Raw genomic sequence first — 64,515 nt, forward strand, 5'->3', positions numbered from 1 at the left:
TCCTTGGCGTGAGGCCAGTCACGTGATCATCGCCCCGCGGTGATCGTTACCTTCTGACGTGGTCGTCGGTTGGCGTTCAGCCCCGACTCCTTCATCAAGGGTGGAGTTCCTTTTGTTGCTTGTAACAAGGAGCTCCTACTTCGAACGATAATCTGAATGACTTTTACAATCATCCCGAACTTTGTCGGACCCTAAACGCTAAGTTCCTAAGAACTATTCCACAGCGCTCGTCGCCCTTGCTTGCTTCAGAGCTAAGCCGTGAGCTAAACGCCGGGCCAATTCCAGTTTTGATCTTGAGACGCTCTCTCGATAGCACTAGAGTTGTTTTCACTGCCATGGTTTTCTTCCTGATGAATGAAATTCTAGATTTCTTGGGAGAGCCACCTTCCTATGGCCGGAGATCCGTGGTCGTACTCGCCTTGTACTTTACAATTCTTCACGTGCTGTTCATCGTGCTCTACCCAGGCGGAATTAGTCCTTATTACAAGCCGACGAAACTTGAGCTGGTCTCGGTTTTTGCATTCACAGTTATTTGCGCAAGGAGAACCTATATGGTGTCGCTTATGGCTTTCATCTGGTCATTGGTAACCATCATATTCTGCAAATTTTGCTTCTGGTCAGATCTCCGGTCCAACAACGGACGTCTTAAGGATGGATTCTGCCGCACGATCTTCCTATGTGTAAGAGCTCCAAATCAAGTCTCGGACTCAGATGGTCATCGCTAATGAAACTGAAGAGTTGCGGCCATCGCACCGTGACTGAATGTCCGAAAACAACGAGCCAGCAGAACTACATACGTGCACTATATGACAAGGGCATCATAGCGATATCCAAGGGCGATGGGTCCATGGAACCAAACAGGAGATTGGCCAATGAGAACCAAGCTAACGAAGATATTTTTTGCTTTTCGTCACGATCGCAACCTTCCCGAAATGATCACGATGAAGATATCGCTCTACAATCAAAAGCGTCCTCATCGAGTTTCAAACCTGAAGATGAAAGCAGGGAATCCCAGCTTTCACTCACGAATCAAGGCCGTAAAGGTAAAAAGAATGACCCAGTCATCAGATTCTTGTACATGTGCTGTCCATCTTCGCATGGCAGAGGTCTACGCGAAGTGACTGTCAGGTCAGATGCTAATCTTCCTCGTGATGGAATGTTGATCAAGGACCTCAAGAGATGGTACTACTCTCAACGCACATTCTTCCAGCACTTGAAAACACTTCGCGACATCAGTGCAATCCGCTTACAAAGAGTGAGTGCTAGGGTCTTATGACATCGCTGCTAAATTACTTATGAATCTTAGTTCGAGTACTACGCTCAGAGCCCTCAGCCAGTGAGCTGGAAGTGGCCAGAAAAAACCGATAGTGATTGGGAAAGTACTCATGATCCAGCTGAGTCAGACGGCGCTTCGGGCTTTGCGAAACACATGCTACACCTCTGGGTCAACGGGTGCGATGCTGCAAACAAGGTGGCGATTATGTCAGACGATGAGCAAGAAGGGTTGTATATCCGCCTTATCATGAAGTTCAAGGACAAGATATACAGACTTCCAATACGTATGTCTGAGCTTTGGCCACATTCTGCATGGGAGACTCGCATGACAGTCATCACACTCGATCTAGAGGACCAACTAGCACCAGAACCAGGTAAGCATCCGTGCAGACTTAATCCGTACATTGACTAATATGTTTCCTCCTAGGCAGAAGAGCAGAAACTGATTCCGAACAGCCAACCCCACAAGAACTTGAAAGTGTCAATCTCGAAATTGACTATGGCACTGACACACTTTCAATTTTCCGCCGCACACCCAAGAAGCTTAGCAAGCTCAAGTCTGACCCAACAGGTGTGAATATACCCATTGCTTGGGCAATCTGGATCGACGAAGACTTTTCGGTTCCATGGTACATAATCTTAGTACTAATGCTCATTATCATCGCCACCTGTATCTTTGCTTCGTTCTACGGCTGGCCGATCGGGAGCTATATAATCACGGCCACGGGTCTAGTAATAACAGGATGGGTATTACGGGCCAAAGATTCCAAACACCCAAGATTGTAAGCGCTCTAGGGACAGATTTATTGTGATACGAAAGCTGATCAATATTCAAGGGATTGACGCGCAGGCGAGTTGGGATCCTGAATGAGTGCGTAGTCGCTGGTCACATGTCTGCGACCGAATGGATCAGATATCTGCGTAGAAATGGTGGGACGTGTCGACGCAGCAATTTATGTAGATTGTCCGTCGTTGCGAAGCCGGTCCGGCAAAAATGGAAGCGCGCATGGTCGTGGAAGATGTTCGTGTTCTGCCTCAGGTTTCCAAGCGACATGGGGTAAATGTGCTCAGCCACCTCCAACTGCCTCGAAGCCTCAGCGTACATACACACAGCCCCATTATGAGTACCAAGAATCTCTATATCTCTTGCCCTCTCCACTCTTTGGCATCTTCTGTGAACGGTCCGTCCAAATCCCAACATCAGCGACGAATCCGACATGGCATCAAAATTGCAACCAGAGGAAGCTCGCCCTACAACGTAAGTCAATCCACAGCACACACATCTCTCTCACTACCTAACAACAAAACAATAAAGTCCCACACACACCACACAAAAATCACCACTTCTCCGCCTACCAGCCGAACTCCGCAACCAAGTCTTCACCCTCGTCCTCCACCACCCACAAATCGACCTCTTCGTTTCGCCAACAATGGCAAAAGGAACAACAACAACCATGCGAGCCAGCCACCCCACACGCACCAACTGCATCGGCCTCCTACGCACATGTCGCCAAACACACGCCGAGACCAGCTTGCTGCTCTACGAACTAAACGTCTTTACCATCCGAGCTACGCACGCCACGCACCTCGTTGCCTTCCTGGCGCGGCGAACAGCTGCGCAGATCGACGTCATGGCGGAAGTGCAATGGAAGCCGGCTTTGGATGTCGCGGGGGTTCATGCGTGCTCGGCGGTTGAATGGTTGGATATGACTGCGAGGGAGATTGACGAGCTGGAACGGAATCGGCGGCAGCGAGAGATTGAGGATAGGCGGGCGAGCGCAAGGGCAAGAGGGAGGTTGTATGGGTATGAGGGAACGTGGCTTAACACAGCTTAAATAACAGGACTATAACAGAATGGCAGCATGCTTGCAAAAGTAGAAGCCTTTAGACGCTGAATTAAAAAAAAATGAGAGAACGTGACCAGCTGGGACGGGATCGGCGTTGATAGCAGGGGTGAGCATTATTTAGATCGAGCTTGTGCGGCAAGTGGAATGGAGGAGCATCGGTTTGGTTTGCTGGAAAGAGTACCGACGGCTGAATAGGGTTGATTTACCAAGGGAGAGTTGCGTCAACTGTCAGCGTGGTAGTCGATGGCAGGTTATGGTAGCGCTGGTACATACTCTTGAGCTTCGTTGCATCATGGTGGTACTAGCAAATGAGCGAACAAAAATGTCGTTAAAAGACAAAAAGACGATTTGCAGAGTTCAAGAAGCTTCACGAAGAACATTTTCATCAAGAAACTACTAAACCCTCATTTACCAAGATGCCGATATTCAGGCTTTCTCCCCTGTCTAAGAAGAACGCCGAATGAACCAGCAAAAACAAGATAGTGATGCCTTGCTAGAAAGTTAAAGAAAAAAAAAAGAAACTGACTGAAAAGGGGAAAAACCACAGTCCTCGTTGGTATCGCAGAAGGCTTCCAATGCAATCGGGAAATGCACAACTCCACCACGCCCAACATTCCCCAGCCCACCAGTTGTAATAACCTCATGCTCTCATAACATCATGCACACTCTACTCCAGCTACTCCAGCTACTCCAGCACACACCTCTTTACTGAGACGCACACTGCACGCGCTCAGCTCCCGGGTGCATATCATCATCATCCTCATCCATGCCACCCATTCCCCTCGCCCTCTGGCCCTCACCACCCGCATCCACATCCTCGAGGGTAAAGTCCTCGGTCATAGCATCAGCAGGGGGCATAGCCTCTGGCACCTTCCTTGGCGGTAAGACGCTTTCGAGAGCGCGAATCTGCTCGGGGCTCATCGGGCCTCCATCCTCGTTGTTACCAAGGCGGTCCGGGAACTTGACGTCAAACTGAATGTACAAGTTACCAAAGTCGTGGTGGCGGTACGACGGCATACCCTGGCCGCGGATGACCTTGACTTCGCCGGGGGAAATGCATTCACCGGGGATGATGTCGACGGTTAACCAGCGCTCGTCAAGGTGCTCAATGTGGATTTGGCCACCAGCCAGCGCGGTGAGCAGGTCGATTTCAGCGTGGTAGAAGAGATCGTCGTCTTTACGTTGGAACCTGGCGTGGGGTTTCTGCTCAATCTCGAAGACGACATCGCCTGGTTCTACGCCGGGCAGCTGGTCGCCCTCGCCGCGGAACTCGATCTTGTGGCCCGACTTGACGCCGCGGTCGACGTGTACGTGCAGGACTTTTCGCTCGATAATCGTCTTCTTGCCGTTGCACTGCTTGCAGCGGTCCTTGTCGCGGATGATTTCTCCTTCGCCCTGGCAGTCGGGGCAGACGGTCTGGAAGCGCTGAATCATGGGGCCCATCTGGCGCATCATGTGCTTCATGCCGCGGCCGTCGCAGCCAGCGCACTTCTTAACGGCGCCGTCCTTGCCGCCGACGCCGTGGCACTTGGGGCAGATGACGGATTTCTGGAGTGCGAGCTTGGACACCTTGCCGCGGTAGACATCCTCGAGCGAGACTTTGTGTACGTGGCTGATTGTGCGGGCTTTCTTGGGGCCTTGTTCGCGTCCGCCGCCCATGCCGCCGCCGAACATGCCGCCAAAGGGACCGCCGCCGCCGCCGAAGAATTGCGCAAACAAGTCCTCGGCTGCCATGCCGCCACCTCCTCCCATGCCGCCTTGCTCAAGGCCTTCCTCGCCATATTGGTCGTATATTTGGCGCTTCTGCGGGTCCGACAGAACTTCGTATGCGTGGGAGAGGTCCTTGAACTTGTCGGCGGCCTCTGGGTTGTGGGCGTTCTTGTCGGGATGCCATTTGAGGGCTCCCTTCTTGTATGCCGTCTTTAGTTGGGCCTCGGAGCAGTCTGGTGCTACCTGTTGCTGTTAGACCATGCCCTGTGCGAGATGCCGTGTAGACAAGGCTGGCTTACCCCCAGGGTGTCATAGAACTTTGTGTCTTTGACCATTGTCGCGGTTGGTGCGTGTGTGGTGGTGATGCAGACGAGGGGCTAGTGGGGTCGTAAAAGTCGAGTTGAGGGGCAGGCGGGACGGGTATCAGGTTGGTCTGTGGAGAGGGCGAGTCGCTGTGTCGAGGAGAATCTTTATACTAGTCAGCAATGAGCCTCGGGGCGAGAGTTGTGCAAAGTAGTCGCCCAGCTGCACGTCAGCCTTGCGGGTGAAAGAAGGCGCGGCTAACTCGTCGAAGCGACGCGGACAGAGGCAAAAAAGCGCTTACCAAAGAGTCGCCGTGGAAGTCAGTAGCGGGACAGAAGGTGAAGGAAACTGATTACGACTCGAAAGCAGTAACGTGTGTATATTGAATGCGAGCTGGGGGCGACGCTTGTAGACTTAAAAGTAGTAACCAGGATGTTGCAAATGCACCGGCTGCGCCGAGCGAGAGAAGATTCCAAACAATTCCATGCCCTTCCATGGTCCCTCAACAGCCCAAGATTGCCTGGAAGCGGTCGACTGCCTGCCCAAACTACGTAGCTGGCCCCACAGCATCCAAATCCACACCAGAAACCTGCCATTACCATGAAGAATGCACTCAAGTCTGCCAAAACATGTGTTTCCAGCTGTGCATTCCTTGGGAAGCTTCGACGAACTTACGCTCGGACTTCTTTTGGCCGGGCCAATCACGTCGAGGGCTATCAATAGGGCTCTTATCGCCGAAGATTGGCGAAGATCCGACCCTGACTTGCATCGCGGAATTCCGGCATCAGCCACACGTTAGAATTTGATTTTGATCACTAGTCACTAGTTGAGGCTTGTACAATGTACCTGTTCCTGAGGCAGAAATTCCGGGCAAAAGCCGACGATACATCATTGTGCAGCATCAGCAAAATCTGCCTCACACACTTCGGCACGTGATTCTTGGCACACGGTGTCAATGTGCATCGATGGCGCTATCGTTGCGCGAAAGAGCCCCGAGATGTAAGAAGTATCATTCATCGTATTGCGAGTTACAAAAAAGTCAACATTCAAATAAATGCTCACCCTGCCAATGTATACCATCGTGCCCAATTAATGTCAAGTGTTCACCTGACAAAGGAAATGAAAAGAATTAGCAACATGTGTAGGTACTACCAAGGAAAACTGATTGATAGCAGAAAGACGTGGAATAGTCACGAAATTCAATACTCCCGTTCCCTCCACATCGAGAGAAAGAATAGGTAGCGATCAGAACAACGCTTCTTTTCGCAACCAAGATACTTGAACCAGTAGGACCCAGTCGCTCGACTAGTGCCTCCAAATGTCCCGAAGACACGCATATCCTCGATAGCCCGCAACTGCTGCTTTGTCCTCGCCTCCAAAAACCTACGGATAGGGGCTGTGAAACCGAATGAGAAGGTGGACAGCTTGTACGGCAACAGAGCGCATTCCGTATGGAGCTGGCGGGAGACGAGGAGTAGATTTATGTTATGAGTTGCCATTCGGCAGCGAGAATTGTAGAACTTGTAATGGGTGCTGCCAAAGACGTAGTCGTATACGACGTTCCTCAACTCGGCGGGAAAGCGGAGAAAGGGGAAATGAGGAGCTTTTGAAGTCTTTCTGGATCCAAACTGTCAGTTGAGAACTAGATGCATAAAAGTATGAGAGACTTACACTCGAGTACGCTTGACCGCGTCTCCAGTTCCAGATTCTTTGCGCTTTCGTTTGGCCATGTTGATTTGCGCTTACTTGCTGTGTTTGGGAAACGGACGCAGGGATTAGTTGAATGTGAGACAGAGGAGAAGAGAACTGAGAGAAGGAGTAGAGCTAATATACGCATGAATCACTCTTTGCAGCTGCCTAGGCGGGGTGACTGCGACTTTCTCTCCCCTTTGGTTTTGGATTTCACGGTGTACATGAGACGATGCTAAGCGCGGGACACGAAGCAGAAATGACTATCAGCATGAGCATGAGAGAATTTTACGTATCGCGAGAAGATTCTTGGATGTTATGGAGTTTCTTCGAGTCATGTCAGCTATCGAATACAGGCAGTCGGCTGTTTTCGCAGGCACCGATTGCTGCGTACTAGTTCCTCAGGGACACAGATACTACCACTTCAATCTCTGCTTCTTGATTAGATACCATTCAGAAGGGCGACTGTAGCCCAGATAATTCATCCAGTACCGTCCGTTGCCCGATTTTTCCGTCAACTTCATAGTATAACCGTAGCGATGAGCCACCAATTTGGAAAGTGCCTTGATCTGTATCTTTGACCTCCTCTGCAGGAACGTTTTGAGGTCCCGGAAAGTGGGCTGGAAATACCCATGGCCATGAAAGTAGAACGTCGTAAGCATGTACGGAAGTAGGGAAGTCTCATAATGGAGCTGGCGAGACACGTAGACCAAGCTGAGGTTCGGGCTGTTCATCGATGACTTCGACGTATGATCCCGTTGAAGCTTCTCAGCTTCGCTTAGCGGACAATTGATGTGTGTATGATATGTTCCGTAAAAGACATAGTGGTAAATCATGTTCCTGACCTCGGCGGGAAGGCGTAAGAAGGGAAAGACACCGGAGCGATAGACGACATGCAATGTGACGCTAGAAGATTTTGTCAGTAACAAGAACGACGACTGGATGATAGAGTCTTACAGCAGCTTCTTCTTCTTCTTGGTCTTCTTCGCAGCGGACGCCCCACCCGAGGGTGAAGCAGCGCGCTTTCTACCAGCCATGTTGACTTGCTCGGATTGTTCGTTCAGCAAGCTCAGAGGATGTGTGGAGAGAGAAGAAGAATCGGGTGAGTGGCAGAAGCTGTGTTGTTTATATACTCACGGAAACGCTCACTAGTGGTTGAATATTCGAGGTGAAGGTGCGCTTCGAAAACACTCTCTCATCTCACTTTCCACTTCCGACGACCGCCACCCAGAACGCAGACCGTACAGATTCAATGCGACGCTGTCCTCCTAGACATGTACAAGGTCTCTCATGGCGCCTTCTAGAAGAGGCCGCTTTTGTCGCCTTACATCAACAATCCTCTACGACTGCTACTGTTATCCAACGTTCGCTCTATGGATCCAACTAATCAACTCTTATATGCGTAAAGTCAGCCTTAGAGTACATTCCATCACGCTGAGGCGGAAAAGCCAGTTCCGAAAAGGTATCGTACATACTCGTAACGCAAAACAAGGGATGATCGAAAAGGGTCGTACAAACAGCATCTAAACCGACCAACGACCGACCACCTCCTCTTCTCACACCCAACCATAAATTCGCAATCCTAGCCTCGAGTCCCCACTTCTGATACACAACACGCGAAGATACTTCACTACAACACTTAGACAGGTACCAGAGGGGCTATCGTATCAAGTTATACCAAGGCTTCGGTTGAGTCGTAGTTAGGTACCTCTGAAGCTACCTACCCATTCGGACCGCATGCACTAAATGACTACCGAGATACTGTCGGAGAGCACACGAGTTGTACACACGCTTATCGTCTGACACGTACGCAACGCATCCGATTGCCCCGGGGAATCCCGACCTTCGCATCTAGCGCGTCCGGACGGACCGGCCGTCAACAATTCTCCTTTAGCAGATATATATAAGTATATGCATATGTATCTTAACAGACGGCACATCAGTCTCCCAATCTAGCCTCCGACAATTCCATCACAATTTTATCAAAGTATATTCTCCCCTCTTGAATCATGCCCACAATGAGAGTCTTACTTCCCGTTACTATCCTCGCTCTATTCGGCTCAACTGCAGTCACCGCGTGTCAGGCCAATGGCTCAATTGGGTACAATTTCGACATTCAGACACTCGCTTCCATCCGCTGCTGCAGCGGCTGCGGATACAATAGTTGTACTGTCGGAGATGCATGTTTTATTCTGATACACCAAAATCCAAGTCCCTCAATTCTAACCTTGTTTGTCGCAATCACAGAAAACACTTTATTATTGCCCGTCGGCTTCAGGTAGTACATCCAATTTACAACTTAGCATATGTGGATGATTTCAGCAATCTTGCAGGGAGAGAGGAATCGAGGAGGGGGGTGCAGCTTAGAACAATGTAGCGACTTTTTTTCTTTCGGTGGTTCAATTACGCTATTTTCAACTGGGTTCTACTCTTGGCATACACCCGACTAGGCTAATCGATTTTAGTCTATTATATCAGCAAAATCCTACTCAGCTCAACATCGGCTCATTCCTGCTCAGCCTGACTCAAGCTTGCTCTGCCTTGCTCTGCCTTGCTCGGGTTTGATCATGTTGAAAACCATGGTGCCTCATGTTGCTCTAATTCAATTCCCTTTTGGACCTTGTCCTGATTCTGGTCGCTTTTGGGATATCATCTCTCCTAGATGCTTTTTCCTTGGAGTATCTCTCTCCTTGGAGAATTTCTTCAGGGAGCCTATCTCTCTTTGAAGCATCCCTATCCTATGAGACCTGCTACGTTCAGCACTTCAGAGTTACTTCCGACGTTTCAACTGGCAGACTTTCTTTCTCTGCTCTCTTACATTTGTCTATGAGTACTGTGGACGGCACCTCTCTGAATTACTACAGGGTGCTGTCTCAATTGCCATCCTGGCTTCCTGCACTGTCCTTCCACCACCCAGTACAAACCAAATCCCTTGAAGTCAGTGAAGAACCTCCGTGGGCACATCGAAGGCATTTGAAAGTTCTACTCAATCAATTTGTACCCTTTCCATGAATCGGCAGTCACAAGAGGGAGGCCCATAAAGCATCCTGCCTGAAATCCTTCCCTTTTGAACCACCAAGCCAACACCATTCTCCAGGCTTTCAGAGTAACTTAATCCGAAAATTCTGTACAACTTATCTCCAACTTGGCCCGTCTCTCTCAGGTCAAGGCGAAAGGGTGAAACTTCTCGACATCCTGGACATCTCACTTCACAAATTGGCTCACCATTAACAGCGCCTCGCTCCTTTCGGGTTCTGGCAATGTGTCTTGATCTTGTGAGCCGAGTAACTTGATCTGTAATGTTCCCCATGATATGCTTGTCCAGTTGGAGTATCTGTGAAATCTCTTCGGCGGCTTCTTGCCTAAGGACCCGTCCGTGATCGCTATTGTCAGGAGCATTACGATAGGAGTCAAGTTGTAGTTCAAGTTTATTCCGGAACTCGGGGTCCTGCTCCTCACGTTCTGCAAATGAGAGGCGCATACCCACCATTGAAGATGCTACTGTTTTGTGCAAGATATCGAACGGGAAGATGCGATTGATGCCATCCACCAATCGCTCAGGTGAGAGGGTGGTCTTCCCCGCGTCGGCGATCAAATTGAGCAGTCGTATGGCCCAATCCACACCAGTAATTTCCCCAGACTCTTCCGCGTCCAGATAGTGAATTTTCTCTATTGTACCCGCTAGATCCATCGCCATTATTACTGGTAAGGCTGTGGAAACTAGTGCTCGATCTGGACTGCTCAATTGATTGCCGAGAACCCACTGTGCCGCATCTAGACTGCCGTGACCAACCAACCAAGACGGCATCTCAGATGCAGGATTTGAAAATGCCACATTCTCTCGAGGTTGGAGTAATAGGGGAGAATAATCGCCTTTCGTCAAAGCGCTCCGCCACACCCATGAGCAAATGTCTGATTCGGTCGGTGAGAGGGCTCTAGAAGCGCCAGGTACGACGGTACGGTTCAGCAACACATGGATAGCAAAGAAGCGATCTCGGAACAAGAAGCATTGCTTCCTGGCAACCAGCTCCAACGCTTCACCGAGGCATAATTGAGGTGGGCCATTTTCTCTGGATGCTATTCCACCCAGGAATTCGCCTGGCAAGCTGAGAGTGCGAGCGATACTTTTGGCATGTCGAAACAAGCCGATTAACATCGCCTGGCCGCCATTGACAAGTTGCGTAAAGGTATCTCTAGCGAACAGGCCATTCTCATTACGATGTCTCCAAATCTGGTTCGACTGATCCATGATGCATGCGCTTTTGCATTGGGAATACTCGAGAGTCACCCACATCCGTTGCATCCATTGGGAATTACACAAGGTGCGCAAGAGGGGAATGACCTTGAATGCTTGGAGCAACGAAAGATCCGCCTGGGTCTGACTTCCAATAATTAAGAAAGCAACAGAAGATGGTGAAACGTCGGCCATATGGACCAGAATTTCTTCCGCAAGACTGTATATTGATGGAAGGTAGAGAAGGATGGAGTCCTTGATCGCTGTTTGCCATTGGGGAACACTGAAGTAGTCGTGCCAAAACTCTACTCCGGGATCGTAGGCATCTTTTGCGCCCTCAAATAAGGCTTCAAGTGTATTGATGAGCAAGGTGGCAGCCTCATCATTGTGCGTTCCTGAATCGTTTGCTACGCGGATTGAAGCATCCCAGACGTGAGAAACTGGAATGAAAAATGTGCGGTCTGACTGTAAACATGCGAAATGACGATTGAGAATGCGTATACGAATATCCGAAGTCGTCGATGATTGCGAATCGTATCTAGCGAAGGTACGGATCGGTGGTCCATCGAGAAATAGTTGGTGACAACTATGACAAGGTGTGTCCAGATGTGTCGATGTCCAAAAGTATTCCAATAAGTCCTGGAAAGGAACCTCAAACGTCTCGCGTCCGACAGATACTTCTATTCCAGAGGGGGCTTCGCTTGTCGAAGACGCTGCCAAAGATGATGCACTTCTCTGTGCTTCGTCACATTGTATCAGAGTCTCGAGAACACTCTGCAAGAAGGCTAATGTCGCCCCACGACTGCTGACAGTATCCACAGTTTGTTGAAGGAAATCATTGACTGCAGTTGATTCTTCGCCAACTGCCCTATTCTGGACGTCAACAGCTGCCTTGACCAGGCAGGCAAGCACAACTTCTTTATCTTGCTCAAGGGCAATAACGATGACTTGGATCATAAATAGCTTTTCTGCATCGTCCATGTGAGATGCGGGAGGAGGCTGTGGATCCCGGTGATAATCCATCACAGTCTCCATGTGATCACGTACAAGTGTCTGTACATAGTGCGAAGCGTCGTCAGTGTCATCATTAATCTGGTCCTGACTGCTCATTCCGAGGATATCCTTGGATTGCAGCTTTAAGGATGTGGATCGGAGCCCTGCAGATCGAGGGGAAAACAGCTTTGGGGATGAAATCGGGGTCAGTCTCTGCAGTTTTGGAAGCGAAGAAGTCGTATCACGCAACTGCAGTTCTAGGCCGTAAGGATAGCTGTAAATCAAACATTAAGACAATGGCAGTTGGTAGGTGATGGGGAAGGTTGGCTACAGTATCAGGGAGATACAAGCGCTTTTATCATGATTGCGCATAATGTGGAGGCTGTGTGTGGGCTGTGCAAAGGCTTGGCATGCAAAGATTGTCACACCGTTTGCTAATGCGTCGCCCTCTCTGTTGCATACTGTCCCAGCATCGATGTTCTCGCCGCTTCTTCGAGAGTAAGAATTCTCCAGGGCGGCGGGTGATCTTGGGAGCATTCTCATAGGTAAGCTCCAGCCATTCTTGGCCCCAGCGAGCGTGATGGGGTCCCGAAAATGGGACTAATCGATTCCAAACACCTGACATCCCTTCGAATTGATGGGGCCCAGATTCAGACCCTCTTCATGCTGCTCAGGCAAGAGGGAGGAAATCAGGCACGATCACGCTGGCTCGCGTCGGGTCATGGCTCGCTCAAGCTGCTTACTCATTACTCACGTTACACGCCTGCGTAACTGAAGAATAGATCCGGAAACAGTTTTATGTTAGAGTAGGTTTCACTTGATTGTTATCCGCTGCTGTAGAACTTGCATTGGCATGAAGGGACCTCTCATATATCTACGAACTGGATGAAAAAACCATGACAAGATGAAGATACTTGAGACCGCAACTCCACATGGCATATTACGCAATCAACACTGCTTATGATCATCCATATGCTTTGCCCATCCTCCATAGACCGTGATCATCCCCCAACAACAACAACAACAACAACCGCCACCTACCCCATCCATCTCTCAACACACGGCACCCACAAACCCCCCTCCTTACCTTCCCCTCCCCCCAAAAACTCCCCAACCAGCCAACACCTCCCTCTCCCCCCAAAACATCCACTCCCCCTCCCTTCCCTCCCCATACTTGCCCAACCCCTCTCTCCTCCCCCTCTCCCCCAACTCGCCCCACCTCATCAACAAATTCCCATCCAGCACACCCCTAGCCCCCGTTCCAGCATCCCACCCCCCTTCGCTCGTCGTTATCGAATTGATCGAGTGATCCGCAGCGGAGCGGAAGGCGCGCGGATTAAGGGAGCAAGGGGAATCGAGAGTAGAAGCGAGGAAAGAGGCGAGATTGCTGAGGCGGCGGTAGGAATCTTCTGTTAGTGGGGTGATGAGGGCGAGAGTCCCTGATTGGGATGTGTGTAGGATTTGGTGGAGGAGAGGGTGTTTTGTGTTGCTGGGTTTGGGTGCAGTAGGAGTGGCGTTGTCATTGTCGTCGCCGTCGTCGTCTTCATCTTCATCGCCGTTGTTTCCATTGTCCAATGGGTCCTGCGTGAATGTATCGGTTGTTGATGGTAAGGCGAGGTGGGATTGGACGAGATGCAAGGATGTGGGGAAGTGGCCGGTGTGGAAGGTGGATTTGTGCAGCAGGCGGGAACCAGCTTCTGATTTTGGATCTATGACGCGTCAGTGATTTGTTGTTTAGGGAAGGAGAGAGAGAGAAAAGGAGATGGAGAGACAGGATAGAGAAGATGGCGAGGTAGTGAGCACCCCACCGTCCGCCCAAGAGGAACGTACTATCGGGATCAAACTGCAGCACTTGCAGATTCATGTCCGCATCCGCAACCACCAAATGCAACTGCTGATCAAACGGCAAAAACTCCACCGCCATGGCCTCGAGATTATGCTTTGACCTTGCAAAAAGGGACATTTTGTACGGTTCTTCCTGTTCCGGTTATCAGCACTGTAACTTCACCACCTAGTCGTCGATACGACCAAAGGGAAAAAGGAAACTTACAGTATACCCCGTGAACCAAACCCCTCTCCACGCATCCGCCATGGCCAGCATACCCGTTCCAGGCAGATTCTTCAGATCCGTGACGTAGCACTGCATATCCATAAAGGCGACGGGAAGCAACGTCCCATCCTCCTTGAGTCCTCTCACCATGCATTTCTGTCCCTGAGCCATGATCAAAAACCCTTGGGTTCCCAGCCCACTAATGGCCGAAACAGCCCCCTTGACCTCATCCTTGACAATCAATTTAAGCCGCTTATTCGTTTCCGGTCGGTCGGGCTCGGGCACCACGGTGATGACTTCGAAAATGCGAATGCACCCCTTGGTCGCCAGATCTTCGCCGTGCACGATCGACGTACCGACTGCGACCAAGTCTTTCCTCTGATGACTCTGTTCGCTGACCTCGAGATCGATCGTGTTGATACACAAGACGACTTCCTGAGGATCGAGCACGTGCGTGTCGATTATTGTCCAGGATTTCTCGTCGAGAAGCTTGAGCACGCCGCGTTCGATGGTGGGTTTGAACGACATGTCTTCCTTGGGGAGGTCGTAGTGGTAGGTTTCGCTGGGGTCGAGCTGGTATTCTTCATGTTGGCCGGTGCCGACAACGTAGAGACCAGAAGGATGGTAGGCGAGGGCATGGACGTCTGCGTCCATGGGCATGCGTCGGGTTGTCCATCCAAGGTGTCCGTAGTGGGTGTCGGATGGAAGTTGCGCGATGCGGAGCGTGTCTGTAGAATCTAGGTATGCAAATCCACGAGCGCAATTCGCTGTGTGAAAGGATGTGAGACTTTTGACGGGCTTACCGCTGAGACCGATGACACGCGGTGCGCTGGAGGACTCCTTGAAGATGAATGCAGGCGTTGTGCCGCGCTGGAACACGGTGCTGTACCCGGTAATGTCGGTGATGGCTGATAGTGTGCTTTTGAAACCTCCGTCTTCTTCGGAGCTGGTGTCTTCGATATATCGTGGGACGTGTTGTTGACTTAGCTTAACCCAGCGGAGGTTTGTGGTCCAGAGATCTGTTGGCGATCGCGACGGAGAGTGGAACGCTTTGTAGATGACGAGGTTGTCGTTTGATGTCCTGATGATGAGGTGGGGAGACTTGCTCGTCGCATCGCCCAGGTCAGCGGCTAGGATCTCGGTGATGGTCGCTTTAATTGCGCTGCGCTTGGGTACGTAGTCCAGGGCCAGCACTGGTGGAAGGAAACTCAGGGCTTCGGCAACGTAGCACGGTTTGGACAGGTCTGACATGGCGAATATGCGCAGTCCGCCTTCTGGTGTTAGCAGGAAGGCAAAGACTTCGGTGAAGCTTGAGGATTTGAACAGACTGGCAGACAGCCATTGAATCCCGGACAACCCTGTTGCTTCGACATCTTCCAGCTCGCCATCACCTGTAGCCTTGAATATCTTGACGCTAGAGTCTTCGCGGAGGATCAGTAGGTATGGATCGGCGAAACTGGCGTCGATGACGGCGAGTTCGTTCCCACTTTCTTCGTCTTCCATGGGAAGAATCTGATCCATGTTGAGTTCGGAATCGTAGGTTCGGACCTCTGTGCGCATGACTTGGACGACCTTGGTTCCCTTGGCCAGAACCCCTACGTCCATGGTGCTTCCTTCCTCCCTTTCGAAATCACCTTTATCGGTTTCTGACAGTTCATTGCCATTCACTTCGTAGATAACTGTGCTTTCAGTACCGTCGTCGCCGGTCCTGCTAACGACAAGATACTGATCATAATCTACATCACTCGCCAGGTTCGCTTCGGCATCCTCGCCAAACGCCGCCGTGACATCACCGGGAGCTGCCTTTCTCGCATGTACAGCCCATACACCATGCGCAGATGGAAGCTCCATGGTGGCAACACTGACAGGATGAAGCTCGCGGTTCAGCGCTGTAATGGCACCAGCCTTGCCCCTCCCAGTTGAAAGCATGATTTCACCCTTGTTCAGGGACTCGGTGTCTTTGCCAGGGTGCAGAACAGCGGCTTTGATGGGCGCTATACTGGGTAAGACGTCGTGGACACGGAAGGTGTACGAGCCTGGCGCCGTTGGTTCGGACACAGCGGCCGTGATTTTCTGGACTGCGGGTGCAGTATCGTTGTAGAGGTCATCTTCCATATCGTCATCGCCGTCCTCGTCATCAGACATGTCTTGGTCGGAGTCGGCGTCAGCAGTCGGTTGCTTACGGCGGAGTTGGCTGGACGTGCCAGTCCAGCCCAACATTACTGATTCCCCGTCTTCGCTTCCGACAAACAATCGGCCGCGGCCCAGATTGGCTGTGCACGATGCAGAAGTCTTGAGAACATGGCCGCCGTGGTCTGAGGATACGGTTTGTATGGTCATTCCTGAGACTGTTCGGCCGTCGAGCGTAAACGTAAGGATCAGGATGCGCCCATTGTTGAGCACAATCATCACATCACCAGTATCCTGGGACAACAGCTCAACCTGACATGCTTCCAGCCGCAACGCCAGATCAGATTGGTCGCTGAGGGGAAACGAAGTGCAGGCCTTGGCGAACTCGTTGACAGCTACGCCATTTGTCTTTCCTCCCTGGTCAACATGTATAATCTCGTTGGCTCCCACCAACAGAGCGCCCCCGATGGGAGACGGTAGGGGGACTACTTTTGTGATGTCATAAGGCAGTCCAGAGACTGAGAGAAGGGTCGTGGACGCCTTTTGTTCGAGGTCGAGGGTAAAGACGGAGTAGGTCAGAATGTCTTTGCGGTGAGCGAGCAAGGAAGGGGCGGTCTGGCGCGAGGCGGCGACGATGCCAAAGGTGGGTTCGCGGTACTCGTGCAGGAAGGCGAGGTGAACGGGGTGTGTGAGGGTGGGGTCGAGGTTGGTGAGCGGGAGGACAAAAGACGAGGAATAGGGCGTCTTGTGCTCCGCTTTCAGGGCCGTCTCCTTGGGAGCGTCGGCATCGGAATCATAGTCATCTTCGACAAGATCACGCTGGCGAAAGGGCAAGATGGCGAGGTTGTGGGTGCCAAACTTGAGGGCGGCGCATCTGCTGCTGGGGTCTGCCGTCAAGAAGTTGTACGTGTCTTTGAGATCAGCGGACCAAGGTGCAATGCCGGGCAAGTCTGGGTTCTCATAGTAGTGTATTGATATTGTATGGAGGTTGTAGCTCTCCGGGTCCCACTCTACCAAACTGAGCTTTGCATCCCGAAAGGCCACCAGCAGCGCCTCGCCCTTGCTCTTTGTATTGAGCGCTTTTACGCGTGCTAACGATATGACTGTGCCGGCTAGCGGGAATTCCCCAACGAGAACCAGCTTGGCCGTGTTCTCGGTGCGCTGCAATGGCACATCAGCCGCCTCTGTGTCGAGGTTTGCGGCTGCATTTTCCGACTCGTTCCCTCCGCCCGGCGTGACCTCGGTGGTGGTGGATTTCAGTTCGAAGATCTGGAGGAGCGAGTTCTTTGCGACGACTAGGTTGTTTGATCTAGAGTGCAGGAAGGGGAGGTTGATAGCATGGCTCACGGCCGTGGGCGGGGCTATTTCAGTGTAGCACTGCATGATGGGGGTGGGGGATGAAGGTGCCGGCGACACTTGTCATGGCAGTGGTGTGGGTGCAGCGGTGGTGAGTATGGTGAGTATGTCGTGAGTACGTGGTGGGTACAATTGATGGCTGCACGTCGCGTCAAAGAGCTCTCTACGCGCTACTGTAAAGTGCACGGTCCAGATAGCGTCCTATCGTTAGCTACAACACCGTCTCCACCACAGATGACTATGACAACGTTGCAACGCAGACAGCACCGCAGACAGAGACACCACGTACAGTAGCAGAGGCTCAACAGCAAGTACGCTATCTCGGAGAGCGACTGCGCCGACAGCCAAAGAGCCCAACAAGTATCGCGATACGTCAGCTCGCGAAAAGCGCTCAACTTGCGACGCAATCAGCAACAATACTTATAGAAGAGAATATACTTTCCTTAATAACATCCATCGACTCACACTGATCCATTTGAACATGCCATCGCGTGTCTACCATAGAAATCGATACCCAAGAGGGGGCACGGCGCTCAGTGATCGTATTCATCGAATAAAAACACATGTTATCCCATTCACAGATCACTCTGGGCGCGAAGCACTCATGGTTTTCGATGGCTGGGTGTCCTGCCCGCTCCCGCCGCTTTTCAGTTTCGCCATCTACTTCACACAAATGACCCTGGAGACTGTGAAGCCGGTTGAGCTTTTCAAAGCTATTAAGCGCAGAACGCCGTACGACAACACAGGGTGTCCGATCCGTCTGGAACTCTACTTTCTTCCTGCGTCCAACGTGGATAGCAGTGTTGACGATGAGTGTATTGCTCATTATCGCAAAGAGAAGGCCGCCCGGGGAGATTATACACGTCAAATCCAACATGTCGAGGAGACCGCACAGGAAGATTATACACGTCAAATACAAGATATGAAGGACTCGGCCTCGGATGATGATACTGAAGAGCAGCAGTATGGCAACGACCGAGCCAGACAACTACCTGGTCTAGTGCCTAGCTATATCGATTATCACCTTGGTGACTATCATCACGGGACTGTCTTCCGTTCTTCAGGCGCAGATTGGTCCACAGACAAGAGTCCAGCACGCCGCATTAAATTCGATCGAATTTCCGAGGAAGAATATGCTCGCGTAACGGAGGGAAATGATGAATTTCATCGCGTACATCCGGTAGAGGTTTCTTCTATGCCGTTCCAGGAGAGCGACGCTACTTATGAGGGAGAGACATTTGTGGGCATAGCTATGTTTTACGCTGCACATGGGCCAACGGAAAACGAGACTAATCACCCCTGGTCAGAAGCGCGGGACCGAGCCTGGAAGTCATGGTGATGACTCTTCTGTTTGCACTTGTTCGCTCTGCAAACCGAGGGAATCTACTCAGCAGTAGTTACATACCACATCAAAGTAGTTTAGAAAGTGTTCCGCTTATATACACGGCTATTGATGTTTGCAGATCGTGCTCCACCAAATTGTATATGCTACAGTCATTGTCTGCGAATCCCTCATCTTAAGAATGTACAAGAGTAACAAATCGTCCATAAAAAATATCCTCGGAATAACCTTGCCTAAGGCGGAAACCCCTACGCATGTCGCGTCAAAGAGCTCTTGCGCGATTCCGTCTAGCGCGTAGAGAGCTCCAGCAGCTTTGACAGGGATGTGGGCAGCGCTAACTACATGGGCCATGATCGACCAAGGTTCCAGGCCGCTAGACGTCATGCCCAAACATGTCGGTCGCAACCTGGAATCCCCTCATCTCAACCACAGCTCAGCTCAAGTGATAGCACGCTGTCACCATGGCGCTGATACAGACCTCGCTCATCTGGGTCGCCTACGCTGTGGCCGTGGCAATCCTCTTCCTCATCGCGTCCACATTCGTCTACGTCTACCAGAAGCCGCGCGACCGCGCCGCTGCCGTCACCATCGTCTGCATCTTCACCACCCTCGCCCTGCTCGCGACAGTTCTGCTCATTCCCGTCGATGTCGCCCTCGTCTCATCTACGTCCAAATCCAGTCTAGGCCGCAAAAAAGATTGGGCGACGCCTGAAAAGGTCGATAGCATCGTCTACACGCTGCGCATCGTTTACTACACGCTCTACTCGCTCGACGCGATTCTCTGTCTTCTGGTCATCCCGTTTACCTACTTCTGGTACGAGGAGTACGATGAGGATGCCGCCGAGCATGGCGAGCAGACGGCTGGCCAGCGCATTGGAGGAGCGCTGAAATGGACTCTTGGCTTCCTCATCTTCGTCGTCGCCATCTTCCTCGTTGGCTTCTTCGTTCCCTTTGCGAAGCAAGCCAAAGATGACAAGCGCCTCGATCTCGACTACTTCAAGCACCTGCTATCCGAGAACCGTAAGCGGCAATTCTTTCATGCCATCCCTCGTATACACTAACTTGTCTAGATGGCGAACGCGCCCTATCCTTTGGCCTCGGCTTCCTCATAACCGTCGGCACCATTCTCTTCGTCCTCTACACCGGCGCCGGCATGGCTCTCCTCCCCGTCGCCATGATCAAATCCGCGCCCTCCGTCTCGGCCCCTACCCTCGCCGCCAACACCGCATCCCAGCTAGAGAGCAACCGCGAGCGCCAACGCCAGCTCGAGGGCCGCAACGAAGGGAGCGAAAACGGCCTCGACAGCCGTGACCGCCGCGAACTCGAAGCTCTCGTCCGCGAAGAGCGTACCCTCATCCGTCGCGAGCGTCTTGCTGCTGAATCCTCCGGCCAAGACCGCCATTGGATCGTCAAAGCGTGGATAAAGACGGAAGCCTTTTTCCGTCCTCTCAAGCTCGTTGGTGGACTCATCCTAATGGTCTTTGCCCTTGTAATCTTCGCCTCCATGCTCATCACCGGTATTGACAAGGCGAAAAACTCCATTTGCGGCGCCCACTGCGGCTACATCCTCGGCCACATCAACATCTTCCAGCCGCTAAACTACATCCTCGTCAAGTCCGCCAAGGTCTTCCCCATCGACTACATTCTGTTCCTTCTGCTCGTCCTCTTCTTCTTCTCCGCCTCTGTCGTCGGGATCGCGACTGCCGGTATCCGCTTCCTGTGGATTACCATCTTCAAGATCCGCAAGGGACACACTTCGCCTCAGGCACTCCTCATGGCTACCGTCTTGCTGACACTCATTACCCTCGCCATCAACTACTCCGTCGCCATGGTCGTTGCTCCTCAATATGCTACCTGGGGCCCGCAGACGTACTGCGACATGAAGACCAACAGCCTCGACGAACAACCTGATTGCACAGAACACAAGGACCTCATCAAGTCGTGTAGCGAACTCGCCACCAATCCCGCTGCCCAGCAAGTCTGCACGCCCTCCGTTCTATCAACTTTCATCAACCGCGTCACCATCAATTTCCCCTTTTTCGGCGTCGTCCTCTTCTGGGCTCAGTTCGCCTTCTTGGGCGTTTACCTGGTCGTCTTCTTGACTACGCTGTTCAAGGCTCCCAGTCTGGATCAGGAACAGATCGACCGTGATTTGGAGGAGGAGGAGGAAGAGGGGCTCTTGGCTAGCACGGGACGGAGGTTTGGTGCTGCGTGGAGTGATGTCACTGGTCGTGCTAGGAAGCCGGCGGGCTATGGCGCGACTGAGAGAGATGAGAGGATTCAGTAAAAAAAGTGATGGGAGGAGAAATGAAGTTGTGTGTGTGGAGAATGGGGACATGAGATCGGTTGGAGGACGGGGTTGGGGTGGTGTTTGGTATATATGTTTTGTCGATTTTCTTTCCTGTTTTAGTTTCTGTGTTGGTGGATTTTGTGTTTCCTTCTTTTTGCTTTCTCTCTCATTTTCTGGTTCTTCAATTTGTATGATACCTCGTTATGGCTGCTAAGCACGTTTGCGAATACATGATCAAGTACGTTTGCGTTTACATGCTGGTGTTGCGATGAGTGACAGGTGTTGAGGGAGTACTTTTCCTAAATGGTGTGTATGCGTCTCATCATATGGTCAAAATATAAATTGTAGTTTCAAGTATCTTCGTGCCGTGGTCTTCATTCCGTTCACATGTATAAGAGGTCTTCTCAACCATGGTGACACTGGTGAAGCTGTAGGCGTGGGTGGCTTGTCGTTCATTCACGTTTAGTGGGAATCGAGAGGCATCAGCAGCATGGAAATCCGATCGTTCTCTGGTGGCGCGAGTTGACATCTCTGACTCGTTACCTGCCTTGGTCAACCCAGCAAGGAAGGCGCGTCTCGATTGTTATTGTTGTTGTCTTGGCGTCGCTCGAAAAGTCTCTTACATTCGTCTACGTTCATCTAGCTCTTCCACTCTTTCTGTCACTCACACACTCCTTCATCATGAGTAAAAGTGTCTCTGAGAACAACGCGTCGCCAGGACCTGGTGCGTCTGAGAGGCAAAAGCTCGGCGATCAAGCTCAGTCGCCCGCAGCATTTCACCAGATGTAAGACTTTCAGCTTGTAGTCGATGTATCTGCAGCTAACGATGATAACAGCACTGAACAAGACGCCACCAGCTCTCCGCTCCTTCGCCTTCCTGCTGAGATCCGAAACATAGTCTTCTACCACGTGTTCCAGGACGAGCGTTACTTCATCGGTACCTGTTGCGGTTTGGAGGAGCGCCCTAGCCTTCGCCGCGACCTAGGCCTCTTTCTCGTCTCTCGCCATTTGTATCACGAAACAGCATTATTGCCGTACAAGCTCGGAGTCTTCAGGCTAGCCGATGATTGGCACGACCGTTCAGTATTATTTCCTTTAAAGGGATTTCTCCGGGAACGGTCAAAGGCACAGATTGAAGTCATGGCTCGAGTAGAATGCTACGATAGCCGTTACATGGTTATGGGGGTGATGGGAACTGGGGCGTACTGGGCCGCAAGATTACAGCTCACATAGCCGTCATGGCCTTCCGGTCGACAGACAGCGAGTGTGGTATTGATATGACTGCTAGCTGTACTTGGCCTTTATATCTGAGATCAGAAGAACTATGGCGCGCTCCTGGATGCTATAGAAATTCAAATACATGGTCATAGGTTCCAACACTCACATTCACCTTGAGCTACTGGCAGCAAGGACCATAATCTTGGCAAAGTCTCTCTTACTCGTTCGCTCTTCACCCACCCTCCTCTTCTGTTCTATCACCTACTCACTTCCTTTTCTTCCAGGATCGCCCACGCTTTGGAGTCTACTACTTCTCCATCAATACTTCACACATCTTCCAGATACAGGATGCTTCACCAGGCCCGTCGCAAAGATGCAACTAGCAAGCAGCGTCTGCGCGACCGCGCTCAGCGGGAGGAAATGTGAGTTTTCTATTATCTGGCTTAACTGCTCCATTGCTAACAGTCCTGCTTTAGCACCAAGCGTACCGCCATCGAGTCTCGACTTCTGCGTCTTCCCCCCGAAATCAGGAACGGTATCTACGCTTACGTTTTCGGCAACAAACGCTACCGCCTTTGGCCCAAGATCCGGCCCGGAGGTTCCCCCGTCGTCGTCAAACCTGACCAAACCGAGTATCGACATCCAAACCTGCCGCTCGTTTGTCGTCAGCTCTACCATGAAACGAGGTTGCTTCCTTACAAGCTCGGGACATTCAGCTTCGACCAGTGGCCTTATCATTCACTCGACGATCCTCTCATCTTTCTCTCTGTAAGGATATTCCTATCAAAGAGATCAAAGTCAGAGGTCGAAGCGCTTCAAACATTGACTTTTAATTATTGCTTCGAGGATTCGAAAATAACTGGAAATGGAATGTACTGGGCCGAACGACTGGGTCTTGTGGTGCAGTTTCTCTCTTAGCTACACACCAAAGGATAGTTTGCTAGCGATGCCTAGCAGATCGTTGCAACGAGAGTCGTCCTCGTAATGTTAGATTCCTCGAGGCATCGTCCCCAGAGGGCGACCGGAAGTGGCAGATGAGGTCATCAGATGACCAGAGCACTCGGCATACATTGCGCGTCACGTTCGCATTGGCAAACAATATCCAACATATTTCTCTTGTGTATATAACCAAATCAACATCCTCTTCTACTGCTCCGCCCGGCGCCTTCATCGTTTTGTCTCTTCCTACAAAGGCTGTTCTATCGCGTCAACTACCCTCTGTCGAAGATACCTTATCTTGAATTGATCCATCGCTTTAGGAATTAGTGATGGAAGCCGCTGAAGAAAAGCTACAAAGTGTGAGAATTCAGCTCAGCAAGATGTGCGACTTTTGAGTCTGTTATCAAACAATAAGCTGACAATAATTTAGTACCGAACTTAACGCCTTGCAATCACCCCTCCTTCGTCTTCTTCCAGAACTCAGAAATATCATATACGGCTACGTATATTGTGGACAGAATTTCTTCGTTGATGAGGTTGATGAATTTGAATGGCAGTTCAATCGTGAAGTTAAAATGACTGAAAGTCTTGACCGAGCTCTCGGTTTGCCTCTTGCATCTCGTCAGTTGAAACAAGAAACCGCTCTGCTTCCATACAAACTAGCGACGTTCTACTTCGACATCTGTCATGAAGACACGTTTGATAAATATGGTCGGCTTATAAAGAACGTACACTATCAACAGCAATGTGAGATGCTAAGAAGCTTTTTGAAGAAGAGATCACTGGAACAGATCAAAGTGTTGAGTAGAGTGGGATTCCAGGCTTACAATAAGGTGAAGAGGAAGCATGAGATGATAATGGGAAGTGGAGCATATTGGGCAAAAGAACGAGGGTGCGGATGGATCCTCATTAGCCGTAGATCGAGGAGTTGATTCATGTCCTTAGCTACCAGATGCGTTGTTGCGTCAAGACAATCAAAATGATAGCTGTATGCTCTACCAGAGTAGTCTTGGACTCATGAACACTGCTATAGCTTGATATCTGTATCCTAATTGCTTCACTTGCATACCACATTAGGGTCGAAGATGAAGGTGAAGGCAGGGATTTCCTGTGACGTGTCGTTGATGCCGTAAGTCTCTTTGAGTGGTCTCATTCACCTTGACCACCTCTTCAGGAAGGAAGGAACGTCCGTGGATATCCGACCTTGGCAGGGTCTCTTCAGGCACTTCAATCTTCTCTCCGACTAGATCTCTTCCACCAACACGCTTTCCACCACCGTCACCCTTCCTTGAATCCTTGCGACCACTTCGCCATCGATGTCTTCCTCCTCTATGGGCAACGCGGCTGATCAGCATCTGGAGCAGTCTCGAAGTGAGATTGCTGCGCGCGACAAGATGTAAGACTTCCTAGTTCCTTCCGTTTTCTCGCTTAGCAACAACTGACTTATGATAGCTCCGAGCTCAACGCTGCAAACTCCCCACTCCTTCGTCTCCCGCCTGAGATTAGGAACATGATCTACGACAGCGTCTTCCGCGATCAAGTCCTCGCACTCAAAGGTACAGGGTTTGCTCTTGTGGAAGGGGAGTACGACGTCATCAAGACAACGGAACACGTCAAACAATACTTAAGCCTACTTCGTGTCTCTCGCCAATTGTATCGAGAAACCGCCCTGTTACCATATCAGCTCACCACTTTCAAGTTTGGCTATTTTCGTTATCCTTGGGGCAAACCACTCGACGTTCTGGAAATTTTCTTGTTGAACAGATCGTGGGCGCAGGTCTCAAGCCTGCAGAACATGGAGTATGTTGTTAAGTTTGACGGGTTCAATAACATCTTTGAACACGAGTATCAGTATGAGAAGAAGAGTGGAACCGGTCTGTACTGGTTCGCTCATCTGGGTCTGAAACCTTCCGACTTGGCTGTGCACATAACGGTTGCATGACATCGTTGGTTTCAAAGTCGCGATTGTACACCTTCTGGTCTTAATGGAAGGATTCTGCAGGGGTGGCCGAAAGCGGGGGTCGAGGTGGCTATGTACTAAGCCATGTCCTTAATGCGGTTAGCCTGCTTCAGAACTCGCAGTTTCCTCAATTACCCATGATCTATAACGCACCTTTTCCACAGCGCCTCTTCTGCACTTTCTTGCTGCCCTAATCTAAGCACCTCAAGCGCAAGACGACATGGTCGCTCGCAAGCAGGCTGCGCCACCCTTGAGTAGCAGTTCTTCCGCTGAGGAAAAGGAGACGTGTCAGATCGTGACCCCGCGGTTCAATACTCAGAAGCTGCTTTTACATGAACGTGCTCGTCTGAACAAGATGCAAGTCCCTTGAGTCCCACACATTAGCGCTCTGACTTACAACGTCTTTTAGCACCGAAATCAATGCCGTTCAGTCACCACTTTTACGTCTTCCAGCAGAGATCAAAACCATGATATATACCTATGTTTTCGACGAGGTCGTTCAAATCAACAAGTACCCATGGTTTCTCAACTACCATGTCAGCTTAAGGCCGCGTCAGTTCAGCGATTATGATCGCTATCCCTCTTCCACCTACTGCGAACACAACTTTCTAAGCCTGCTCCATGTCTCTCGCCAGATTCACCAGGAGACCGCTTTACTCCCGTACAAGCTTGCAACATTCAATTTCGATACTTTGCCCACAGAAGAGCTCGAGGATGATGAAGACAATATGTTTTCGGCTATAAGAGTGTTCCTAGAGAAAAGAACAAGGAAACAGGTCGAAGCTCTTGCCAAGTTGGAGATTTATATTCTCAATGATCATGTTCCGAACATTGGAGAGTTGGAGTCAGGGACCGGTATGTACTGGGTTACAGAGTTGAATTGCGAGATTTCTCCTGCCTAGCTGTTGGTCAATCGTTTTTGCCGGGCATTCCTGCCAGTGAGCAGTGAGCGTGATAGTGAAACGGGTCCCAGAAGTACGTGCTTTCGTTACTGAGGCAATCTTGGTAGAGCGGTGCTCGTGGGCAGCTTACTTGTTAGCACTCTGCTATCGCCATCTGCCAGAATCCAGGACGTGCTTGTATCCACAGAGCCGAAACGATTGCTCCATCGTTACAGACTCAGCTGTGTTCACTTGAGATCGACCCTCATTGCCGCTCTCGCACTTTGCGTATACATTCGGATGTCAACATCCATCCCGCCTTTGAAAAACTTCATCCCGTCCATCATGGCCTCCCGGAGCCACACACCACTGTATGCTGGCAACAGGCAACTCACTGATAAGAAGAAGTGGGATGATAGAGTCCAGATAGCGAATAGGGATAAGGCTTATATTCCTACTTTCAAGGCCGCTGGCCACCGCGTTATGCATAATCAATCCCATCGTGACCAAGTGTAAGTAATTTAGTTTCTCATACAACAGAGTCGTGATCTGAAAGTTTCCATGTCTCCGATTTAAACGCAAGAAATTGCACCATACTCTGCCCGCCGGCCGAGATTGGAAACGTGATATGGACTTGTCTTCTCGCTAAAGACTACGAAATCAGCTACGCATGCATCAGAAATAGTCGCGACAGGATTCCCTCCCTAATCTTTTTTGATCATGGTCCTCCGAATCTGCTCTCCATTTCTCGTTAGGTCCATGTCGACACAGCACTTCTTCAATACAAACTCAACACTTTTGGCGTTGCTCGTCTAGAACGATCTTTTGTGGAGCAGATCTTGTGGTAGCGAACGAAGCAGCGCATGGAAGCGATGACCAAGTTAATAATCCGGATCTTTGGTTCACCTCCACTTTTTCCGGAAGCCTTAAAACCCCATCGAGGGCTTACCTCTGAGTCTCATAACCTTTTCTCCTTGCAAAACCACCCCGCTTACGACAGTCATCATACACCCCACGATTCCAGTCAAGAGGCGCGGAGCATGCTTCCCGCCGACGCTATTTCTGCCAGGATATCGGACGTGAAGTCTCAATCCAAAAAGCGTGACAATAAGTCAGAGCAGAGATCTACCATGCGTAGTCAAGCTCAATCTCCCCATATTCAGGAACCTCGCAACCACAAGTAAGCGCCCTAATTCCTGATCTTAGAGTGCGCGACTGACGTGCTTTGCAGCAGCAGTCTCATACCTTCTCCCCTCTTGCGCCTTCCAGCCGAACTCAGGATCGCTATCTACGACTATGTTTTCGGAGAGAACATCTATAACTTACATCTACACCGCGGCCCTGCCAAGACCTATCCATCGTTTAACGAATGCAACCTGGGTCTCATAGCTGTCTGTCGCCAACTTCACTCGGAAACTCGATTGCTACCCTACAAATTAGGCATCTTCCACTTCGCAGCTCAGATCCCGGATCGCTCAGACGACTATTGTTCATTTCGCATAAAACAGTTGGTTGATTCGAGGACAGAGGAACAGAAGGTCGCTATCGGCAACAACATGGAGGTTTTCACACACTGTGTCAAATTTAACCCATGGACGGTGCTTTATGGAATCTCAGCATGGACACAGGACGATTGGGAGGTGGCTATATCAGAGCAGCTGGATGAGCAGTGGCTAGATCAAGAGCTTTGGTAGTAGTGAGCAAGACCATCAGGTAGCCGGGCATCAAATACTGCCTTAGTGAATATAATGACTCAAGGTTGGCTGCCTCTTCCACCAGACGCTAGCCTGTAGACTTTCTTCCCTAGCACTATATCAAAAGCCTGTCGGGGATGAGTTGTGGTCTGAAAGGGCAGTCGTATATGAAGGAAACTCAGCGTGGGCATATTAGGGTTGAGAGCCGGCTGCCTGAGAGTTTGTGTGGTAGTGATTTGTATCACCAGGTGGCTGAGCGGCAGATATGGCAGTCGTGGATATGTCGATTCAAGGTTGGTTGTCTCTTTCGTTGATGGCTAACTTGCAGAAGTAACTCATTAGTACTATTTCATAAGCCTTTTCTTGTAGGAAGCTATGTTCAGGGAGCTATCGCACAGTGATACCAGAATCGTATCCAATATGTAAGAAAGCTATAGACTGCTAGGTCGCTAAAAGTCAATTGATAGTAGCTTAGATTAATCTTAGGCTAAGGCTTAGGGCTTTGGTCTTGATATCGTTTGTATGGATACAGTTGCGAGCTGCACGCTTGCACCTTGATCGGGTAATCATTGAGGATCCGCCAACTGGACTCCAGACCATTACGGGTATAGTCTCTACCAGTACGACAGCTGCTCAACATGACCATAGAAGGTAATGTGTTCGTTCTCCCAGATGCCGTCTCCTTGAGCATAAGCCTCACTGATGTTGTATCCTTCGGTACCTGGAAGTGGGCCGAGTTCGCCGTTCTTGATTACCTGGTGGATGTTGAAGGATGCGTTGCGCTGAGAGAGGTTCAACTCGACATCTTGGAAATAGTTATTCCCGCTGTATTCGCTTGTCCACGAATTGAATCCCTTTGTCGTGTTGTCCACTTCAAGGACCTCGTGAATGCCATTGGGGTGCCAGATCGTCGCCCAGGCAGGAATGCCGAAAGGCTTCTCGACGGTTGGGCCTACAACCCAGCCATGGATCAGGATACCATTGGAAAGGTAGAGCCAATATCCGTAGTGACCTCCAGCAATGCCGAACTCGCCCCACTGGCGCTCGAAATAGCCTCTGGACTGATCTGAATCAATTACCAGTTTTTCTCCGCCGACCGTGATAGTCCCTTCAAGCTTGAGAGTAGGATTGCCCTATAGGTGGAACGTGTTAGCAAGACGAACACTCTTATCCAACTCCATAGTGCGCACATACCCAATACCAAGAATACCCTGGGACAAGCGTGCGATGGTCATTTTGGTTGGAGTTTCCATCATTCTTGGGTGAGATCGTTACGCCACCAGCGCCCCCAATGTACAAGTTCTTGCCCGTCGGAGTCATTTGAACATCCATCTTGACACCGGCATAGTCCGCAGAAATATGCACATCGGTGAAGTTGTCGCCTCCGCGTGGACTTGTGAGGTTTTGAATCTCTGATCGAAAATTGAGAAACTCGGTGCTCCCAGTTCCAGGCGCGAAGGCAGTTGCCCCAGTAGAGGAGAAGTTCTGGAGATCTTCAACTCTAAAGATACCAGTTGTCTCGCCGCGGAAGAAGTTCGGGGCCAGCATCGTATGAAATTTCCGTCCACAGGTGGTAGTCAACCAATAGAAATAGCAGTAGCTGTTCAAATTCTCCAGGTTCTTTTCATCAAGCCAGACCATCGTTCTGCGAACATCGTAGCGACCCGCATGCGTCTTCGCTGATAGTGAGTTCTTGTTCCATCTTGATATGTGGGGAAACATACACCATCATTATCAATAGTACTGATAGGGAAGCTTGGTCTGACAAATGGAGGAATTTCAGAAATGTTGACGGCGCTTGCGAGACCAACGAGAAACAGAGAAAGGGACCGCATCGTGACTTCAATGTATCAGCTGTGCGAGATTGGTGTGGAGGAAGCTTGAGCAATAATCAAGAGGAAGATACCAAAGCACGATATATATCTGAGTGACATGGTGGACCGTATTGTTTAACTCACTCTAGAGCTATCGATACTCTTCTAGGACTATGTCTATCTTAGTTGTTAGCGCTTCTTCGGAAGCGACATGACATCTTAACGTTGCAATTTATTGCATCAGAACCTCGTACGTATGACTCGCAGCGTCCTCAAATACTTATCTAGCAAAGGCATCGGATATCTATACGCGTACTCATGATGTGGGTCTGTTGATTGCAGGCATGACGTACTTGTACCTAGATTGGGATAGTTTCGTGCACACGCACATAATGCACGAATTAGATCGATGCAAAAAATAGTAGAACAAAACCTCTGTTTCAACGTATGATAACTCAATAAGGCTTCCAGAACATAAAATTGCCCGTATATGTATACATAAGATAAAGCAAGACAATGAGTTTCATAAAAGAATGTGAGCACAGTTGGTTTGTATTTAGGTAATTTGTAATAGCTACACTGCTCCGGTTTGTAAAGAAACTATGCAGATGAACTGAAATGCATCAATAATACTGCGATCATAGATCTCGTGATTAACATGATGTTTCAATTGTACATCCAGAGTGCTCAGCAGGTATTTATTGTAAGCACTACAACAAAGCGTACACACGAACGCGGTAGAGTTAGAGTGATCTGGAAATGTGCACAAAGACTGGTCTAATGTGTATGCACAGACGAGCTACAGGCTTTACCTACCTGTCTTTGAAGGCAGGATGACAACCTCCGTACTACCGCGGAGATACAGAGTAAGCTTTCCTAGGCTCGTGATCTATACGAATTACGCGTATTCTCAGTGCAAGCAGTTACGTAATTTTAAGCGCCATCGGACCGACTTTTGCAGGTATCCAACATCCACCTGTTACGAAGCTACCTGCTGTAAGTCGCAGATATCACTAAGGGATATCGTTGTTTTCATACTGATATGACTTGAGGGTATGCGCAGAAACCTTTTTTGTCATCAAGCAAACCACATAATTTATCGATCTCTTGTGGAGCACTTTGATACATGTAAGGCTGACTTATGGTTCCGATCAAAGATAACTCTAAATTTGCTGGCCATTGCCCTATGATTCTGAACGATTTCCGCTGTAATGAATCTTTTACGGTTTTGTAACAGCACCGCTCAGCGTGTCGACTGATGATACTTTGCAAGGCGATATGGTTCTGCATCGGCCAATGCGATTTAGACTGAATATCAGTCCCAGACTTGTCAACAATCAATCCAGATCAATCTCATCAATCAAGCTGTGACAATTTGTACTGCAAGTCAAGCCAATCCAGCATATCGTGAAATAGCAGTCAATCAAGCTCAAAATTGCCGGATTGATTGATCAGATTGATAGGATTGATAGGATTCGCCCGTACGTGAGGCTTTTGGGTTTTCTGTAGGAGCGATGTCGTGATACTTTTCTAGAGTTGTAGTCACTAACGATATCACAAAAAAATCATAACAACGCTAATTATATATATAAAAGCTTTATAATAGACTTATTACTGCTACGATTCGAACCTCTAAAAAGATTTGGGATCGTCCCAGTACCCTAGGGCGCGAAGCACGGGACTGCCCGACCCAATATAGGTCAGGCAATCCCGTGCTTCGCGCCCTGGGGTACTGGGACGATCCCTGGCTATTGTACACCTCTACTAAGCTTGCCAGGCTTAGTAGAGTTAAGTATAAGCGTAATATTACTGTATATATTATTGTAGGTAAAGGTGGTTGCAATACGCAAGGACGCGCTAAGCATTGTATTATAACCCTAACACAACAAAGCTACAATATCTTTTTAACCTTAACCTATACGCGTTAATTTATCGTCGCTATCTCTACCCGCCTATCCCCCTCTCGTGATCGCAAGTATGCCACCGAAAAGACGCGTTCACGACGTTGTTGGCACGTCAAGAAAGCGCCAGAAGGGCGTGCCTCTGCCTCGCGGTACTCTAAGCCAACCTATACCTATCGAAAGCCCTCCATCGTCGCCTTGTCGCTCCCCTCGTCTCTCTCCTCGTCTCTCTCCTCGTCTATCTCCTCGTAAAGCTCTGGTTGAAGCGTCCCAGGCGTCAAGCTTCGAAGCGCGACTGCGCGAAACGCAGGTCGAAGAAGCTATCGTCCCACCTGTTGTTGGCAGCGAGGAGGCAACAATAACAACAACTAACAATGAGGATACTAAAGTCTTTAAAGAGAGCTTTGCGGACGACTTTAATGGCATTAATTGGAGTCGTCTGCCGCGATATATAAAGCCCATGGCGTCACAGCGTTCGAGAAAAAGCTGGATATATCGCTACGGCTACCGCGTCGCATATCGCAAAGATCCCACGCGTATATATTTCGTATGCCGCTATTGCCACGAGCATAAGTTTATTGACGCTGGCGTTACCCAAGTATACGAGACAACACGCTCAACATCAGCAGCTCAGCGACACCTGGGAGAGAGACGACGCGGCCATGGCTATCAGCCACCTAGCAAAAGCACCCAGTCCACCAGCCCCAGCGTCCTCCATCGTATACTTACTGGCAACCGGGTCAGCCAGACGGTCGCGAACAAGCTCTCTGGCTTCAATATACAGCGCTTTAGACTCGCTGCTGTTGGCTGGCTTGTAGAGTCAAACCTGCCGCTTTCTACGTTCGAATCGCCAGCTTTTCAACAGCTTATATCGACAGCTAACCCACAAGCAGAGGCAGCACTTTGGGCCTCTCATAATAGCGTTACCGCCTACGTTCTACGCCTGTACAACTATATAAAGCCGCGCGTTGTCAAGGACCTGTTACACGCCCAGAGCAAGATACACATAAGTTTTGACGGCTGGACGACGAAGGGCGGCAAGCGTGGCTACCTAGGTATTATTGCGCACTACGTTAACAGCAACGGCAGTCTTGTCGACCTTCCTATTGCGCTGCCGCAGTTAACAGGCACCCATAGTGGCGAGTCGATAGCTAGCGTAGTTATTCAGACGTTAAATCACTTTAGGATCAATAAAGCAACCGTAGGATACTTTGTACTTAATAACGCAAGCAACAACAACGCCGCGGTTGAGGCAATCGCGCAGCAAATAGGCTTCAACGCTGTTAATCGCCGCCTCCGTTGTGCTCCCCATACGCTGAACCTCGTCGGTCAAATACTCCTCTGGGGCAAAGACTCCAGCTCGTACGACAACGACCCAGCTGAGTTTGCTGTCGAGAGCGAGTATATGAGCGAATGGAGGCATAATGGGCCTTTAGGCGTGCTTATAGCAATAGTTAACTATATCAAAACGCCACAACAGTACGCTCTTTTTGCTGACTTTCAGCGCCTTGCCCATCGCGAGTTACCCGTCGACGCGCCCGCCAATAAACGCAAGATCCTCGAGCCTGTAAAGCCAGTTGTTACCCGCTGGAACTCCTACTACTCCTGCTTTGAGCGCGCTGTACAGCTACAGTCAGCTATCAACGCCTACGCCAATCACCATATAAAGCGGGTGCGAGATAAGGATACGTACGCAGAAACCCGCCGCAACAAGCTACCTGATGCGCCGCGGTGGATAAGATTAAGCGGCCTAACAACACACAATTAGGCGGTAGTTACAGAGTATATAGATGCGTTAAAGCCTCTAAAAGCTGCTACAAAGCGCCTTAAAGGGCGTGGCAAGAGCGGCAGGTTTAGGTCTATCGCTAAGGTAATACCAGTATTTGAATATATACTCAATTATTACAAGCAGCGCGTCGAGGCTTACGAGGCAGTCAACTACAACGCTCACAACAAGGCACCCGAGGATCATCTCGCTATCAATATACGCGCAGCGTGGACAAAAGCCAACAAGTACTACGCCAAATTAGACCTATCGCCCGTCTATTACGCCGCTACAATACTCCATCCATACTACAAGACGTATTGCGACGCTGCCTAGGGTACTGACAAGCCTGACTGGCTTTCAGAGAACAATCGCAACTTCCGCGCCTTGTGGGCTTTATACAATACCCCTACGGCTGTTGTACAACGCACGAAACCCGTATCGAACAATATAGACGACGCAATCAACGGTCTTATCGATCCTACAACCGCTGGCAACAGCGCGATAGTAGACGACAAGTTTACTCAGTGGAAACAGTGTGAGCGACGTGTGGAGAAGGATACAGAGGACGCCAACAACCCAATAAAATACTAGCTATCGTTGCGAGATCGCTATCCTCGCCTTAGCAAGCTTGCGCTTGACGTACTGTCTATCCCAGCGTCAAGCTGCGAGTGTGAGTGTATGTTTAGTAAGCTAGGAGACCTATTAGAGCCTCGCCGACGAGCTATACGACCTCAGCTTTTGGCGGCGATACAGTGCGTACGACGGTGGCGAAAAGCTGGTTTAGGCAATGACAATACAAGCCGTACAGACTCTATAACTGACAGCGATATAGAGACGTTGTACGGCATGGATACATGGGACGACGATATCGACAGCGATACCGACGGCGATAACGAGACTCAACACCACAAATAGTCACGATACCCCACTTTTACAGCCTCACAAACGCTATACTATCAATCCAATCAATCAAGTCAATCAATCTGAGAGTTTTTGATCGATCAATCTCATCAATCAAGCCAAATTACTATAGGACGTCAAGTCAATCCAATCCGGGGTGCTCAGATTGATTGGCTTGATTGTTGACAAGTCTGATCAGTCCAAAGCAACGGCGGACCGGGTGTCCAAGCATCTGCCCATTGATACATGTACCTTTCTACTAGACTGATACTTTATCCAACATTGTTAACTAATAGGCTATCGTTTCTCATTCAAGCCATGTGCTGGTTGAAAGATGACAACCTGTTCAAGGTTTGACACCCAAAGATTCGCCGACGGAGTTGCCGGGAAGCTTGCCGAAGTTTCTGGAGCGGCTCACGAGGCCATGCCGAAAGCCGCATGCTAGAATATCCAAACATCATCATCGTCACTAAACCTTGCAGACGCGGAAGAACGGTCGGCTACCATCTGTACGATCCGCTGCCATCCGTTCGGACACACCAATACTTGAAGTCCGAAAACATAGTCCTTGGAAAAGAGCAGAGTGAAGCGTGACTACTGTAGACATAAATCGCAAGCAAAGATCTATGGAACATACAGCGCCTCCGCGACCTTCTTCCTACAACCTTCTTGTCATTTCACTTGAATCTATCATCTTGTGTTTTGCGATACTATTGCAATAGACTTTAAACGCCCTGCCCACTTTTGCTGAGACTGATGTAAGCTGACGATGGCCTGCGTGGTTGTGGCTAGGCCCTGTGCAGTGGGAACATTGTGACAACAGACTTCGCAGCAATATGTATATATCTACAACTAGGAGACTGAATATCTGACAGTAATCACACGGCGCATGTTCTTGACTCAGTGTTACAAAGCTGTAAGCTGAATTACTAATAAAGCTTCTTTGTTTTATAACAATACACCAGCGTCAAATTCTGCCTTGCAATTCAGCAAACTAGGTGAGAGTTCCGTGCTCTCGTAGAGAGTGGTTAAAGCAATGACTCGCTTGCGAGTATGCTATGGAAGATACTTCTTGAAATGATGGACGAATATTTCAGGCCTATTGTAGTGACCTGCGAAATCAAAGGTGTGCTTATACCTCTTTACAGCCTCTAGATCGACATCAGCGAACAGAATCTCGTCTCCTATCTTCCCATCGATAAATCCAGCGACTTCGACACCCCCTGGTGCAAAAATAGCAGCTCTCCTCTTTTTCTGCTCGCTTCGCAAAAAATCCTTGGTCCTCTCATCGATTCCGTATGCCTCAATCTCTGCATCAGAAACAACAGCAGCCGCGTTGATGACATAAGTCCCTACTGAGAATGCAACAGCCTTGCCGGCCGTATTTATGAAGTCGGCCACGTCCAATCCAAAGGTCAGAAACTGCGGCCAAGCAGCGACATGTACCACAGGGTGGTCCAAGGCAGTCGAGTACTGCCCTAGGGGGTTGCCGTTTTCGCCACACAACAAACCACTCAGCCCACCAAATTCCGTTTGGATCGACGTCTTGCTACCTGTTGTGCCAGGCGCATGGATCATACGTTCTCCCACAGTCGGCACGTATTTCTGGTGTTTGTGCAGGAGAGTTCCATCTCGGCCGATAGTCAGTTGGGTATTGTAGAGCGTTCCAGTAGTGTTCGGATGGCGCTCGTTGATGGCAACCACAGCGTAGATGTGTGCTTCCCTGCATGCGTCCTGCAGTGAATCCACTTCAGGGCCAGGAACCTCCACTGCGTTATTGAAAAGTTGAAGGTAAAGCGATTCCGTGAGAGGGTCAGTACTGCGGAGGAAGGGAAACCAGCCCGGAAATCCTGGGATGAACCCCTCCGGGAAACCAATGACATCTGCACCTCGGGATCCCGCTTTTCGGATAAGTTCACATGCCTTTTGTGTCGAGGCTGTCTTGTTTAAAAATACAGGGGCTGCCTGTACAGCTGCGAGTTTGATAGCCATGAAGAGTACAATAAACTTGGGTTTGAGGATATCGGATAGGCGTGGTAGGCTTGTTCGAAAAGCAGGCTTTGGCTTGCAGTAATGAGATACTTGATGCTTTCGGCGGTATTTATGCACACTTGCCGACACGACGATGCCGATCGGCATCGAAGTCAAGGCTGTGCTGAGTGAACTGCCGCTTGATGCACGATGAAAGAAGGCCCGATGACTTCCAAAACCTAAGATCGGATAGAACAACAAGATAGCTATGTACCGGTTGACGTGTTTCACCAACATGCTAGATACACTACTGTATGACAAGCAATATGCTGTTAGGTGATGCTTGATACACCTCATTCTGCACTCATAGAGTTTATTGTTCGGTAGGCCTAGAAACGAATTACTGTGAAGCCATGATAGCGCCCGTAGATCTTGATTACCGCGGATCGAGTCGAATCGGTCTAGGATAGACAAGGTTCTGACACTCTGTACTTGCGCCTGATAACCACAGTCGCCTAACAAAGACTTCTGAAACTTAGCATCACGAAACAGATAAAGTTCTGCAGCCACTACAGATTATAATAAGATGATATACGGCTAGAGTCAAGCTAGGACTAGGCTTATAGATGTAAGGAGTTACGCCTAAGTACTGCAATATGCAGGTTCTCATATTCAATACTGACTTGAAATCGTTCAAGGTGATCTATAGAACCTCAAAATGGGCACAGGACAATGAGGCGATAACTGCTTCAAGGTTAATGTCGCAATGAGGTACACCACTATATGACTGAGCGTTGAATACCGCTTGAGTGAATTGAAAAACTCAAGACTGATTGCCACTTCCGTCAGACGCCAGTCTATAGAACTATCTCACCAGCACTATATCAAAAGCCTTTCCTCGGTCTTTCTTCCTGCTCTCCTTCTCCAGATCACTCCACCCGTCAGAGCTTACGCACAACTCAACATGGTTTCCCGAAAGCGATCTCTAACGCATCCGACTGATGCACCCACGGCGAAGAGACTACGCGATGTGAGAGCTCTTCGGCGAGCTGCTCAACGAGATCCGAGTCAACTCGATCGGATGTAAGTACCAGACAAAAACCACACAAACATCAATCTAATCTTCGCTATAGCACCGAGTACAACGCTATCGAGTCCCCTCTCCTCCGCTTGCCAGCCGAGATACGCGACATGATCTATGCCGGCGTCTTCGAGGACGAGCAGTGGGTATTCCATCAAGACGACTCATCGCATGAAAAAGGCTTCTTAAGCTCAAGGTCATTCCGCGAGAGTAACCTCGGATTGCTATCCACTTCTCGCCAACTACGTGCAGAAACTGAATTGCTTCCGTATAAGCTTGCAACGTTCCACTTCAGATTCTATGATTGGGACGACTGGAGCGAGGTGGCGTGGTTGGGGCGTCTTCAGATGAGGTTCTTCGAGACTAGAACAGTGGAACAGCTTCAAGCTATGACTACGGTAACAGTCTCCGGACATGTTGACGTGTTGAAGATTTACATACATTATCGAGGGAACGTGGCTTCCTGGTTTGATTTCTTGCCCCCCATGTCAGGTAAGGCACCTACCAAGAAATGGAAATCGTTGCAGAAACAGCTAGGCGCCAAGTGCACAGGTCTCGATTTTTAGCTATAGACAATTCAAACAAGTCATAACTATTCACTACATGTGCACTACCCGTACGGGAGCCTAGTTCAATCTACTTCACTTCTAGCATTAATGAAGACATTGACTTGACGTTTCACCTTTCCCTTCCCTAGAGTTAAGCTTGAAAGTTGCTTTAGATGTCACAACCCGGTACACTGGTCACTGTGCATATGTGCAGCTCAATAAGTCGAAACTTGGGTGACTAGCACGGTGGCAACGTTGTCTCTCGAGGTATCCTGTGAGCCTCGACATCGGTCAGTATGACATGTCAACCCTTGATCACGAGTTTAAATTACGAAGTCTATCTCCCAGTGCCATGAACATGCACGCGCACATCACACATTCTGCAAACGCCCGGTGGGCGGTGAGTCGAATGGCCCCCTTCACAGCAGCACGGTGACCCTTGTCATTGGCCAGGGCTCCGCTCTCCTCTTGCTCTTATCCGCGCACCCAGGGTCTTCACCGTGAAGAACATTGCACGCGATGAGGCGCGTGAACGTCGCGCATTGACCCGCCTTCTTGTTGTTATTTTCTCCTTCGCGTTCTGAGCTTATGATTCGCACTCACCACCAACACTGCGGCTACCTGCATCTGCATCACGACACAACTTTGTACGCGGCTGTTGTACCAGTGAACAAGTCGTTGTAACATCTGTACCCCTCATACCACCTACCCTCGCTCAATCGCGCTGCAAACATGGCGCCGCCTATCGTCCCATGGCCGCAAAAGCGCAAGGCTTCGACCTCGGACGGTTCAACCTCGAACAAGCGCACACGATCCGTATCGATCTCCATCAAAGTCGCCCACGAGTCCCTACTTGGAGGCGTACTTGGCAGTCCAGAAGTTCCTGTTGTAGCCAAGAATTCACAAGCGTGTCTCGGTGGCATGCCAGAAGAGCTCCTCCTGCACGTCGCTGGATATCTAGACGTGAGCCCTGTTACACTTGCGAAGTTGTGCCTTACGAATCATCGCTGCAAACGCGTTGCAGAAGAGGTGCTCTACAAGAACATAGGCAGTCGGTGTCACGATTGGGCGAAAGCGCAATCAGTCGCTAGCAACACTACACTGGCTAGCCATGTCCGCCACTTGTGTTCAGTGTTCGATTGGGACGACAAATTGCCGGTCACTTGGGACTTGAACGATAAAGCGTTGGCCACTAGGGACACATACGACAAGATCATTGCCAATGCCCACAAGATTCAGACATTCGCACTGGAAGAAATCGCTCCGCACAACTCGCGCAACTGGGCCAACAGGTATGATTTCCTTGCGGGTGAAATGAGTTGGTTGGACTTGTTCAGCCTTGCTGTCGGACAGTCGATCGATGGACAGACCAACCGTTTCGCTCATCTCAACAAACTCACGATTGTCACCGATGTTTTGTCGCTCGAGAACATCTCATGCATGTTCTGTCTTCCGTCTCTTAACTCGCTCTTTCTCCAGGGTGTTCACCAGACGACGCCGTTCAGGGACTGGCCGATCCCCACCTCGAGCAGCCCCATCCGAGAGATCACTCTCAGGAATGCGATGATGGACATCTCCGCCGTGGCGCAGATGATCTCTTCAGTGAAGTCTCTTAGCAACTTCATGTACGAACACAATACCATGGCTTGGGAGCCGTTCGGTAATGACGACAATCCAATGTCAGTGTGGCCTGAGCACTCCTGGAAGCTCCTGGGCGACGCGTTGAGGAAACATCGAGATACCCTGGTGGAGCTATATGCTTTCAGCTACTCCGACAAGGCGCTCTTAGACATTCTTTATCCTGACGGTCGAGATCTTGGAACACTAGGATCTTTTCAAGATTTCTCAAAGCTCCAGTATTGCGGTATTCCGATAGAAGCTGTCCTCGATGCTGCGACTGCCGAGGATGACTTGTCGGTGTACTTTCCCGCACACTTGAAGCGGTGGTACACCCACATCACACCAGGAACCCCAAAGCTCTTGGAAAGGTGCGTTCCCGCGTTGGCATCCTTGAAAGATATTGTCTGCTTTGGTCAGGATAAGACCGTCCGCGTGGTCCTGCTGGACGGTCTACCATTCCAGGCACTCGTGCTTTCTCGTGCTTTCGCAGAGCTGGAGGAAGCCGGTATCAAGCTCGAGATTCGTTATGATTACGACATGATCACCTTGGACGAGTTGAGACGCTTGGAGGCACCTTCTGAAGAAGTAGAGTCGGATGAGGAGTCTGACGAAGAGTTGATCGACCAACCGGAAGCCGAGATCGATGAGGTAGAAGGTTATGAGTTACCGGACGCGACTGAACAGGAGATTGCCGACGTGTTGGACGGCAACAGCCAAGCCTCTTTTACTACGCAAGATGCAGTGGTAGGTGATCCGGTCGAAGATGTTGTGGACTATGTCATACCTGCAGCTTCACACTGCCATGAACAATACTTAGACCATGTCGCCAGATCTGATTAGTCGGCGGTACACGTAGGATCTACCAACAGCTTCGCAATGGTGTGAACTTGGAAGGCGGTCGTGTTTGTTTGATACGATTGGATGGCTCTTGGGCAGATTGACTTTACTGTCGACGGCTGTTTGTGTTTGTACGAAGGCGATTATTGTGATATGGACGAGATCCAGGTGTCTGTAGCTTTCAACATGTTGCCAGAATCGTGTCACTGACCGGGCTTCGCGAGGAGTTTAGTCGCGAGACCGGCAATAGCAGGTACTTGTACTCTCGAACCATGGACAACAACAATGTATCATAGCTATCCAATCGCGAGCTGCAAGCTCTGTTTATGCATATTTCGGATTTGCGGCTCTGTCGGAAATTGACAACAGCGAAGCGCGCTGCTACCAACAAATCAGTTAGGTTGAGTGTCTCATCGTGTCAGGTGAAGCGGCAACTAATTTTGTCGTGATCGCTAGCACCGTGAAGATTGTTGAAGTTGTCAGCAGCTGAGGCGCAGAGCGGAAGAGTGACGCGACACGCTTGTCCCTGATGACGTCAGCTCTTAGCATCGCTCCACCCGGTGTACCTCTTCCAATACAATCTCGCGTCACTTTGTGAACATCGATACCTTGCAATCATTCAACCGTCAATGCTGCATTATACCCTGGACTTTTCGGATGATTGCTTCATCGACGAACAAGCTAATGTTGACCGTGCGCGTCAAGCGTTGAGAAGAAGAGCTCCTGACGCTCGAAGCACGCCACGCATGTGCGATATCCAGATACCGTTCTCGTGGAAGTCGCGCAAATAACTCCCTGTTGATACCCCTCGGAGCCCGCGCAGGACAGTGATGCTTAGCGAAGTTGTTTTTCAATCACGGTCGACGGTGCGGAGGCCTTCCGCTCTTGGACAGCTTCTTTCCGAGATCCCATCGCCGAGCGAGACATCCATGGACGACATGCGTAGACTAAGTTCGCACATGCCAATTCTGTAACCTCCTTCCTCTTATCTATTCTCTAGAGTTTGGCTGCGAACGGCTCCCGTCCAAGTCTTGTATATTGGTCCGTACGCCCAGCCGCCTTGGAGGTTCTTGGTCTTCGTTAGCGGGCCGTGGCAGTGATCTCCGCTTCCATCCCGACCGCCGCTTCTTGTCAGTTCGGGAACCCCAAGCCGGCTATCTGTGGCGCACGACATGGACACGGATTTCGCTGCTTGGCAACAGCAGTCCACTCAGAATCTGTTTCATTACCTGCCTGAATAGGTTAGCCAATTGGTAGTCCTGACCTTCCCCAAGAAGCATAGATGCCAAATGGTGCCCAGAGTATACGACTGTACCAAGACGGTAACATAGTACTGAATGGTCGTGTGGCAACGCGATGGCCGAGAGCAAAAGATTACAGTATGAGGGTATCAGGGTCATATATATACCCTTGGAGCTTCAGGTTAATATGCTCATTCCAGCTCAATACTTCTCCTAGAACGCCAAGATGAAGTTCTCGCTCGCTGTGTTGGCTCTCCCAATCGCCGTCCAGGCTGCGCAATTCTCCAAGTCGGAGTATGCCTCTGGTGCGATCCATCAGAAGTTGATGAAGTTGAAGGCTGTACGACATATCCTCCTCTTCTGTCTACAAGATCTAGTACTAACAACTTTCAGGACCAATGGGATCATGACGCAGCCGAAGGCAAGCAAGACTCTCGTCAATGGAAGTCTTGGAAGAGCTGGAAGAAGGGTTCTTGGGGAAGTGGCAAGGATAAACGCATCAAGTGCAAGGATGGTCTCGCCGTCGTCGAGCAAGGCAATGCGAACCAGACGTTCAGGTGTAACAACATGGATCTCTACGACTTCGTCAACCATGCCGACATGGGCGGCCCTGAAGGCCAGGGAAGCTCTTCTTGGGGCTGGACAGCTCGCAACGGACGCGAGTTCGGTATCGTCGGCCAATTTTCAGGTGCTGCGTTCGTCGAGATCCTTAAGGACGGCCAGATCCAGTACATGGGTCGTCTTCCTGCGCAAAGCGTAGGTTCGCGATGGCGCGAGATCCGCGTGCTGAACGACTACGTTATCATCGGTTCTGAGGCTGTTGGCCACAACGTCCAGATCTTTGACATGAAGAAGCTTCTCGATGTTAGCCCCGACAGCCCAAAGACCTTTGACCCCAAGACCGACCTTGTTGGCTTGTGGGACGAGTTGCCCATCGGACGTACCCACAACGTGGTTGTTGACTGGGACAACGAGTATATCCTCGCCGTCGGTGCCCAGCCCCGAAACCAGACCTGCAAGGCCGGTCTCCAGTACATCGATCTCGCCAACCCTGGCAAGCCTACTTCTCCCGGCTGTGCCAGCCAGGACGGATACGTACACGATGCTCAGTGTGTCACCTACAACGGTCCTGACCGAAAGTTCCGCGGTCGCAACATCTGCATTGGCTACAACGAGGACACCGTCACCGTCTACGACTCTACCATGAAGAACGGCAACCCTGCATCTGAGGTCATCTCGACTCTCTCCTACCCCGGCGCTACCTACTGCCATCAAGGATGGTGGACTGAGCGCAACTGGCACCAATACGTCCTCTTGAACGATGAGCTCGATGAGCAAGAGGCCGTCGGTCCAGCTGCATCCGGCCGCCCTGTCACCCACATTATCGATTTCACCGACCTCCGCAACCCCAAGGCTACCGGTACTTTCTACGCCACCGACAGCAAGGGCATCGACCACAACCTCTACATCGTCGATGGCCTTGCCTACCAGAGCAACTACGGTGCTGGTATCTGGGTACACGATGTCCGCAGCATCAGCAAGGACCCTACTGGAAAGAGCGTCAAGACTGAGGGTTTCTTCGACATCTATCCTGAGGACGACTCTGTTGGTGGTATTGTTCAGTTTGTTGGAACCTGGTCGCACTTCCTGTTCCCATCTGGATACATCCTAGTCAACACTATTGAGCGTGGTGCATTCACCGTCAAGCTCGCTAGTGGTCGCGGAGCTAAGCGCGGTCCAGGCCATGGCGGTAAGTCCAAGGGCAAGGGCAGGTGAACATTTCGCGAGTAGTATAGCACAAAAACTCGTATCTTCAATAACACTCGGTTCAATGATAATCAAGCTCGATTGTTCGTATGTGAAACGGCGTGTGTAAAACGACATTTTCTATACTTAAAGATTTGGTAAGTTTTATTCGCATACACAACACGTCTCGTCTCGTCGCCGCAAGCATCTCATTGACGTACGTCCTCAAATCCTTGTCTCATCTATCAGCCTGATCATCCGTCAAGATACCCTGTTCCGTCTTTTATCTTTCCAGAAGTATGTAATTCACTTATGTTGAATTTGTTTCGCAACATTCGATATATGGTCCTCAATTATGCACGGGGCGCACAAAAAAGCGCTACCTTTCAATGCGCATGTATCCGTGAATGGCGAACGTGATGCCGTTTGACATCATGATGTGGCCTCATCGCGCCGAACCTAAGAAACGCCGCTATCACACCACCCCAACTCCCTGGATTCGCCGCCTGCGTAGCCGTCATAGTATCTTCACTTCCACCAACCGATATCAAATTCTGCACGCCCTTTGTATTGACATTGTAAAGCCTTACCGCACTTTCAGGCTTCAAGTCCTCCAAGTCTACGATATTGATTTGGCAGATGCCATCAGGACCCGAACAGGGCGCATACTGGGGGCCATTGAAAAAGACCCAGAAGCCCATGCCGTATAGCGCAAGGGCATGCGACTCTGAGCCAATAACACGTACAGACCACGACATATAGCACTGGCTGATGTTGCCTGAACAGCCCTCGAAAGTCGGATCGTGCCAGGTGGCATTGGGCGTCCAAGGATACGGCGCCTGGGGCACAGGCTGCCAGTATGGTGTTTCGACCTGCATCAAGGAGGTCATGACGTTCTGCGCGTTGTGCAATGTGTAACCGTACAGCGTATGATGCTCGCTGCCGGTGCCGACAAGCCAAGTAGCCGTAGTGGCTTCAACGAGCATGCCTCTTCCTGTGCCGACGGATGTGGGGTTCGTGCCGTCGAGGTCGTGGTCAGCGGTCCAGAGCCAGCTGTTTTCAATGTATACCGAACTCGTCTCTCTAAGGTGCATGACGAGGAAAGCAGCTTTGCACGGCTGCGTCTCGGATTGGCACGTGGTTTCGGTGCGAGAATCGGCCGCACCACCAATGCGGTAATGCGTGTTGTGGAAGGAAACGTCGCCTTGATTGCTGCCTTTCATATTCACTTCGACGAGAATGGCGCCGGGCAAGACGTCGGAAACAGTGAAGAGCATGTCGCTAAATTCGGCCAATCCTACCTCGCCTGGTTTGCCGACCTGTATCATAGGCTGGGGATTGGCTTCATCACTGAACCTTTTGCCCGCAGCGCTGATGATGGACCAGACTTCGCCAACGATTCGACTACCGGGCGGAACGTAGATGGTGTCTGTCACGCTGTAGACACCGTGTGGGAAATAGGTTATCTTGCAGTTCGCATTGTTCTTGAGTGCAGCATTGATAGCGGCTGTGTCGTCTGTCTGTCCGTCACCTGTTTCTGGTCAGTAAACTGGTAACGTGACTTTGGCATGAGCAAAAGTACCTCTAGCGCCAGCATCCTTTACGGAAGCAAAAGCGGAAGCAGGGTAGTGCTTATACTGCGGTTGTGGCTTAGTGAAGTAGCGTCCCGAAGCATCAGCCAGACTACCACGATCTGCATAGACGTGCTTAGTGCCATTAGAAACTATGGCTGTACCATTGCCATCCTCGTACACGTGTCCGGAGATGTACGTTTGTCCTACGAGGCTGCCTTGAGCCATCGTCGTTCCGTTGACAACCAATAGCGGGCCAGAACTCTTCACGTCGATGTTCTCCAGCACGACAGAACTGGAACCATTGACAACCACACCACAAGTATCACACCAGCTGTCAATAAGATTGAGCGACCCTGTCACTCCTTGAGCACCCATATCGACGCAGATGCCTACGTTGATGCAGTTGATCTGCTGCATCGAGATGACGAAACCGTGCGTGATCGCAATAGCTGTCGCGACGTTGGTGAACTTGAGGTTCTTCAAGCTATACTGTTGGTTGCTGAATTGCAGTCCGATGAGGCCGCCGGAGAACGTAAGATCTCCCATGAAAAGGCCCGATCCACCGCCGCTGGTACCTCCATTCATTTCGATACCGATGTGATTGCTACTGGTGGGCATGATGAAGTTGACATTGATAAGGTTGGTCGCTTGAGAGACCGCCCAGTTCAATGCATAGATCGTCTTGGCAGGATCCGCAGCGGTAGTGTCGATATTGAGGTTGCGTACGCCGATGTAGAAGTTGTTTGTACTTTGGGTACCTTTGTCGTAGCCATCAACCACAACGGTATTATTCAAAGCGCTCGAGGCAGCTTTAAGAGTGGGTAATTTGACGGCATCCCCGATAATCTGAGTATTGACGTAAAGCTGGATGGTGGAGTAGATGGCGTATGTTCCCGGCGGCACATATATGAGGGCAGGTTTTCCAGTAGTCCCACCGTTACACTGGCCCCCAGCACATCGACTACCATCTGAAAACTATGAGCTGTGAATCTCCGAATTTGACGAGGATACGTACAATCAATTGCAGCATTAAAAGCATCTGTGTCATCATGAACACCATCTCCTACCGCCCCGAAATCTCTTACGTTGCGGTAGATGTGGTAGTTAGGCGCATTGAGTAAGAAAGGGCTCGTTCCGTTGTGCGGCACATTCGGAAGCCAGAAGTCGGACTGGGCGCCTGGACTCGATGCGTCACATTGTTGGTGAGGCGGGTAGTGAGGAGGTCGATGTGGTTCAGGATGCCATGGAGCTACAGAGTTGTTCCTGTCGCCGAAGATACCATGTACGGGATTGGCCGGTGTCCAATTGAGAAGGTATGCAAATAGGTCCGGCCGGGTCGCATCTGGCGGTGCTGGTGTATTGTACGCAGTTGATAGTTGATGGAGTCCCGACAGGCACGCTAAAACTTGTAAAGACCTCATCGCAACAGCCTGTATCTACTACTCAGGTAGATGTCAGAGACCGAAAGATATACTTGCGAAGTCGAGAGCTACATGCAGCACATGGAGCCGGCACCCGGCGAACTTATCCCGCAGCGAAACTCCGGAAGTTGCGCCGAAATGAGAAGAAGCAAAACCAATGACCGCTGCCCTACACCCCTCGGTCTCCAGCAGACCCAAAGAAACATCTCCATTCTCACGCCGAGATGAGATATTCTCGGAAATGAGATATGGCAATTTTCGACTGTGTAGGACGCACAGAATCAAGGGGTATCAACGTTTGCGCTATACACGCTAGGCTGCCTGCAACTACATCAACACTGGCAAGCAGCATTCAGTGGCTCGAGGGCTCCCATGTCGAAGTGGCTACAATCACAGTGTCGTAGGTGCAAAAGGGATGGAGCCTCAAAAATCAGTGTAGATCGGGCAGCATCTGTTGCGAAGAGCTTCGTATGGTTTGATTAATGGGTGCTATGTTATAAGTGGTTTTCAGCATAGCGCTTACAAGATACGAGTTCTGACGTACCCCATACCCCGCACATCCGCGTAAAGGCGTCAAGCGGAACCACAAGATTACTTGCGACTATACTGTAGTAGCGTTTCGCGCACTCAGGCATGCGATACTAGTAAACCCTTGTTGCGGGAGAAAGGACGTGCGTAGCGATCTCCCCTTAAATGAAAGCTTGAGAAAACGTTGTTGCCGCCTCCGAAGCTTACCACTTAAACCATACCAATGCTGGTAACCCGTTACATGGTCTTACAACGCTCTTCCCTCATCTCTCTCGCCGCTCACCATCGCATAATCCACTTTTGTATTTCTACAACACCATCGCGCGCATATCAGCTCTGATCACAAGGGCATCCCAGCCATCATCGTCCTTTCCGGTCGCATGCGCCAGCCCTGGGTCGCCTCACAGTACGCGCGACTCAACGAAGTTCCATCAGCTATGCGAACCACCAGTGGCTTTGCGCTTCTAGGGACGTGGGATGTTATTCGGGGCACGATTCTTTCTGGTGTTCGTGAGACAGAAGACGCCATGTCGCCCTGCAACGCGCGCGAGTGTTGAATGCAGCCAGAATGGCGGTGACTGTGTGCAACTAACAACTACCACAGCCTGCTGACTGGGCGGCGTGATACAGTTCTCGTTGACAGACAATCGCTACCTCTAGGCAAAAGCAACGCGGGTGCCACACGGATAGTGAAACGGCCAAACACCCCGATGGGTCGGCGCGGCGTACTGGAGGTCCCCAGCACCGTGGTTGTTATAGGTGGTGTGCATCCAACACGGAATCGTTGAATGGTGTCCACGAATGGCCTTGCCCTTTTGACTTAAGGTATCATTTGTGACAAACGCAAGACCACTGTTTTACACCAGCCACATTCCTACTAGTTCGCTCTACCTCATTTCAAAAATCGTCTGTTCTAACATGTCTTCACCAGTACAACGCTTGTACAACTCTAGAGCGTCTTCTCCCATCATACTATGCAAATAGCATTCACCTAACAACTGATGGTACTTACCCCTTGGCCTCAGCACGAAAGGCGTATAGCCACCATGCAGGACGACGCCAATATCACCCGGCTGTACAGCTAGCGGACCAAGGCCGAAAAGACCTCTGGTCGTGCGGAATAGGCGGCGGATGTACAAGGCGGAGACTAGGACTTGATCGGAAGCTGAAGCTGTGGTGAGGTTTTGGAGTAAGAAGTCAACCGCATCCGCTGTATGGCGGGCGGAGCTTTTGGCAGCGGAGTTGCACTCGAAGTCAAGGCCCGCTGTCAGTGCTTGTGCCAGGCCAACGAATTCGTCTTCCTTGACGTTCACCAGCGGATCCGGGTGCACTAATGTCGCATCCCAGAATTGCGTGCCCTTCAATCGCGTCACCCGTTCATGTAGCTCGAGCTCCTTGATTATATAATCTGGCTTGAGCCCAAATCTCCGGAACAGCTCCTGAAATGCCGGGAAGTCATACAACGCGTAAACCCTATCTCAAGAATCTGTCGCAAGATATTTCCGCGTCTCATCCAACAACGTCGGTGGCGTCTTCTTTGCGAACAGCCGGCCTTGCCACATGACGAGCGCATTTCTTAGTCCAGGCCCTTTGATATACATGGGTACTGGAGAATTCCGGAGCATGACTTGAAGCCCCAGAGTCACCATACCCAAGTCATCTCAAGGAATGACGTGAGGACCTATTTGAACCTCACTGGACGAGCCGCCAGCTGTGACTTCTTGTACTACCCAAATGCGTTGAAACCATGGGCGACAACAGAAGCGCCGCAAAATAGCGAAAGTCTTCTCGTCAAGTATGTGTTCCGTAAGCCCAAGCATTTTGAACTGAGACCACCCCTAATCGGGTAAGGCGCGAACAACAAAGAGTCGTTCCTCCTTCGCTCTTCTCAGACACATCATGCTCGTGTTCACTCCATGCGCCATCTCTGTTCCCTCATATGACTTTCGCACAGAACATGCCTGAATATGGATACCTTCCAGCACTCTCTGCTTCTTGTATGATAAGTTGTATCAGCCTGCGGCAGTCCTGGCATGCCTCAATTCACGCGGCAATCACGGCAGGTCCAGATTCTCAGAAAGACCAATGGCTATGCACACTGAATAGTGTGGGGTTTTACACGAGACACGGTTCTGTCTGGCGCTTATGAGGTGGAGGACGTCAAGTTATCCGACCGTCACGGCGGGACGCTAGGCGCTTGAGCGTGGGGTGAAGCCAGAGTAGCGGAGACTACGTACAGCTGACGACTATTGCAACTTGCTCACCGGACGAGATTTCCCAATATGAGAGTTTCAGCAAGCTCTCATCTCAGCCTCTTGCTAGCCGTCAGCCTATCAGCTGCCGGGGTAGCTGATCAATCGGGCATCAGCACCAGAACGCTGTGATCGTTGAACAGTACTCGCTACCTCCAGCGAGAGGTAACACGAAAGCCACACGGATATTACAGTGGCCATAGATCGCGACTGGCCTGTGCGGCTTACTGCAGGTCCTCAACATCCCGGCTGTTATGAAGGTTTGCGCCCTTGTCACCGAATATCGTCTTGTCAGTATTGGGCAAAACCATGCTCAGGTGATCGCAAACTGGCCTGATCGACTGCCCATCCTGGAAGCTTCCCTGTCACTGGTCTCTCATACGTCTCGGTGTGTGCAATGCACTATCCAATGCCGCTTTACGATATTCACGTTGGTGAGACATCGTTTGCCTACGGAAGTCGGCACTAGAACCCTCTCACGATTGCAGGTCTTGGGATCCCCGGTACAGTGGAATGGAGACTACTGGACTGGAGAGCCAACAACATGGAACGAGTCGTCCCAGCTCCCGGTTGTGGTGGAGAGGATACATCAAGACATACCGGAAGGTTCGTGCGCTGGCTTTTCGCACGGGGGTGCAGCACCAACAACTCTACGTGTTACACCGGTTTGTGGCTGAAGTGGTATGAAACCACAACAGTCCAGTTACAGCAACCACCCCAGCCGAGTGAGCAGGACTGCCGATGGCATTACCATTCGATAGACAATGTGATCACTAGGGCACCACACAACTCAGATGAGCAGTCAGACAAGCATCATATCATCACATACGATGTGCAAGTTGTTAATCAATTTTCAGGATTCGTCATTTCTATGACAACGACGAGTACCAACAGGCTAAAGATGCAACTCATACCAGGTATCCGCCCACTCATTGCTATGCGTAAACAGTCGTACGGCTCAAGAAAAACAAGAAGACTATCGTTGCAAATTTTGAAGATGTTGCACCGACGCAACCAGTAGCGACAACGGGTGGAATAGAGATACCAGATTGCTTTTTCCAGGCCCGTGACCAAAGATAACGCTCACAAAACTAACAATCAAGAAAACGATGACCTAATCAGGAAAACGCCACTAAGAATATGCAAGAGTGCGCTCAACGCCGAGGGCAATGCGAAACGGTGTTTGGGAAGGAAAGCATGCACGCCACGGAGTCATGATATCCTTTTGTCGAAGCGGGGGAACTTGTGTTACTCAAAGAGAGTTCTCAGTCTTGACAAGCTCGTCGAAGGCATCTCGCCACTTGCGAACTTCGTCTTTTCCGGGCCTAGGGAGAGGCTTACGAGCATAGCCTCCATATCCGAAATGGGCCATAAGCCCAGCTTTGGTGCCAATGATGCCGCCTTGGATAGCCGCCCAGTCTCCTCGGGCAACGATGGCCTGGAGTTTGCGGGCTTCCGCGAGCTTGCCAGCCTCGAACAGCTCCACAAGCTTGACGCACGTCTTGGGCGCGATGTTGGCCATGCCGCCAATGATACCGGATCCGCCTCCAATCAGTGTCTGCAGTGTGAAGTCAACGGACCCGCCCATGCACATGAAGCCGGATCCAGGATCTGAGACAGTGGCAGCACGTGTTGCTGCGGCGATGCGGTTGAGCTTCCCGGTGTTGCCACAGGTCAACTTGCAGCCAACGATGTTCGGGTGCTGAGCCAATTCGATGATAACATCGGAGTTGAGATCCAGTCCAGAGACTGCACCGGGGTAGTTGTAGATGAGAATTGGAATGGGCGAAGCGGTGGCTACGTCCTGGAAAAACTCTTTGATGGTATCCTTCGAGAACAAGCCTTGGTAGTACGCTGGTGGAAGTACCAGAGCGTAGTCTCCGCCAGCCGAAGCTGCCTCTTCGCAGAGTTCGATGGCTTCCCGAGTGGACTGAGCACCACATCCAACGATTATGGGCATGTAACCAAAGCCCGCATCATCAAGAGCCTTGCGGGTGGTGTTGGTGATGAGATCACGTTCCTTGTGTGACAGGTGGACAGCCTCGCCGTTGGATCCCTGTGTGGTGATTCCAGCAACACCAGCTTTGGCTAGGCGGACGGCGTGGCTGGCAGTGGTCTCGACGTCAACGTTATCCGATGATGGTTCGAAGAACGCTACGGTGGGAACATAGATGCCAGGAACCAAGGATCGTCGAATACCCATATCGGTAGACTCCATTGAGCTGGTGTCGAAGTTGTTATATTGGCTCATAGTGTAGACGGACTGAACAGAATGGTGGAAGTCGGTATCTTGACTGTAGCTGTTTGCAGGAGAAGGTGCGTCGTGGTGCGGTGACATGATAAGAAGAGTATCGAATGCGGAGGTCTAGTAGACTTTTATACTAACAAAAGCTTGCAGAGAGAAGCGATACTTTTGACAAAGAATAAGTGGAACACAGCAACGACGAACGGAACGAATACGTCAATGGTTGATCGATGTTTGGTAACACCCCGAGGATAGTACAGGTACTTAAATATCTTCAAACGCCGGACACTTGACCTTGCAATGCGGAGTGTGGGGGTCCAGCTGACGGCGTCGTCAGGAGTGCGAGTGACGGCAGGCAAAGCAAGGTGCGTGAAGTGCATCAGAGAGGGAGGGACAGGCATCCTTGGTGACGACCAAAGGAGCGGTGACTCCCGCAGCCTGCTCGAGGTGCTGCTCTGCACGTAGCCGATACCAGGCACAGCTGTTTGCGCTTAGCTGGAGGGCTTGCGTGTGGCCAATAAACGAGGCGAGGATTGCTGATTGAAGCGGCGGTTGCTTTTTTGCTCACGTTGCAGCAAGCGAACAGGGGGCGAGAGGCTGTGAACATCGGATCTTGGCCGGAGGTGAAGTGCAAGGGGGGCACGCCTTGTGACGATCTTTTGGAATCCTAGTTGGAAGCTGATAGGGTAATTCTCGCCACAGCTGGCACCATGCGCAGGGTTGGCGGACTCAAAAGAGCGTTGATGGATACCGTTCGGGGGTGTTAGTGTGGGGGTGGGGGAATCGTGGCCGGCCTATTCGCATCATCTGATCCCGTTCAGCGACCCCGGCTACTCCGTCTTGCCCTTCCTGAGGTCGTGGTCCCAGTCGGTCCAGGAGTTAGAGTTCGGCGACCACTTACGACGTGCAGTAGAGCAATGCAAAGGGTAAGAGAAACGGTGGATTCCAGCGGTGATGCAAGACGTGGCAGACAGCAAGAAGTGGAAGCTCATCACAAGGCCATGCAATATCCGGGCAGAGGCAGTCATCGATATCCGACAGCCGCAGGGCCACCAAGACGGACCAAAATAGCGAACTTATCAGAGGCATCTCATGTCTCATCATTACAGAGCCTGGCCAGGATGACGACGCCGATCCCTCGCGATATTTTCCCCCACGCCCATTACTCTTGGTGGCGGGGTCTGGCCATAGCTCAAACCTTGAGGCTCTTCACAATCTTCACACGACATTGTTCCCGCAAAGGCGATTGTGTATGAGTCGTGCAATGGACACGACATCATCCTGCTCGTATATCCACCAATCCGCACATGGAAGGTGTCTGCATCGCTGCAGGTGCAAACCGACGGCGAGTGCCACGCGAAAAGCATCAAGCCGATGGATTCTCGAACAAAAGCGTTGCAACAATGTGCCGAGCGCCGTTCCGGCAATTGCGGTGCGCAGCAAAGTCATCGGCATGTTCGCCCGTTGCTTTTGTTTCCACAGCTTAGGTTCAAACGCGAGAAGGGGAATGCCTGGTACGCCGCAATCGTCGTACCTGATCCTCGGTGGATCTTTGTCGAGCGCCCCCACGCGATGCCGTGGCAGCTCGCTTCGGCATTCAGAACACCGCGGAATTTCGCATCGAATACTGGGACAAATCTCCTTCAATCGGCACACCTCGTCGCATCCAATCACGTCTATTCCTATTCATGCGTAAGCGCAATCTTCTTTGTTCAACCTTTTGGGAATCCACAGTCTGGCGGCACGAGGACGAAAAGTTTTATTGGCGTTGCCGTAAGCCGTATGCAGTCACTGCGTAGTGGCATATACATATGGATCCCTCGACGCCATTTCCTACTGCAGAACAGGTGTAATGTTCGCGAGGATGCACACAGCCTCGTCGCAAAGACGAGAACCGAGCGTGAGCCGACCATGCAGCCATCAACGACGACGCTATTACCCCACAAATTGGCGATCCTAGAGTCTCGTTTCCCCGCCTTCTTACCACGTTGGAACACCAGGCCACACACTTTCGACCTGCCGCTGCACCAGGCCTCTGACTTGCATGACGCCCAGTCTCGTCTACGGTCAAGTCTTGTGTGTCGTTTATTGCCTTTTTCTGCACTGAGGCCCTGAAATCATGCACGTAATACTGGGTACTGCCGGCTTGGATGATGCCCAAAAACTGCGAAACCTCAAGCCATCCGCTCATCTTGCAGGGTATACGTCAGTAACGCCCAGTTCCAGTAGCCTCGGCGGTCTTGCAATGATGACCCTAGAGGTACCTCATGTACCGACCAGGGTAACGTTGCAGTCATAAGCATAAGGAGACGGTTCTCATCCGCAGTTCCTTGGCCATGGTTACTTTTCTTCTCCACATGTGGATTTTAGTCCCACAAAGACAGCAGAAGAGCAGGGAAAATCTAGAAGATCCACTCCAACACCTGAAAAGTCCACCTTCAGCGACTTCGTCCGACAACTCGGCAACAACGCCGCACCAGACTTAGTGCTGATGAGGGGTGAGGGGTCAGCCCACATATGCGGGTCATATGGGCAATGGGATTCACTGGGACCAGGATCTCGCCCCTCCCGAGAGCGATACAGTGATCAATGGAGTTCGTGGTCTGATCGAAGGCCAGCTTCGTCAGCAGACGGGCCCTCCAGGGATGATTCTGATGGACGTCACTTTGGCACACTCCGCTTAGACGACTGTTCTTTTCCACCACATATTTGAGCGACAGAAGTAAAACTTAGCTCATTAGAACCTTGCACACCGCAAGAAGAATGTGTGTGGCAGTGGGCATGTCCGAATCATCACCATATGCATCGTTCAACTCCGCTCTAGCCTCGGTTACTTGCAACGATTCAAAAACAATGGGGACAGGGTACGCTTACCGCGCGGTCCACTTAGCTGTAGTTCGTCGATCTTTTGTCGACCGTGGGGGTCGGCTGCTATCCACAGTTCACATCAAGGCGAGCTCACTGCATGGCGGCAGTTACAAGCAGAACTTGTTTGCCACAACGTGCCGTGCCACCCTGGTTCGTTCTCAAGAGCCTCAACCGATCAAGTAGAGGCGATCGTGTGGGATGTTGGGCTGGTTTCAAGCACGCCTACCTGATGTAGCCATTGACGTGGGATGCCAAGTATATCCAGATGCTTCCAACTCAACCTCAGTTCCGTAGTCGATTTCCTCTCGGACACTTTTGCCCCCCTAACGATCTATCGCGGAAATTGATCGGAGTGCTTGAACGGTGAAGACGGTAACTGATCTTAACATTATCCCACGCTTGACGGTCTTCGACGTTCCACGAATTGCGCAGCCCGATCTTTCCCGTCTGACGAAGTACCGATACATGTTGAGTGTCATGGCAAAAGAGCTGGCATTGTCTTACCTTCACATATGTCTTGGCTGTTAGCTTCGAGGCACGGAAACCCACGTCGTGTGCGCGATTTGCGAAAGCCGCCCAGAGTCGTATGCAGTATGAACGAGGTGTCACGATGCTCTTCGCCGAGATCTACGGTATCAAGTGTAACATGAGTCCCACGTCCTACGGTCATGATAGGAGGACCAGGACGTGTTAATTCTCCATGCCCAGATGAGGCTTGAAAGCTTTCGATGACTTGCATGACTGCAAAGAGGCAGTGCACGTTAAACATAGGAGTGACGGCGGTCGCTCATGGCACAGATCTGCACCATCCTCGAAACGAAAAGGGAATCTTATGCCTGGCTACGAGCTAGTTGAGGGTAGGTCATACGGAAGTCATTAGCTGCACCGCGTGTGCGGCGTGTGTGCGCATAGAGCGCTGACGTCCGATGTTCGCGATGCTTCCCAACAACATACGCATTCTCACTTGGTTGCGAGAGTGCTTAGCTGGTTCCGCGGCCACGGAGGCTTACTCTCACTGACATCAGGGATATCTTCTATATTGAGAAGAAAGTCCCGTTCAAGGACGATATAGCCCCACGAATATTGCTGCAAGTGATCGAGTGGCAGACGTTCTGGTAACAAAAAAGCGATCTCGTAGCGACGAAAACGGACACACGCTTCACTGTCCAAGGGCAACCTGCTCGCCACTGCAGCTTGCCTTATTCGAAAGCTCGTTCTGATAGTTTGGCAATCCGCGTCTGGCAATTCGTTACGGCGCCCAACCTTACCAAGAAAACCTACACCATATGCCTGCACCCAGTCCCCAACAAGTTCCCCTGACCCTCCTACTTAGCCCAAGACTTCTATAGACAAGGTGCACATTTTGCAGTTGCGTGCCGCTTTTCTCAACACCTCTTCTTGCTTCTATACTATGACATATTCACCCTAGTCGGTCCGACAACTCTAGATGTTCCACCAATCCTCAATAAGCCACCAATCCACTCGCATCGGAATCTTAACCGAAATGCATAGTTCCGCAATTCGCTCGCTTGTCCATGTTGAATCCTTTAGCCAACAACCCCAGTTCTCTTTACGCAAATCGTGGGGTAGCACACCACTGTGTCGCGTGTTTGTTGGGATGCGAAACGCGAGCTGGATCCTGACGTTCCGCCGCTGCAGGTGGGCGTTCGTGTTCCTGCGGTGTTCGAGGCAGCTGGGCAAGGTGCACTCTATCGGGATCGAGGATCTGAGGAGGGGTGAGGCTGTTTCTCCGATGTTCTCCGGTCGGGAGTGTGGTTGAGGGTATAGGTTTGTGTTCTTGCCGAGGTGAACGTGCTCTATGAAGAGATGCACACATCTTTGGAACAACGCTCCAGGTGTCTGGAGAACACCCTTTCTCTGCTCCCAAACGATACTACTTGTACTGAATATCGTATGTCCTGCGGGCTCGACTATCACAAAGCGCGTGACTCCCCTCGGTGTAATTATACAAGCATCAAGAGCTCGTACACATACCACTTCCATGCGACAGTGTTCGCGTACATATCGTTGAAAGATATGAGTACAGCAATCGCACTTTGTCCAAGGACGAGTGTACATCAGCCCCATGTTCCGCCAATGCACTGGCTCGAATCACTGCGACTACAAACTTATAGCATCCTCGGTCTCTATTTCCCAACGCTGTGCTGGGTGTTCTTGTTTAGAGGAAGCCAATCAATGACACTACAGAAATTATCTCCTGTCTCTGCTTATCTTTGCTTAATATACCGTGTTGGGTTGTGCGCTGCGATCCTTCTGTTTGAGCCCTGACGAGCTCTAAATCACGTACTCGCCCGTCAATGCAATTCTCCTTTTCTTGGAAAGAGACAGCGAACAGTTGCTCGCATGGCAAATCACCTTTGATCTGTCGTAGATCAACATATGCTCAGACTCACTACGACAACCGCGTCGGAGCAGGAGTAAGATACTAAGAAGTCATACCTACATCGCTCGCATTCCGACGCTCACATAATTCCAATCCTCATCACCACAGCGCAACTTTCCGTGTCCTATCCCCAGAGAAACCTCTTCCAACCATGCCGTCATCCACGCAGGTACAAGGGGGGAAAGGAAAGATAAACACGGGTACCATGCTCGGGGAAGCGGCTTGCGCTCGTTCTTCAAGGAAGTTCAGCGGCCGCACAAATTTCTCTCTCTCTCTCTCTTCTCCCCACGCTGTTGTTGGAAAGTCGCGCGACAAAATGCGATACATCCGGACGCTCCATCACACATGGTACAAATCACTCGCGATGAGCAGTCTGCCTAACCTTGCACAGCCTCGCGATAAGCTGATGTCGCCGACCGGAACGTGCGGTCCAGGACCACGCGTAAACGTTTAATCAGTAGCGCGGATGACGACAGGTGATGATGGAAGTTGCGGATGCGTAGTCGTCATGCTGTGATGCAATATGTGGGTGATGCCGAGATGAGACCGCAAGATGTGCAGATCGTGGTTTGCAGGGAATCTTAACAGGGAACATGGGGGTGAAGAGATCTTCTTGTGTAGTGGGGCGAAGGATGTGGGAACGGTTGGTAATGTTTGGTAGTAACAAGCAAATTGGTGGGTATCGTGAGGAGATAATCAAGTAGCTTTACTTGGGTTGCCATACGGTCGTACTGCCATAACGTAGCGACGATGATCCGGTATTTCCATGATATACAGCATGCTCACAAAGAAAAGCACTCTGGAATGAAGACCTGTGGGTAACCGGAGCAAACACAATAAAGTAAGGCGTTTGGGAAGATCTTGTGTACATGGTATAGGGTGCTGGGTTGTAGTGGAGAGAGATAGGCGCAGATACATGCCAAAGTCTATATATATACAACAGCTCACAAGTATGCATCTCGCCATCTCCGCCCGCTCGTGCTTCACTTCTAGCACGTCGTGTTCCCCGTCTGCGTCACCAATCCCAAATGCCACGGCAGCGCATTATAACTCCCGCTCGCATTGGGCGCAATTCCCTGATACAAGAACCTCATGCCACACGGCTTAATCGTCAGTGTCTGATCAACCTGGCTTCTCACAATCTCCCCATGACTAATACTGTCCGACCACCTTCCATCAGGGAAAGCCACATTAGCCTCACCCATGAAGGGGTTCTGCTGCGTAGCTGCGAGCGGCGTCCAACTACCGCTCAGCGAGCTCGATGTCCAGGAGCGGAAGTAACGCAAACCACCTGGTGAATCGCCCGCGCCGATGCATTCAACGAGTAGGAGGTAGGTGTTGTTGTCTACGCGGTAAACATTTGATGCCTCGAAGAGGTCGTTCTTGTTGGGTTCGGAGAGTGCGATGACGGGTTCGCTCATGCCGGCGGGAAATTGGGAGAGCGGTGTTTGGCTGCGGTAGAGCCGGCCATTGTCGTCGTGGGAGAAGAGATGGCAGTTGGCGTCGTCGCATACGACCCACATGTCGACCCAGTAGCCTTGTTGCGGGTTCAAGAGACCTTCTGCAATGAGTGCGGGGGTACCGTTGGGGTAGAAGACTTCGGGGGCGGTCCACCCTGCAGGATTGGAAATGTCGGGGTTGGTGCTGTATGCGGCATTGCCATTCTGGTAGATGAGGTACCAGAGCTTCTGAGGAGCGAAGTAAACTGTGAGGGTGTCAGAAGAGCGCTCTGCATCTTCACGGCTTGCGATGTTGCAAGGACAAAGAGAAGGCTTCACGTACAAACTTCTGGTGCAGCTCTGTAGCCTGTGCCTATAGCACTCTGGTCAAGATAGTAGAATGGCGCTTGCTGAGCCTGGTCAAAGTCGGTGAAGTTGAAGTACACAAGGTTGTAACCTGATTCAACAGCTGTGCTGGCAAAGACGTGGTATACACCCTCGTGCTCTATGATAGAAGGGTCTTTGATACCAGCAATGTTTCTGCTATCTTTCTTTGGTGAGACTAGAATACCGCTGGACGTCCAGCTGAAAGAGCTAGGAAGGCCTCCATTCTGCCTCGTAGCCAGGGAAGAAAAAGAACGATGGGGGAGGTTGCGAGCCAATGCTGTGGCTACGAGAGCCGCGCCGGCAAGGAGAAATGAACGCATTGCGATAGTAGGTGCTTGACAACGGTATCTACCATGTTGAAGCTGGATCTACCCGTTCTTTATACCCGTTTCTTTGACCAGGTCCCACCAAGGCCGAGGTTTGGAGGCGAAAGCTGGGGAAAATGTTCGTTGACCAGGGTCCATAGTGAGGGCAATCTATCTGGGGTAACGCCCACCTTGGTTTTTCCGTCTACTTTTCCTCATCGATACGTTCTTGCGTGCATGTGATGGACACTAGCATCTGTATCAGGCTGTTTGCCTAGGGTGTGTATTTGAACGGGTTCAACGACATGTTTCCATATCCAGCCCGTCGATGTGCGTGGTTCGTCATTACTCTTCGGGGCATGCTCCGGTGGCAGAAGCGCGTGGCGGCGATGCTTTTGCTGTTTGCAATGGTTGACAGAAAAGCCGTGATCACCGCATCTCCTAAGGTAGATTGCGAAACCTTGGGCCACCGGGTCGATCATAGCAACCGGCGACCAGGTAAGTTTTGGGCCAACGTCCGATCACGTGGCGAAAGAGCCGCTGTTCATCCGGTGGTTAACAGTAGCTTGTCGTGTTCATACTGGGCGTTGGTGAACTCGCCCACCATGATGCGACCCTAATAATGAGCGCGAAATGTCTAGGCGATATTTTTCCATTATGTGTGCTGAACGTTCGTTCGTGGGCGGAGTTGGCACACGAAATCTCGTCAAAACTCCATGTGACTTGGAGTCGCGGGCTAACGCGATGCCCAGTTCGCTTCAAAAACAATACAGCTTACTTCCCAGCTGTGTCTTTTCCTCTGCATCTCTCTCTCGCAATAATACCCGCATGTCAAAACTTTTGCGACGCAGATTCTCTTGATTTCGTGGTCTCGAACGAAGATTGGAAAACATGCAACAATATTCATTGTTAGCGAAATTCAGCAGCAAAGCAGGATCAACATTAGAAAAAGGCACAGCAAGAGACTATTTATCTACCGTAGCTGCTTTGGCAACCATCTCCATAGAAGGAACATACAGAACGACACCATGCTTTCTCCCAGTCGTTACCACGTCCGCCGTAGAGGCTCCCGCACAACCGAACCAGGAACCGCAGTGCCATCATAACTAGCACCACGAGATATTACCAGCTTCTGTCCAAAACGGTATCGATCAAACTAACTGACATCGCATACCCTCCGCTCCGATACGACGAGCAATTTCCAAATTCCAAAAAATCTTATAGAAAAGCCACGTCGGCTGGGTGTTGCACAAAGGAACGATTAACAGCGTTGTTCGACACGTAGCATTCGTATGCATCAACGACATCAGACCCGTATGTCCCTACATGCACGCAGGTCCATACTATCATTCGGAATTTAATGCATGTTGCCGAACGAGGACTACCAGCTCGAAGATCCTTCTCAGCCTTTTCATGTGGCCGGTGCATGATGAGAAGATTCCAGAGGGGCATTTCTTCCGCTGTGTACGGCATGGAGGAGACACACCTTCACTGCCAACGTAGTGGACAGCTCGATACAAATAATGGTAAGCTCGACGATAACAACTGTGGAAATGAGTGTCATCGGTGTACAAATGGAAGAGAAATCACTTTGACGGACATGCACACACACACACAAATCTCAAAATCTTCAACTTCCTATTTCTTCCCATCCTACCCTTTTACCAGGTAAGACTACTTTACTTCACTAAGCTAGCATGGTATAATGCGAAAAGACCCAGGACAACCAAAAGGAGACCCAGTGCCCCCGCCTTAGTCACAAACGACCTTGTAATCCCAAAACCCATTTTTTGTGGAAAGAGAGAAAACAGAGCCCCCGTCCATCCTCCAGACCGAGTACACCAGTACCGGTATTAGACTTTACGTACAAGAGAGAGAAAGGAAAAAGTGTCCGTAGACAAAACTCAAACGAACAGGTGGTATAAGGAAAGATAACAACAACATAAAGAGAGAGAGAGAGAGAGACAAAGGAAATGAAGGGCTCTAGAACCCCAACGCAGCAACCAAACAATGAAGAAAAGGAAAAGAAAAAGACGGAAAGGAAATAAGAAAAAAAAAGAGTAGCTAGCTAGCTAGTATGTCGACATGTCCAAGATGTCCCAAAAAAAGGTATGAGCAAGAAAGAGCTTGTGGGAGGCCAAGCCATGCGCCAGGCAGGTGTCGTAAATATGGGGGTATTCGAAGGGCAAAAGATATTTTTGCGCGAACCAAAAGGCGAAAGGAGGAGAGTAATAGACCCCCAGCAGTAACAGTAACAGTAACTGTTCGCTGCTGCCAACCCAGACGCCGTCGCCAAAGTAGAGGGAAAAAAAACAAGGGTCGTGAACGCATATACAAGGCTCTCTCTCAAGCCCATCTTCGTGCAGCCCAACTAAACCGCACTCTTCTTCCTCCCAAACATAGTCCTCGTCCGACTCTTATCCCTCGCCTTCTTCTCCGCACTAGAATGATCTTGCTTGGCCGATCTTCCCGACCTCTCATCCGAACCATCATCCATGTATTTCTCCTTGTAGATCCAACTGTTGCCAACCATGCTAACACCTTTTGCCTCGGCAGCACGGTAAAACTTGGCCGCCTTCTTCATATTCTTCTTGCAGCCAACACCCTCGGCGTAGCAGTATCCAGCTTCAACAAGCGCATCGGCGTCGCCCCAGTTACCCGCAATTTCGTAGCAACGGAGAGCGAGCGACTTGTCTTGCGGGGCGCCCCAGCCATTGCCGTAGCACTTGCCTAGTTCGTAGATGGCGACGGCGTACTGAGCACGATGTTGCTTCTTCTTGGTAAGATCAGTAGTGCCGGGTTGTACTTCATCGTCTGCGACTTCAAGTTGTCCACTATCAACAGCGCGGCGAAGCCATTGTAAAGCTTCAGATTGGTTTACGCGCATGCCCCAGCCGTGGCGGCAGGCGAGACCATACCAAAACATTGCTTCGGGAAGACCGGCGCGAGCTGCGAGACGGAGGTGGTAAGTTGACTTGAGTAATTCGCCAGCTTCGTGGAGTTCAAGACCCATGTCGCAGTGCTGCTGGGCCGTGACTTCGCCAACTGAGCCAGCAGTTCGCGCACGGATGGTGCTGTTGCTGGAGGTAAGGGACGGGGCTCCGTGTTGCTGCTGCTGTTGGCGTGCTTGGTCAAAGGACCTTGGTGGAGATTCGGGTGAAGGGGGACGCGCCTGAGTCTGGTTAGGGTTTTGCTGGCCTGGTTGATCCCATGTAATCTGGCTTTTGAAAAAATCCTCGATGCCGACAGACTTGCGGTCGACGGCTCGGCCGCGAGGCAGGTTGAACCTGGTGTATGTGTAGGAGGGGGCTGGGTTGCTGGAAAAGTCGCCTGACCGACGGAAGTCCTCGCTTACCATGCTGACGGGTGTGTGAACTTGCTCACTCGCGTAGTGTGCGGTGGGGCTGTCACTGGAGTCCTGTCGTAGGAGCTGATTGTCAAACGAGGGTCGCATGTTTACGCTCTCGTCTGACGCTTGTCGTGAGGGCCCGACGTCAGACCGGACGTCTAGTGACGGACGGACGCTCTGTCGGCTGGTGGGTCGTGAGAAGTTGGGTCTCGAGAAGTTGTAGGCGGGGCGCGGCAGGCTGGAGCCGTTGACCGAGTAGTCAGATGCAGCTGACGGCGAGCGTGGTATCATTGTGGGGCCTGTAGCAGGCGCGAAGGGGGACTGGGCCCGAGACAGGCTAGAGCTGGGAGACAAGTTGCGGTTCTGGTGTAGAGAATCATAGGATCCGCTGAGGGACATGTCGTCGACTTCATCGTACCCGACGGCAACAGAGCGGATGCTTGGTGACTGTCGCGGAGAGCGGGTTGAGTGGAGGGAACTAGACGAGCGCGGGGGAAGCAGGTTAGAGCGTGGTTGCGACCGCGGCTGCGACTGTTGCGAGTGCTCAGAGCCACCAGACGGCTTCCTCTGCGGGCTGAGGAACATGTGCGAGGGCGCGGCAACGGGGACGTGGGGGCTGACGGGTGTGGCCTCGCGCAGGCCAATGTGAGGCTCTACGGAATCGGGCGAGTGCGACCTGGGGATGTCGAAGTAGCCCTGTGGCGGAGTGGCAGGACTGGCCTCGGCAATGGTGGCCATGGGACTTTGCAGGGGCCCAATGGCATACTGCATCTCGGGCTCGTCCATGCTGAACTGAGGGTAGTAGGACTGGTGTCGTTTGTCCGAAGACACCTCCTGCCTTGGGGAGGCATCGGGTCGTGGGGACTTGACGGGGCCTGCGTCTTCGTTGGGCGAGTTGACGGTCGAGTTGGACATGCTCGAGAAGTATCCGGGGCGGTTGCCGAACTCATTCTGGATGGTGAGAGGTGCAATCCGGCTCATGCGACGTCCATTCTTGTCCTGCTGCTCGAATCGCTTTGCGAGCAGGCGGCCCTGGAGGGCGAGGGCGTCCAGAGGAGAGAGGGCGGGCGGTGCTTCGCCGGTGCGCGGGCTTGGCAGGTCTGAGCCGAGGGTCAGATTGCTCATGCTGGCGCTGGCGAGGTTTCCGAGGCCGAGGTGGTTGTTGTTGTGGTTGATGTTGTTGAATGTGTTGTTAGCGGAGGAAGGAGGGTCAAAGGACTGCGAGCGGAAGTCGAGGCTGCCCGGGCGTTGCTGTCTGTTTGCCATGGTGAAGACGGACTAGTTCATGGACTCTCTGCGACGGAAGATTGATGACGCTGGGCCGTCATGCGCGCGATCGGGCAAAAGAAGCCGCCTAGGGCTGTGTCGGCTGGGTTTGGCGGGAAAAGCAGGTGATGACGGCGGTGGAAGTGGTGTGCTGGTCGTGTATCGGGGTGCAGATCGATGCAGTCGACGGCAACATGGAAGAAGAATGAATTAATGCAGCGCGAAGGAGCGGATACGACAACAAGCGTCGAGTGATGGTCTGCAAGGCCTGAAAGCAGATAGACGGGGGCGACGGCGATATGTTCTATGGTGCCCTCTAGCTCGTCGTCGCGTGCAATAATAGCTAAACTACACCTCCTGAAACCAGACGTGAACCGGGGATGCTCCCTGCACGCCAATAGGATCCCCTACCATCAGTCGGCCCTGCATCTTGTCCTGCGTCCACGACGTTGACCCACCACGCCGTCGCCCTGACACAAAGCCACACCGATGCACACATGGCAGCAATTGGCGGCCCTGTACATGACCAAATCTCGCTCTGCTGACTTTGCCATTGCTTTTCAACATTGCCGTACCAAACTTCCAATGTCATTCACGCGTCACCTGCATACCAGCCACGGCTCCGACTGCCTCGTTTCACTAGTTCCGACCCTACACCACCCGTATCCCCCCTCTCGGATTGCTTCCGTTTTGGGCGCTGCCCGTCGATAGGGTGGCACTCGCTTCGCGTCACTTCATTTGCTGTTGGCACATTGTGGAGCGGAACATGTTCCAGACTGTTGCTCATTAAACTGCTGCCCGTCCTGCGAACCACTGTTCCTGCAACGCTTCTGTGTCAAGAGCTGAGAATTCTGCCTATAATTGTGTGAATATACATCACTTGTCGACTGGACCGCCCGCCTGCCTGCAAATCTAACTCATGCAGGGAATAACTAGCTGAGACTCATTGCCAAGAAACGGCGCAAGGGGCTTTTACGTGATGCCCATCTGCTGCTCGCCCTGTGCCAATACAACTAAGCTAGCTGACCGGGATGTTGATCACCCGGGGATGTTGATCACTCACAAATCTCAGCACTCCCACACAAAACACGTGTTATCTCTCCACGTACTCAACCAAAATGGGCGACCGTGAAGCAGCT

General features: G+C 51.0%; 15 protein-coding genes across 15 annotated transcripts; 7 read left to right on the plus strand and 8 right to left on the minus strand.

Moving 5' to 3' along the window:
* Nucleotides 1-1,480: 1,480 nt before the first annotated feature.
* Nucleotides 1,481-2,118, plus strand: J4E82_010467 (uncharacterized protein; the record flags this gene model as incomplete). The annotated part of the gene is made up of 3 exons (XM_051736679.1): nucleotides 1,481-1,649; nucleotides 1,703-1,904; nucleotides 2,112-2,118. 3 exons carry the CDS (start codon nucleotides 1,481-1,483, stop codon nucleotides 2,116-2,118), a joined length of 378 nt encoding a protein of 125 aa, XP_051583548.1.
* A 1,709-nt stretch (nucleotides 2,119-3,827) lies between these two features.
* J4E82_010468 (uncharacterized protein) lies at nucleotides 3,828-5,167 on the minus strand (the record flags this gene model as incomplete). Its single annotated transcript, XM_051736680.1, has 2 exons — nucleotides 3,828-5,075; nucleotides 5,132-5,167. The coding sequence occupies 2 exons, from the start codon at nucleotides 5,165-5,167 to the stop codon at nucleotides 3,828-3,830; spliced, it is 1,284 nt and encodes a 427-aa protein (XP_051583549.1).
* A 7,967-nt stretch (nucleotides 5,168-13,134) lies between these two features.
* Nucleotides 13,135-17,614, minus strand: CFT1 (mRNA cleavage and polyadenylation factor subunit; the record flags this gene model as incomplete). Its single annotated transcript, XM_051736681.1, has 3 exons — nucleotides 13,135-13,760; nucleotides 13,882-14,029; nucleotides 14,102-17,614. The coding sequence occupies 3 exons, from the start codon at nucleotides 17,612-17,614 to the stop codon at nucleotides 13,135-13,137; spliced, it is 4,287 nt and encodes a 1,428-aa protein (XP_051583550.1).
* Nucleotides 17,615-18,191: 577 nt separating this feature from the next.
* Nucleotides 18,192-18,926, plus strand: J4E82_010470 (uncharacterized protein; the record flags this gene model as incomplete). The annotated part of the gene is made up of 1 exon (XM_051736682.1): nucleotides 18,192-18,926. The coding sequence occupies one exon, from the start codon at nucleotides 18,192-18,194 to the stop codon at nucleotides 18,924-18,926; it is 735 nt and encodes a 244-aa protein (XP_051583551.1).
* Nucleotides 18,927-19,390: 464 nt separating this feature from the next.
* On the plus strand, nucleotides 19,391-21,216 carry J4E82_010471 (uncharacterized protein; the record flags this gene model as incomplete). Its single annotated transcript, XM_051736683.1, has 2 exons — nucleotides 19,391-19,949; nucleotides 20,000-21,216. 2 exons carry the CDS (start codon nucleotides 19,391-19,393, stop codon nucleotides 21,214-21,216), a joined length of 1,776 nt encoding a protein of 591 aa, XP_051583552.1.
* Nucleotides 21,217-24,692: 3,476 nt separating this feature from the next.
* Nucleotides 24,693-26,238, plus strand: J4E82_010472 (uncharacterized protein; the record flags this gene model as incomplete). Its single annotated transcript, XM_051736684.1, has 5 exons — nucleotides 24,693-24,772; nucleotides 24,829-24,960; nucleotides 25,141-25,274; nucleotides 25,552-25,693; nucleotides 25,746-26,238. 5 exons carry the CDS (start codon nucleotides 24,693-24,695, stop codon nucleotides 26,236-26,238), a joined length of 981 nt encoding a protein of 326 aa, XP_051583553.1.
* Nucleotides 26,239-28,525: 2,287 nt separating this feature from the next.
* J4E82_010473 (uncharacterized protein) lies at nucleotides 28,526-29,746 on the minus strand (the record flags this gene model as incomplete). Its single annotated transcript, XM_051736685.1, has 3 exons — nucleotides 28,526-29,044; nucleotides 29,106-29,585; nucleotides 29,636-29,746. 3 exons carry the CDS (start codon nucleotides 29,744-29,746, stop codon nucleotides 28,526-28,528), a joined length of 1,110 nt encoding a protein of 369 aa, XP_051583554.1.
* A 5,604-nt stretch (nucleotides 29,747-35,350) lies between these two features.
* J4E82_010474 (uncharacterized protein) lies at nucleotides 35,351-36,433 on the minus strand (the record flags this gene model as incomplete). Its single annotated transcript, XM_051736686.1, has 1 exon — nucleotides 35,351-36,433. The coding sequence occupies one exon, from the start codon at nucleotides 36,431-36,433 to the stop codon at nucleotides 35,351-35,353; it is 1,083 nt and encodes a 360-aa protein (XP_051583555.1).
* Nucleotides 36,434-37,229: 796 nt separating this feature from the next.
* On the plus strand, nucleotides 37,230-37,912 carry J4E82_010475 (uncharacterized protein; the record flags this gene model as incomplete). The annotated part of the gene is made up of 2 exons (XM_051736687.1): nucleotides 37,230-37,348; nucleotides 37,399-37,912. 2 exons carry the CDS (start codon nucleotides 37,230-37,232, stop codon nucleotides 37,910-37,912), a joined length of 633 nt encoding a protein of 210 aa, XP_051583556.1.
* Nucleotides 37,913-38,626: 714 nt separating this feature from the next.
* On the plus strand, nucleotides 38,627-40,354 carry J4E82_010476 (uncharacterized protein; the record flags this gene model as incomplete). Its single annotated transcript, XM_051736688.1, has 1 exon — nucleotides 38,627-40,354. One exon carries the CDS (start codon nucleotides 38,627-38,629, stop codon nucleotides 40,352-40,354), a length of 1,728 nt encoding a protein of 575 aa, XP_051583557.1.
* Nucleotides 40,355-41,818: 1,464 nt separating this feature from the next.
* On the plus strand, nucleotides 41,819-43,368 carry J4E82_010477 (uncharacterized protein; the record flags this gene model as incomplete). Its single annotated transcript, XM_051736689.1, has 2 exons — nucleotides 41,819-41,932; nucleotides 41,986-43,368. 2 exons carry the CDS (start codon nucleotides 41,819-41,821, stop codon nucleotides 43,366-43,368), a joined length of 1,497 nt encoding a protein of 498 aa, XP_051583558.1.
* A 356-nt stretch (nucleotides 43,369-43,724) lies between these two features.
* On the minus strand, nucleotides 43,725-46,333 carry J4E82_010478 (uncharacterized protein; the record flags this gene model as incomplete). Its single annotated transcript, XM_051736690.1, has 3 exons — nucleotides 43,725-44,869; nucleotides 44,921-45,880; nucleotides 45,928-46,333. The coding sequence occupies 3 exons, from the start codon at nucleotides 46,331-46,333 to the stop codon at nucleotides 43,725-43,727; spliced, it is 2,511 nt and encodes an 836-aa protein (XP_051583559.1).
* A 4,032-nt stretch (nucleotides 46,334-50,365) lies between these two features.
* J4E82_010479 (uncharacterized protein) lies at nucleotides 50,366-51,451 on the minus strand (the record flags this gene model as incomplete). The annotated part of the gene is made up of 1 exon (XM_051736691.1): nucleotides 50,366-51,451. One exon carries the CDS (start codon nucleotides 51,449-51,451, stop codon nucleotides 50,366-50,368), a length of 1,086 nt encoding a protein of 361 aa, XP_051583560.1.
* Nucleotides 51,452-57,619: 6,168 nt separating this feature from the next.
* On the minus strand, nucleotides 57,620-58,776 carry J4E82_010480 (uncharacterized protein; the record flags this gene model as incomplete). Its single annotated transcript, XM_051736692.1, has 2 exons — nucleotides 57,620-58,335; nucleotides 58,413-58,776. The coding sequence occupies 2 exons, from the start codon at nucleotides 58,774-58,776 to the stop codon at nucleotides 57,620-57,622; spliced, it is 1,080 nt and encodes a 359-aa protein (XP_051583561.1).
* A 2,356-nt stretch (nucleotides 58,777-61,132) lies between these two features.
* Nucleotides 61,133-63,376, minus strand: J4E82_010481 (uncharacterized protein; the record flags this gene model as incomplete). The annotated part of the gene is made up of 1 exon (XM_051736693.1): nucleotides 61,133-63,376. The coding sequence occupies one exon, from the start codon at nucleotides 63,374-63,376 to the stop codon at nucleotides 61,133-61,135; it is 2,244 nt and encodes a 747-aa protein (XP_051583562.1).
* Between the last annotated feature and the right edge of the window lie 1,139 nt (nucleotides 63,377-64,515).

The sequence above is a fragment of the Alternaria postmessia genome (assembly GCF_024291825.1).
Source record: "Alternaria postmessia strain BMP 2775 chromosome Unknown scaffold_128, whole genome shotgun sequence".
Taxonomy (NCBI): Eukaryota; Fungi; Ascomycota; class Dothideomycetes; order Pleosporales; family Pleosporaceae; genus Alternaria; species Alternaria postmessia.